General features: G+C 36.1%; 1 long non-coding RNA gene across 1 annotated transcript; it reads left to right on the top strand.

Moving 5' to 3' along the window:
• Positions 1-46,869: 46,869 nt before the first annotated feature.
• LOC128290156 (uncharacterized) lies at positions 46,870-48,063 on the top strand. The gene is made up of 2 exons (XR_008279796.1): positions 46,870-47,141; positions 47,805-48,063. It is a non-coding gene; the product is annotated as an uncharacterized LOC128290156 (long non-coding RNA).
• The last annotated feature ends 24,026 nt before the right edge of the window (positions 48,064-72,089 follow it).

Raw genomic sequence — 72,089 nt, 5'->3', positions numbered from 1 at the left:
TACATGCCACTCACTTGATATTTCTAATATTTGAATTAATTCTCCCAAAATGATAGTTTGATAGTGTGATTTTGCCTCCGACGATCTCCAACCCCGAGCCGACCTGCCAATACTAAAGAAATGGAGAGGATGGGTAAGCTTTACGCTTAGTAAGTTCATATGAAAATAATAAGCAATTACTACCACGCTTTTCAAGGTAAAACACTATAATTGTACAATTACACATGTTCAGGTTAAGTTGTGTTATCGAGTTACAGTTACTAAATCATTCATATCTGAAGCTAAAAAACTCAAAATTTAGTTTCGTTAATTTTCCTTGAAACTAGACTCATATATATTTATCCCATAAAATTTACAGAATTTTTGGTTTATCCAATTAGCACAGTTTATTCATTAAAATTTCCCCTATTTTAGGGTATGACTACTCTGACCCCTATGCACTACAAACCAAATTTCTCCCTGTACAGAATTTCAACGACCATGCCATTTGTTTCCCTTAAAAATAGACTCAATAATTAATCCATGCATGTAAGGTATGACTCTTAAAATTTTTTTTACAATTTATGGTGAATTTCTAAAGTCAAAACAGGGGATCTCGAATTTATACTGAGACTGTCACACAAAAATTATAATATCACACAATATATAACTCTTTTGCTCCCCTTGTTTCTTTTATATAAAATAGACTCATTAATCTTTAATTCCATAATTTTTTTGAAATTTAATTCAACTTACACAATTTTTGATAAATTTTCAAAGTCATGCACTGTTGCTGTTCAACATTGTTTTACTACTAAAGTTCACTTTTACACAATTCACTTAATCCATTCGATTTTACCGAGGTTCGCTCAAATATCGAGCATATTGCTCATAAATTCAAATAAACATATACTTGCACTAGTTCATCACATAATCACTTTCACATGTATTTTCATTTAATCGATTTCCCGTTGAACTCATCGGAATAATAATAGATACACAATTGCCTGGACATTTTCCCATTTCCACACTTGTAGCCGAAGCTATCTGGTACGCATAGTAGCCTGCACTTAGTACTACACATGCGACCAATAATCTGGTACACGTAGTAGCCTGCACTTAGTACTACACACGTGATCACAGTTTTTGGGTATGTATAGTAGCCTGCACTTAGTACTACACACGTGACCTCACCATAGTTCATTTGTTTCGTTTCTATTCCGAAGGTTCAACCGGGAAATTCCTCGCTTTTCAACATTTTAGTAAATTGTCCGTAATCAATTTAAATTCATAACTTACATCAAATAACCATTTGATAGGCAGCCACATTTCATATGATATCAAAATATAATAACATAAAAAGAATCGATAGATTATTTATGTACGAACTTACTCGAAGTGTCGATCTCACTATCCATAGTACCAATTGTCCATTCATAGTATAATAAGACACAACTCAAATATCAAATCAGCTTTTAAGAATTTACATAACATATATCACATATTTCATATATCACTTGTCATGTATCATCATTTTCTTGCATTTCATATAACATTCTTCCATGTCATATTTCCACATCATAAACACCATTCCATCAACTTTTCCAATATATTAAATCATACAATATATGCAATAATAGTAAGAAATATAATTCAAACATAACATTGTATTATTATTATCATACGAACTTACCTCGATCCAGAAACGACAATTTACCATTTTAGTCCACAACCTTGTATTTTCCCGATTTAAGCCCGAATCTCGATTTCATTCATCTATAATATCACATTTAGCCTAATAATTAGTCGCACTATTCATACGTGTCCAAAAATCATATTTTTACAAATTTTCATTTTGACCCCTAAACTTTTGCATATTTGCACTTTCGCCCCAAGGTTCAGAAATTAAACTTCATACTATTTTATTATGTTTTATGACATGCTTATCATTTTTCCCTTCTATGGCAACATCAAATTCTCACTCTAACATGTACTTATGACTATTAGGTATTTTTACCGATTAAGCCCTTTTACTCGTTTTCACTTAAAACCGAGTAGCACAAGTTGTCTAACATAATTTAAAACCTCATATTCTATCATAAAACACCAAAATACACAAATTTTACCTATGGGTATTTTTCCAATTGTGAACCCTAGGTTGAATTATTGCTAGCATAAGCTAAATCAAGTTACGGGGACACTAAAAACGTAAAAATCATTAAAAACGAGGCTAGAACGGACTTACAATCAAGCTTGGAAGCTTGGAAACACTAGCCATGGAGTCTCCCTTGGTATACACGTCCATGGTGAAGAAGATGAACAAAATTGGCTTTTAATTTTGTATTTTAATTCATTTTACACCTAAATGACCAAAATGACCTTTTTACTAAACTTTCCAAAAAATCCATCCATGTCCAATTTTTGTCCATAAACTTAGAAATTGGTCAAATTTCTATTTAAGACCTCCTAATTAATATTTCAAAGCAATTTCATACTAGAAACTTCTAGAATGCAAGTTTTGTAACTTATTCAATTTAGTCCCTAACTTCAAATTAAGCACTTTATGCATAGAATTTCTTCACGAAATTTTCACACAATCATGCAAACATATCATAGACCTCAAAATAATCATAAAATAAATATTTCTATCTTGGATTTGTGGTCACAAAACCACTATTCCGATTAGGCCCTAATTTGGGATATTACAGTTGGATTGACCTTATGGCGAGCACGGTCCCCTATGATGCAAGTCACTCAAAGGCGACTTCTCTACCTTTAGCACTGCAGTGCATTCATGCCATCTTGGCTCATGCTTTGACTGGGTGGAGAGAGAGCACCGGAGTAGTCAGCACCACCGACGTGTACTTCTTATGGAGCATGGCGACTGGCCATGTATTTGACTTAGCATATGTCATCGCCCTCACCTTTCGCCACTAGATGAATCACCATAAGAGGGGACCCATCTGCCTTGGCCCTTACGTGACTCCCCTCGCGCGACATTTTAGCCTCTTCGACACTCCAGAGTTGTCATCGACACTCACACTAGTCGGTCAGATGTCTCTTCAGGGAATTTCCAGCATGATCCATATGACGATGATAGAGCGATGTCATGGATTCGACCCCCCTCAGTACCGACTCGTTCAGTCTGATGACAAAAATGAGCCAGAAGATATTACTGATGATGTCCCTCCCCCTCACGAGGATCCACCACAGCCACCACCATCGAGTCATTGACATACTCCCTCCACTGCGAGCTTTTGAGGAGTGTCATTCGAGGAGTTTACTGATTTTTGTCAGTACTATGCTCAGAGGTTTGACAGTCTTGATGTGAGGTTCGACAGTATCGATGAGACTTAGTGGCAGATTCGTGAGCACCTCTATATCGCTCCTCTAGTGCCACCGGCTCACGACACCGATGATGAGGATCTTTGAGTCCATCTATTTTTTTTTATCTTTATTTTCATTTTATTTATTTTTGAAGACTTATGTTTTTAGATTTTGAACTATATTTATCTTAATGGTTATTATCGAGTAAGCCTTAATTCTCTTCCATAGTGGTGTTTATTTTCTTATTAGTAACTCAGAATCATGTCTTTCGTTGGTCATATCTACAAATCTAGCCTTCGCTATACCAAGGATTTTATCCAAAAATTTAGGGCAGTTTCGCTTCTCTCCCTTTCTTTTGATACTATGATTATATTAACATTATATATCTTTGTACATTGAGGGCAATGTACATCTTAAGTGTGGGGAGGTTATTTATGTGATTATCAGAAATCCCTAAATTTTTATCTTGTTCTTAAATAATTTTCTCATATCAGTATTAGAGTGAATTCTGATTGATTTATGATTTCTATTATGTTTTTGAAGTAAATCATAGGTAATTGTGCATTGATTGTTTAAACTTTAAGACATTAGAGAATCGAGTATGATAAGTTGAAACTTTTGAGAAATAAAATTACTAGGTTGTTTCCCTGAATTAAGGTGTTATCTTGAAGTTTTGAGCTTACAAGGATTGACATCAAATACCCATAATTTTCGTGAGATTTTGAGCCTTTTATAGCATATATCTTTCTTGCTCACTGATTTTATTGGTTATGAGTGTGTCAACATTGATTTGTTGTTCTAGAACTTGCATCGATTATACATGCCGAGACCACACCCTTGATTTGATGTACTAAAATGATAAAGAGACATAGGTTTTAACCCATTTACCTCATAAAAAGCCTACCTTCTTAATTAACCCTTAGTGAACCCCTTTGAGCTTAACAAACTAATTTTTTTTTGAAATTTACCCTAAATTTTAACCCCTATATCATACTTTTTGATTCATTGAGAATTTTTCCTAATTTATTGAGTCCCTTTTTGTTGAGATTTGATTTTGTTAGTTGCCTAACTATTGTCTTTCTTTCGAATCTTATAATTTTCTCTTATACAATTATTCTTATTCAAAAAAAATTTGTTATATTCATTCAGTTACATATCGTTCTAAAGAGCTTTGATAGATTAAAGTCATTATATTGAGAGAAGAAAGCTCATTTCATTTGTTTTGGATAGTTTAACTTCTGGCAATCGTTTGTAATTCAATAATTAGCTTTATTTTTCTAAGTTTGGTAATTTATTGAGTTAATCTCGATTCTAACATTCTTTTTCGCTTTTATCCACAGCTTTAACCCAAGCCCGATTACAACCCTTGTAAAGACCTTTCGATTTGTGTATCATCTCATTTATAGTGGTGGAGATTTGATTTTCATGTAAGCTTATGGTAATAACTTTTCATGTGTGACTATTGAATGCTTAATTGTTAAACCTTAAACACTTTGAGTGATTTGAGTGAACCTTTAGTGAGGATGTCATCCCTTGTCAAATTTGGAATTAAAGATAATTACTTAGATAAAAGGAGATGCCTATAATTTTATGATTAAAATGCTCAACCTTGATTATTTGAAACTTTAATGTTCTTTTAGTTAAATGCTCAATGTATGATTGCTTGTGGATTATTTTGAAACAATATTGATGAAAAGTATAAATTGAGAAGGATTTATTTTAATTGTGAGTTGAGGATTTTGCTTGAGGACAAGCAAATGCTTAAGTGTGGGGATATTTGATATAACATATACATATTTTTACCCCATGCTTGGCATATTTATGGATGATTTTTCCTTGATTTCATTGTATTCGATGCTCATAATCCTTTAAATTCTTTTTTTATACTTAGGTGAGCATAGGAAGGCAAAAAGAGCAAGAAACAGACCAAAAACGGACCAAATGGGCTTAAAACAGTGTTTCACACGGCCTAAGCTCTTCCACACGTGTGATCCACACACTCGTGTGAGTCACACGGGAAGGCCACATGCCCATGTGACATGGCCATGTCAACTAAATATCAACTCAGTAGTACACACGGCTTAAGTACCTTCACACGGTTGTGGCACACAACCGTGTCCCTATCGAGCCCAAGTCTATTTCTACTCGGAAAAGGCTAATTTTGGACTATTTTGGGCATTCAAAAGTATATATAAACACCCTAGAAGAGGATTAGAGAGACATACAGAGTTGGAGGAAAAAAATACTTAAGAACAGCCATCGGAATCACCTCGGAGCCAGGATCTACATCAAGACTGAAGATTTCCATCCAATTTCCTAGAAGTTTTTTGGGTTTCTTTATGTTTTGTTGTTTTCCAATATTTGAGATGTTTTCCATTATTATTACGAACTAAACTCCCTAAATACCTAAGGGAGATGAACCCTATGATGAATCTTATTACTATTTGAATTATATGATAAAGACTTATTCTTATTCTTAATTGTGAGTTCTAAATTCTTGTTTTAATATTCCAGGGTATTACTTCAGGTTTTGATATGCTTAATCAGTGGAGCAAAAGTCCCTGTTTAAGAGTACATCATCCATAATTAAGTGGAGTTGAATGCAGTCCTAGAGATAGGATGGCATAAATCTGTCGAATTAGAGTCAAATCTAATAAGGGGATCCATAGATCGAGTTAATGCAACAATAGGGGTTTTAATTAGAAAGAGATTTCAATTAATCAAACTAAATTCAGTTGTTCTTAGTCTCGAGAGAGATATTAACATAAATTAGGGATTTCTACGTATTAAGTTAAGTGAATAAATTGTCTAATTCAGAAGTAATAAGTGAAGTCTAGGTCGATTCTTCCTTGGGTATTGTCTTTTCCATCGCTTTTTCCCAAAGTATTTTCCAAACTTCATCTTTTTCTTAAAATTAGTTAATTAGATAAATAGTTTTAGTTTAAAAACACACTTTAATTCTGAGGCTAAATAATAAAAAGATAGTAATTACTAGTACTTTTAGTCCTTGTGGATACGATATTTTTGGTCTCACCATAACTATACTATTGTTCGATAGGTGTGCTTGCCTTAAGTCCAATTTTAAGTTAGTTACACGACCACCACAAGTATAAGTTCATCATTTTGAACTCATTTATACATATATTTATACTCAATCACAAGTTACCATTTGAATCATTTTTGAGTCCATAAGTTCATTCGTACTAAATCCGCCCCTAAGGCTCGTTTTCCATTCTTTTCACATATTACAATTCAAATTAATATATCACTTCACATAAAATTTATACAATTCATTCATTTGTAACTTTATTAACCAACATAGACTCATATCAGATATGCAGATCCATCACCCTGCATTTCAATCTGGCACCATAGTGCATAATCAAATAAACTAAATGAAAGATACTAGCATACATAGTGCATTGTCTGGTAATCCAAAGCAATTATACTAGCATATGAGGTACATCATCAAATGAATCGAAGCAATTATATTGGTACATGCCGTGCATCATTGGATAAATCAAAGCAATTATACTGACGCACATAGTGCATCATCGGATAAATTGAAGTAATCATATTGGCGTGTAAATGCATCATCGGATAAACCGAAGTAATCATACTGGTGCGTAAGTGAAGCATTAGATATAACAAAGTATAACCTTATACAGTTAATAGAGTAACCAATCTTCAATTTCCATCACACAGTTCAATTCAAACCTCATCATTCTCAATTCAACATCAATTCATCATATATTATAACGTAATTAAAAAAATCCTTGTCTTGATAACATCAATTCATCTCAAGTTCATACCAGTTTCCTATATCAATTAAGCCATACAACTTTTTATTCTATTCAATTTAGTCCTTGTCTTGATATTCAATCTCAAGCAAAGCCATTCAATTAAAAACTCCAGTAGCAACTCACCTCAATATTATGATGCAAATTAACATGAACATTTAGGAAATAAATAGTTTCCAAATCATAAAAATTACAAACCGAAAGCTTACTTCACTCGTTGTCGACTCTCATATTTCCTTTCCCTCTCAACAGTCCTGCATCATCTTTAGCTACAAATAATAATTAAATAATAGTATAGTATCAAATTACATATAAAATCACATTCAATTTCAAAGTCATACATATTTTGCAATTGATTCAATTTAGTCCCTAAAATCGGGACAAGCGTAACTTCCAATCTAGACCTTCGGATAAAAAATTGATTTCACAAGTACTTATTAGGGACCTCTTATTTTTCATTCCTACTATCAATTTTAAATTTTATTCTATTTGGTCCCTAATATACAAAACTATTAGTTGAACTTAACAATTTAGTCAATTTCTTAAACAAAGCTTAATTTCTATCAATTTCATACCTAAATCTTCAGTAAATCAAAACTTTCTGAAACTTTAACAGTTTTATAAATTTGTACATGGGCTAGCTAAATCAAGCTCCCATTACTTCAAATCTACAAAAATTACAAGAAAAAGACCTAAATGAACTTACCAATTTTTGCCGAATGTTTTCAAAACTTCCACAAGGTTTTTCTTTGTTTTCCCTACAATGGATTTATGAAGAAGATGATGTTATTCATCTTCTCCCACTTTCTTATATATATAACTTGTTTAGTTGTTAATTAAACTTAATTAATTAAGTTAATTTTGATTAATTAAACATAAACTTTTAAAGAAATAAACTAATGGCTTATTACATCCCCATCAATAATCATCCATTTTAATTTGGTCTAATTTCCATTTTAATCCCTTAGTTATATTTAAGTCCTCAAGCCATTTCCTAATTACAAATCTATAGCGGTTGAACTTTTGTAATTTAGTCCTTAAACCATAATTAATAACAAATTCTGCTAAATTACCTTTTCAAAATTCAATTCATCAGTACAATAGCTTTGTAAATATCTCTATTAAATAATTATAGGCTCGATTTACGAAAATGATGTCCCAAAACTACAGTTTTTAACACGACTGACTTTTGGGTCGTTACATATTTTTTTATCCATCATTCAAATAAAGTATGGATAAAAGAAGTAAACAAAAAAAATAGTGCTTTCCTTTTGATATTATTTTAATACTTAACTTGAAAGAATGTGTAAACAAAGGAACTTAGATTTAGAAATTAAGGCTTTCTTTTTTATTTTTTATTTTTTATTTTTTTTTGTAAATTTTTGCTCCCCTTCCTAGGAATGTTGTCCATGCCTATAGAAACCCTATGTTAAGCCTTTTTCATTTATATTCTTTTCTCCTTGCTACCAACCCTTCGCCCTCTCTATTCTTGTTCATTTTTCTTTCTTCCTTCCTTTACTTTTTCTTTCATTTTCTTTATTTTCTTATGCTGACGGATTATGTGATATCTTGAATTAACTTTTGGAAAAGGTTCAGATCTGAATCCCTCAAATTTCATTGAAGAAGGAGGCCATCTACCTCTTTCAAGTGATCAGAAGTAGAGTAAGTGAATTTAGTAGGTTTTCATTCTTTTGTTAAGCCAAATTCGATAGAATATCCTAAGATTGTTGCTAACGATTTGGCCTTGGTGTTAGGAGCATATCTGAACCAGATCTAGGTGGGTTTAGGGCTTAAAAGATACGAATAACATTAGCGCTTTAGAGTGCAAATTTTCTTGGTGTGTGTTCTAGTTAAAAGTTAGAACACCGAGTGAGGTTTTAGGACCACACAGGTGGTTGGCACGGTTGTGTGACACTATATTATTAGGGTTTAAATAGGGTCACACAACCCAGGGAAGGTTACACGGCCTGACACACTGTTGTGTGTCCACTATTGCAAATAATGATTGATTTGCACATGGCCACAATGAGTTACACGACTTGGACACATGGCCGTGTACCTCAATAATAGGGTCTATACCCATTCACACAGCCTCCTTACAGGGTCATATGACCTTTATTTCATTTTTTCACTATTTTATAGAATGTTTCATTTTAGTCCCTTAGTAATTCCATACATGTTAAAGCTCCTGTAAGTATGATTGAGACTACATTACTGTTTAATTGACTGTATGACCATGATTGATATGATATTACTTGTATGTAAGCATTTTTTGATTGATACTGTTAATATTGATTTCATTAAATACATGTCACAGGAGTTGTTAAACCAAATCATGTTGAGCATGCAATTGATATTGTTACTATTACTATACTATTTAGCATGATATGCTACATGACTAGTATGTGATTTTGCACTACATGGGGTTAGGTTTGTTGGATGACGGAGGAGTTCCCTGGAGTATCGGTGACATTTAAAGTCTGTATTATTGTTGTTAGTGCACTGCACCTAAGTGTTGAGGAGATTGGGCGATATAATCGCATTGCCGTCAAATTTTATCTTCAAAACCATTGTGTATTCATAACTACTGGTAACATATTAACATTCATTATTGGTGGCTTGGCCACAACATTTGCAACATTGTATGCACTTATACTTGCAGTTTATCTGCATTACTATTACTGATGAATTATCCACAACGAGCTTTAGCTTGTACTGTTTGGATTTCGGTAGATAGGTTCTGGGGAACTCGTGGTGTGTAGTGGTTGGATGGGTAAGGTCATTGCATTATTTCACAAAGAATGTCATATTCATAAATTGTTATGCCATGGTAAACCGTATGTATTGTATATTGTGACATTCGTTATTCTGATTGTCTGCATGTCTAATTTTTCTTAGACTCAACCGAGCTTTCTTAAGCTCACATTTTTAGTTTACTTCTTCTCAGGTAACGCTCAAAATTAGGATTTGACTTTACATGCGAACCACTCTCGGACATCTTACTGTTTTGAAATAAATAGATTTCTCTAATTTTTCATTGGTTTTTGAACTACAATTTATTAGACTGTACTGTGGCTTGGTAATTTTATTTAAGGGAATATTTTATGCTCATCATATGTATTAGTAGTTCAGACTTAGTAATCGATAAATGCATACTATTTGGACTAAGTAAAATTTGGCACGATTTATTTCCGTTGCAGTATGTGTGTTCATGGTTTTTTTTCGATTTTACAAAGACAATCACCTTTATTAATATAATAAATTCCATAGGTAGAATAACCTATTAAATAAATGTTTTAACCTAATCTAAGGAGCAACTGTGTTTTTTCAAAAATATAGATGAGTTAGGGGTTTTTTTTTAAAAAAAAGAGATGTTTGGAGTTTGCTAGCCATTTCGGTGGCTAGTGTAGCATTTACAATTTGGCCATATTGTCTAGGCCGGTTAGGGAGGTTACATTTGGCGGCATTAAAACTTAAATCATAAACTCGGCTTGAGTTTTCTTTTAAAATGGGTCTGCATGCATACATTAAAACCAAGGCGTATTTTGGGGGAAGATAAGCCACGAGACTTTCCAAAAGAAGAACAATTTTTTCAAAGAAAATAAGTCCGAGTTTCCTGTGCTAGTTACTGTAGAAATATTACTAAAACGATAGAGACATAGTAGGGTACTCTATATAAAATTTAAAAGCAAGTATTAAAATTAGAACTGAAAGTGAAATCTTTAACTAGAAGTTACAAATAATGGCTTACTTTGAACTGGAGATAAAAGAAAAAAATAAGAAAATCCTAATGAGTACTCGTGGCATGCAAGATTGTGGTACGAGAAGCTGTGGAGGGCGACAATGGGTGGCTCAAGCTAAGCCATCTGGGACATTGGATCGTATGCTCGATTTGGAAACAAATGAGACTGTTGATATGCCCACTACTGAGGGTGGTTTTCATAATACTGAGGATATTGGAGTTGACACAGTAACTTAGGCCATGTTGCAGGAGCTGCAGATAGTAGCTAGGGCCCAATCTAATAGTGGTAGTTTTGGGTTAGTTGCTAAGATGCTCCGTTCAAATGGGGCAGAGTTGTTCAGGGGTGTTGCTAGAATAACCCCTTCAGTGGCTGACTATTGGTTGGAGACCACTGAGCCTATATTAGAGGATTTAGATTGTACTCTCGAGAAAAAACTCGAGGGTGATGTATCCTTGTTAAGGGACGAAGCCTATAGATGGTGGCAATTAGTGGTTATGGGTATGTTGCTTGAGCGTATCCAAGATGCCTTTTAGAGGAAGCTTGTAAGCACCCGATATGTTGAGGCCTGACGGTTTGAATTCATTAAACTTAACTAGGCGAAATGTCAATCTCTAAGTATGAGGCTGAGTTCTTAAGGTTGAGCTGCTATGTACCTCGTATGGTAGCGATTGAGCAAGATAAGAGTTTGTGTTTCGAGAATAGGTCCAGGTATGATTAAAGGTTTAAGTAGCCCTTCGTCAAGAACGTGTGTTTGAGGCTTTGGTCAAGAAGACAAAATTGTGGATGAAATTAAGTACTTGGAGCATATGAAAAAGGAAAAGAATAAGGTTTAGCCTAAAAAGGAATTTGGTCCCGTTGGCCCAAATTCGTGACCAGTGAAGTGGGACAGATCACTTAGCCCTCCAACTAAATAATGTAGCAGCAAGTACTGGGGTTGGTGGAATTCCGTTATATCAATTTTGTTGTAAGCGTCATATGTTTGAATTCTGGAAAAGGTTGTGTAACGCCCTGAATAATTTATTTATGTTCCTATAAATCTTGACACAAATGTGTATCTGCTACAGTGGTTAAGTGTTCTGGGTGTATGTTTGAGGTCTTAGGTTCAAGCCCCACATCTGTAAATTCTTTTATTTTTGGTCTTAGCCTTATCCTTGTTAGGTGGGTTTATAGAATATTGTTTGTAAAGCCATATCAGAATGAGCCTATTGTTTGTTGTTTCTAAAATTTTCCATTGAGTCGCACGGGTCGCTTCGATTGACTGTCTGCCTATCATAGGGTCGGTAAGGGTTAACCAAACCCTATTTCATGTGATTTGATATTATGATAGACTGATCTCAGTACGATACTGATCTGTATGTCTGATTGTACTGTTTAAGCATGTAACTATCTGTATACGAGCATGTTAAGCATGTTTAATCTGATATTTCAATATCTGTGATTGGGGTGGGAATTATATATGTGGAGGAACTGTACGGTGACCTTTCGCCTATAATCTGGCAGCTTGACTGCATATTTTCTGTTATGTTTCGTATCGACACTATAATGTGTGTAGGGATGGGTGGGTGTTTTTAACCCCACATGGTGTGATGGGATGGTCGAACATGGTGTGTAGAGGATGGGGGTAGGATTTTGTATATCTATTCTGTTTATCTGATTTTGATATTTGTATCTGTTATAGAATTAGGTCTGAATCTATATCTGACTGTATATGAAATTATGTATTTGTTGCATGACTATTTTTGTTGGGTTACATAATGAGTTAACGAAAACTCACATCTATTTGTCTGTTCTGTTCAGGTAATCCACAGGCTTAGGCGGGTCGGTGCGATGGAGGCTCAGCGGTGACTATTGGACTAAGATCTGATTTTATTTTGTTATAATAGTTTTATTTTAGAATCTGGTTTCCTTGAGAGTTTGTAATTTCAAACTTTTGGGTTTGGATTTTGTTTGGACTGTGATCTAGTTTTATTTTAGAATCTGGACTGTGTGGTTTTAACTTTTGGGTTTGGATTTTGTTTTGCTTTCTTTTTCACAACGTTGAAAAAAACATTATGCAAATAAATGTTTTTATTACAAATGGTTTTTGTAAAACAAGCTTGGTTTTGGTTTCAAAAGAATTTCAAACTTTCATTACGAAATTAATAGCTAACTATAAAGAACATCATATAACGGTTTCAGTAATGAAAATGTTTTATAATACTTGGACACTTAATCAAATAACTTAACATGATTTTATCAAAGTAACGTCGGTTCCAAAACCCTTCTTTATAACACGCTCGGATTCGGCTATAAGATCTTAGCCGAGTTTGGGGTGTTGCATTTAATGGTATTAAAGCCAGGTTGCAAAACTCAGGCTATGAATTTTGGGTTCCAAAATTTTATTTTGAAAAAGAATTTTTTTAAAAATAATTTGGATCATTTTGAGTAAGTATGTGGTACATCGAGTCTCTGGTGCCGATCCTAAGTATGTGGTACATCGAGTCTCTGGTGCCGATCCTATAAGCATCTCTAAATTTACAAAATATTGTGGTTAATACTTTCTGAAACTGTACTCAGTTAGTTAGACACTAAAACCTCTAAAATGCTTTTGAACTTCTGATAACTTAAGCATAAAATATCAGATGATAAACACTGGAACTAATGTATAAAATTTTATAATGTAGATAAATTTGAAATTGTGATGAGCACTCGTGGAACTCGCGGTCATGGTATTCGTGGGCGTAATGGGCGCTGTAAGGGGCTCGAGCTGAGTTTTCCTCTTTGGACAGTATTCTGAACTTAGATCCGAGTAAGACACCGGTTTCACCTCCTATTGAGGCTAGGTCTCAAAGCCACTTGGCTAAGGACGACGCACTGTCTCAAGCCATGTTGAGGGTTTTGGAGAGGGTCGCTAGACCCCATTCTGGATTTGGGGGTCGTGGGTCAGTAACTGAACGACTCTGGTCTAATGGAATAAGTTGTTTAGAGGTGTCACTAGAGTCGCCCCTACTGTGGCCGAGTGTTGGTTGGTAGCCACTGAGAGGATTATGAACGAAATTGACTGCACCCCTGAGCAGAAATTGAAGGGCGTAGTCTCTTTACTTCGCGACGAAGCTTATCAATGGTGGTTGTTAGTTGAGGAAGGTACTCAATCGGATCGTCTGAACTGGGATTACTTTAAGACTGCCTTCTAGGGGAAGTATGTGGGTGCGAGTTATGTTGATGCTCGTAGGCATGATTTCATGAACCTCACGCAAGGTGATAAGTCTATGGCTGTGTGACAACCCGAATTAGGGCCTAATCGGAATAGTGGTTTCGTAACCACAAATCCGAGATAGAAATAATTGTTTTATAAATATTTTGGGGTTTATGATATGATTGCATGATTGTGTGAAAATTTCGTGATGAAATTCTATGCCTAAAGTGTTTAAATTGAAAGTAGGGACTAAATCGAATAAGTTGCAAAATTTGCATACTAGAAATTTTTAGTATGAAATTGTTTTGAAATATTTATTAGGAGGTCTTAAATAGCAATTCTACCAATTTTAAGTTCATGGACAAATTTAGGACATGGAAGGAATTTTTGGAAAGTTTAGTAGTAAGGGTATTTTAGTCATTTTGATATTAAATGAAATAAAATGGGAAAAATAACACAAAATAGTCATCTTCCCCATTTAGTTGCTGCCGAAACTTCACTCTCTCCATAGCTAGGGATTCTTCAACTTTCAAGCTCCATAATCAAGAAAGGCGCGGAACTAACCTCGAACGGGGGAAAGAAAAAGTTTTGGACTAAATTGCAAAATTTACATATTTTGCACCAAGGTAAGTTGTATGTAAATATTACAATAATTTCATGTACATTCTTATATTTCAGCCTATTATATAAATATACTAGCTGATGTTAAAATATAAATTGACTATGGGAAGAATGGAAATAAATACAGAGAGAGAGATCCCGGTTGAACATTCGGAGAGATCGAATGAAATAGAGGGAGCGTAGCTAGGTCACATGTATGATGCTGAGTGCACATCATGTGTACAAGAAAGCTACGAGACACCTCAGAGTAGCTAGGTCACATGCGTGATACGAGATGTATCCCATGTAGACAAGAGAGCTACGTGAAAGATAAATGTAGCTAGGTCGCATGCGTGATTCCAAGTGAAGGACACCATGTAGACAAGAGAGCTACGTGAAAGATAAATGTAGCTAGGTCGCATGCGTGATTCCAAGTGAAGGACACCATGTAGACAAGAGAGCTACGAGACAAATCGGCTAGGTCGCATGAGTGGTACTAAGTGTTCCCCATGTGTACAAGAGAGCCGAACTAAATGAAGTATGATGGTGGGGCTGTGTCAAACCGTTAAATATCGAGGATTGATCCGAATTGTTCAACGGGATGGTTTTGTGGTGACATTGTGGTTTGGACCTACACTTATAGTGAATGAAATGTGGTGAAAATGAATTGTGGCATATACATATATACGATAAAATGAGGTTAGCATAAAGAATGTGTGAAAGAGTGAAATTAGTATTAAAACTGTTTTAGATGGCAGCAGTGACGTGATTTTGAAAAATCACCAAAAATAGGAGGAATATAATTAGAGGTTGAATGAGATGTGAAATTAAAGCTTAATGAGTCTAATTTCATATAAAAGAAGCAGGGCAAGCAAAGGAATTCTATATTTTGAGATATTTACAATTGTAACTGACTTGCTCAGGATGAATACGTGATCCCCTGTTTCCACTTTGAAAAATCATTAAAATTGTACAAAGCAAAATAAGAAATATAGTTTACATTCCTAAATTCCTTATTGAGACTAGTTTTAAATACAACAGACTTCAGGGTTGTTTGAGTTATGTACTGAGAGAAATTCAATTCGTAGTGGACAGAGGTCAGGCCAGTCGAGCTGTGTAACAGGGAAAATTTAACTAATAAACTGTACTAATCTGCTGAACCAAAATTATAAAAAAATTTAGCAAGAAGCTTTATGAGTTTAGATTCAGGAAATTTTACGGATATGAATTTTGAGTTTTGTAACTCGAGTTATGATTTATTTAGTGAATATGACACAGCAGAGACAACTTAACCAAGTGGAATAAGTAGTGAAGTTAAAGTAGACATACTTGAATTGTTGTGTAAACATGTCGATTCTTAAATTAGTATTTACATACTACTTACTAAGCTATAAGCTTACTTCGCTTTCTCTCTTTTATCTTATAGTGTTCTCCACTTGCTCAGAGTCAAGGATCGTGAAGATCTACCCGCACTATCATACTTTGGGGTATTTGAACTAAATGTTTTGAATTATGGCATGTATAGTAGGCAAAAATTATTTTATTATGTGTCATATTTGTCTAGGTTTAAAATATTAGTTACAATTACTCGACCGATTACTTTGTACAAGCCATAAAAGTTGGCTAATATTGTTCAAGATATATGTTATACGATGCACTATCAAATGGGATGACATATTTCTATCTTGGTATATGTTATATTCGGTAATACCTTGTATCTGTTCTACGACAGAATGGTAAGGGTGTTACATTTAGTGGTATCGAGCTATGGTTTAGTCGGTTCTCGGACTAATAAAGTGTGTGTAAAAGTCTAGCTATACATGCCATAAAAATATTGTGATAGTGTGGTGACTCTGATTATTCCAAAGCGTGTTTTATTTTAATATAGTAATGGATCCTGAAGGAATCTGGTGATGATGTCTTTGCTAATGCGCCGGCTCCGCACAAGGGACCGCTACCGTGGAAAGTAGACTGAGACATTGGGACAAGGAGATGAGGCTCGGACGCCTTTCTCCAAATGATGAACAATTGGTATATTGAATTTATTCGAGCAAATCCAAATGCTCAACCTCCTCCACCCCTCCTATACCTCGGGCGATTCCTCAGAGTGCTCAAGGTATAAATTTGGTAAGAATGAACAAGCCTCCGGTTGACAAGATTCAAAACAAGGGGTCAAGAGTTTAGAGCAAAGGTTGATGATGATCCCGAGAAAGCGGAATTCGGCTTGAAAATTCTACCGTGTATTTGATGAGCTCTCATGTACACCGAGGAATGCTTAAAGTGTCTTTGTATCGCTTTTGAGAGATTCGCCTACCACCGGTGGAAGACTTTGGTTGCAGATGGTGCCAAAAGAAAAAGTTACTTGGGATTTCTTCCAGAAGAATTTAGAAAGAAATACATAAGTCAGCGATTTATTGATCAAAAGCGGAAGGAGTTCCTTGAATTGAAGCAAGGAAAATGTCTCATGAGTATGAACGCGAATTTGTAAGACTCAGCAAGTATGCCTGTGAATGTGTGTCCACCGAGGCCATTATGTGTAGAAGATTTGAAGATGGGCTGAATGAGGACATTAAAGTGTTTGTAGGATTTTGGAGTTGAAAGAATTTGTAGTATTGGTTGATCGAGCTCTTAAAGTCAAGAATTGAACAAAGAAAGAAGAAAAGTCGCTATTGAGGCTCGAGATGTCGAAAAAGACAGATAAGTAAGCCATTTCAATCTCAACCAAAGAGGTCCAAAGAGACAAACCCTCGAATGACAGTTTCAATTGGGGATTTACACAGAGATCGTGGTAGAGCATATTCGGGTCTAAAGCTCAAGCTACTTGGTGGCAAGTGTGGGTAATGTGCGACCTAGAAAGCCCGAGTGTCGACAATGTGGCGAGCAACATTATGGTGAGTGTTGGGGACCGAGCGAGCTTGTTTCAAAGTGCGTTCTCGCGAGCATTTTATTAGAGACCGTCCGGAGAAGGTTAAAGAAGAAAGATTTGAGTGTTAGATGAATACCACCGCTAGTAGAGGTAGACCACCGAGAAATACCGGAGGTGGGACTAGTAGTAGAACTGTGATGAAAGATTTAACGGCAAGATCGAAGCTAGAGCACTGCTAGAGCTTATGCTATACGTGTTCGAGAAGATGCATCATCTCCGATGTCATTCTCGGTACATTTTCTCTTTATGATACTATTGTTATTGCATTGATTGATCCCGGTCCACCCATTCCTATATTTGCATGAATTTAGTATCCAATAAAAGTTACTGTTGAATTTATGAGTTTACGATTAAAGTGTCGAACCCTTAGGCCAATATGTGCTAGTTGACAAGGTTTGCAAGAATTGCCCATTAATGATTCAAGGTCACTTTTTTCCGGCCAACTTGATGTTGTTACCATTTGGTGAGTTTCGGATGTATTTCGGAGGAATTGCCCAGGTTGCCTCCAAACAGAGATAGATTTTGCCATTGATTTGTTGCCGCACAAGACCGATCTCGATTGCTCCATATAGAATGGCTCATCGAATTAAAAGAATTGAAGGCTCGATTCAGGAGTTAACGAGACAAGGGATTTGTGAGACCGAGTTTCTCTCCCTGGGTGCTCTGTATTATTCGTAAAGAAGAAGGATGGTTCAATGAGACTTTGCATTGATTACCGCCGACTTAATAAGGTGACTATAAAGAACAAGTACCCATTGCCGAGGATTGATGATTTATTCGATCGGTTAAAGGGGCCACAGTGTTTTCAAAGATTGATTTGAGGTCCGGTTACTATCACCGAGAGTTAAGGAGTCGATGTGCGAAAACCGCTTTTAGGACAAGGTATGGACATTATGAGTTTCGGTGATGCCTTTTGGCTTAACAAATGCTCCACCATATTTATGGACTTAATGAATCGGATTTTCCGCCATATTTAGATAAGTTTGTAGTAGTGTTTATAGATGACATTTTAATTTATTCTCGAGATGAGTTTGAACATGCGAACACTTGAGAACTATATTGCGATCTTGAGAGAAAAGAAACTGTTTGCCAAGTTTAGTAAAAGTGAGTTCGCTTCGTGAAGTCGGATTTTGGGGCATATAGTCTCGGTGATGGTATTCGGTGGATCCAAGCAAGATTTCGCGATCGTTGATTGGAAACCGCCCAAGAATGTATCTGAGGTTAGAACCTTTTAGGCTTGGCCGGTATTATAGGCGTTTTGTTGAAGGATTTTCGATAATTGCCTCTCCTATGACTAAATTGTTGCGAAGAATGTTGAGTTTGAATGGACTGATAAATGTCAACGAGTTTTGAAAAGTTGAAAGCACGATTGATGAAGCACCAATTTTAGTACAAATTTTAGTCGGAAAGGAGTTCGTAATTTATAGTGATGCATCATTGATGTGCCTTGGATGTGTGTTGATGCAAGAGGGCAAAGTAGTAGCTTATGCTTCGAGGCGCTTAAAACCGCATGAGAAGAACTATCCTACACATGATTTGGAAATGGCATTGTTGTTTTTGCCTTGAAGATTTGGCGACATTATTTATACGGTGAAAAATGCGAATTTTCTTGATCACAAAAGTTTGAAGTACTTGATGAATCAAAAGGACCTAAATTTGCGACAAATAAGATGGCTTGAATTATTAAAGGATTATGATCTAGTGATTGATTATCATCCGGAAAAGCAAATGTAGTTCTTGACGCCTTGAGCGTAAAATTTCTTTTCACTTTGAGAGCCATGAACACGGGTTAGCATTGTCGATGACGGGTCAATTTTAGCGAGATGAGAGCTAAACCGTTATTTCTCCGCTTGATTTGTGATGCTCAAAAGAATGATAGTGAGTTGCGGATCAAGAGAACTCAATGCGAATCAGTTATGACTCAGATTTTCGAGTTGGACCGGATGACTGCTTGATGTTTCGAGACGTAATATGTGTGCCGAAAAATGATAAATTGATTCGTAAAATATTACATGAGGCACACAATGGTCATTTATCAGTTCACCCCGTAGCACAAAATGTATAATGATTTAAAGAAGTCAGATTGGTGGCGGTATGAAAAGGGACATTTCGAATTTGTAACTAAGTGTTTGATCATCAACAAGTAAAAGTGAACATCAAGTACCTTCGTGATTACTTCAACCGGTAATGGTGCCCGAGTGGAAATGGGACAAGATTACCATGGATTTTGTAACCGGTTTGCCTTTAACTCCTAAAAAGAAGGATGTTGTTTGGGTAGTGGTTGATAGATTAACAAAGTCACCCACTTTATACCAAGACGCACTGATTACTCACTTGATAAATTAGCGAATTATATATTGCTGAAATTGTGAAGTTGCACGGAGTACCTATGTCTATAATATCGATAGAGATCCAAGATTTACCTCGAGATTTTGGAAAAAGTTACAAGAAGCTTTGGGTACAAAATTGAACTTTAGTACCGCATTTCATCCACAAACAGATGGTCAAACGGAAAGAGTAATCCGTACTCAAGATATGCTTAGATGTTGTGTTTTAGAATTTGGAGGTAGTTGGGAGAAATATCTATCTTTGATTGAGTTTGCCTACAATAACAGCTTATCAATCAAGTATACAAATGGCACCGTCTTTAAGCCTTATATGGTCGTAAGTGTCGGACTCCTTTATATTGGACCGAGCTTAGTGAGAAACAGATTCACGGAGTTGATCTAGTTAAAGAAACCAAGAGAAAATAAAAGTAATTCGGGATTGCTTGAAAGTCGCCTGGATCGACAAAAGTCATATGCGATTTAAAAAGAAAAGGATTGAATTTCAAGTGGGTGATAAAGTGTTCTTGAAGGTGTCACCATGGAAAAGATTCGAGATTTAGTCGGAAGGCAAGTTGAGTCCGCGTTTTATTGGGCGTCGAGATTCTTGAGAGAATTGGACCATGGCATATCGGTTGGCCTTACGGCAGAGTTAGAAAAGATTCATAACGTGTTTCATGTATCAATGTTATGACGTTATCGTTCGATCCTTCACATGTAATTTCCCAATGTAAATTGAGATTCGATCGGATATGACCTATGAGGAGGAACCAATAAAGATTTTGGCTCGAGAAGTTAAACAGTTAAGAAACAAAAGTATAGCCTTAGTGAAAGTATTGTGGCACGGACATGGGATAGAAGAGGCTACGTGGGAACCCGAGGAAGCTATGAGGAAACAAAGACCCAAACCTCTTTCTTAGGTAAGATTTTCGGGGACGAAAATCTCTAAAGGGGAGAATTGTGACAACCCGAATTAGGGCCTAATCGGAATAGTGGTTTCGTAACCACAAATCGAGATAGAAATAATTGTTTTATAAATATTTTGGGGTTTATGATATGATTGCATGATTGTGTGAAAATTTCGTGATGAAATTCTATGCCTAAAGTGTTTAAATTGAAAGTAGGGACTAAATCGAATAAGTTGCAAAATTTGCATACTAGAAATTTTAGTATGAAATTGTTTTGAAATATTTATTAGGAGGTCTTAAATAGCAATTCTACCAATTTTAAGTTCATGGACAAATTTAGGACATGGAAGGAATTTTGGAAAGTTTAGTAGTAAGGGTATTTTAGTCATTTTGATATTAAATGAAATAAAATGGGAAAAATAACACAAAATAGTCATCTTCCCCATTTAGTTGCTGCGAAACTTCACTCTCTCCATAGCTAGGATTCTTCAATTTTCAAGCTCCATAATCAAGAAAGGCGCGAACTAACCTCGAGCAGGGAAAGAAAAAGTTTTGGACTAAATTGCAAAATTTCCATATTTTGCACCAAGGTAAGTTGTATGTAAATATTACAATAATTTCATGTACATTCTTATATTTCAGCCTATTATATAAATATACTAGCTGATGTCAAAATATAAATTGACTATGGGAAGAATGGAAATAAATACAGAGAGAGATCCGGTTGAACATTCTGGAGAGATCGAATGAAATAGAGGGCGTAGCTAGGTCACATGTATGATGCTGAGTGCACATCATGTGTACAAGAAAGCTACGAGACACCTCAGTAGTAGCTAGGTCACATGCGTGATACGAGATGTATCCCATGTAGACAAGAGAGCTACGTGAAAGATAAATGTAGCTAGGTCGCATGCGTGATTCCAAGTGAAGGACACCATGTAGACAAGAGAGCTACGTGAAAGATAAATGTAGCTAGGTCGCATGCGTGATTCCAAGTGAAGGACACCATGTAGACAAGAGAGCTACGAGACAAATCGGCTAGGTCGCATGAGTGGTACTAAGTGTTCCCCATGTGTACAAGAGAGCCGAACTAAATGAAGTATGATGGTGGGGTGTGTCTCAAACCGTTAAATATCGAGGATTGATCCGAATTGTTCAACGGGATGGTTTTGTGGTGACATTGTGGTTTGGACCTACACTTATAGTGAATGAAATGTGGTGAAAATGAATTGTGGCATATACATATATACGATAAAATGAGGTTAGCATAAAGAATGTGTGAAAGAGTGAAATTAGTATTAAAACTGTTTTTAGATGGCAGCAGTGACGTGATTTTGAAAAATCACCAAAAATAGGAGGAATATAATTAGAGGTTGAATGAGATGTGAAATTAAAGCTTAATGAGTCTACTTTCATATAAAAGAAGCAGGGCAAGCAAAGGAATTCTATATTTTGAGATATTTACAATTGTAACTGACTTGCTCAGGATGAATACGTGATCCCTGTTTCCACTTTGAAAAATCATTAAAATTGTACAAAGCAAACTAAGAAATATAGTTTACATTCCTAAATTCCTTATTGAGACTAGTTTTAAATACAACAGACTTCAGGGTTGTTTGAGTTATGTACTGAGAGAAATTCAATTCGTAGTGGACAGAGGTCAGGCCAGTCGAGCTGTGTAACAGGGGAAACTTTAACTAATAAACTGTACTAATCTGCTAAACCAAAATTATAAAAAAATTTAGCAAGAATCTTTATGAGTCTAGATTCAGGAAATTTTACGGATATGAATTTCGAGTTTTGTAACTCGAGTTATGATTTATTTAGTGAATATGACACAGCAGAGACAGCTTAACCAAGTGGAATAAGTAGTGAAGTTAAAGTAGACATACTTGAATTGTTGTGTAAACATGTCGATTCTTAAATTAGTATTTACATACTACTTACTAAGCTATAAGCTTACTTCGTTTTCTCTCTTTTGTCTTATAGTGTTCTCCACTTGCTCAGAGTCAAGGATCGTGAAGATCTACCGCACTATCATACTTTGGGGTATTTGAACTAAATGTTTTGAATTATGGCATGTATAGTAGGCAAAAATTATTTTATTATGTGTCATATTTGTCTAGGTTTAAAATATTAGTTACAAGATTTCTCGACCATTACTTTGTACAAGCCATAAAAGTTGGCTAATATTGTTCAAGATATATGTTATACGATGCACTATCAAATGGGATGACATATTTCTATCTTGGTATATGTTATATTCTGGTAATACCTTGTATCCTGTTCCGGCGACGGTAACGGGTAAGGGGTGTTACAGGCTGAGATGAGGCTGAGTTTCTAGATTGAGCTGCTACATTTGAGGCATGGTTGCATCCGAGTATGAGAAATATGTCCATTCCGAAGATGGCTTGATGGATAGTCTGAGGGTTCTGATTGCTCCATAGAGGGAGTGTGAGTTTGCTGTTCTGGTGGATAAGGCGAAGATCGCCAAAGAGGTTAAGTGCGTGGAGCGCTAGAACATTGATCGAGAGAGAGGCAAGAATAAGAGGGATTTGAAGTCCTTTAGTTTTGTTTAGAGGTCTAAGAAATGAGTCAGACCTGATGGGCCTATTAGAGTGGGAGTTCCTGTTGCTCCTACTGGGATTCAGCCTTGTAGTGATTGTGGTAAGCGCCATCCGGGTGAGCGTTGAAGGATATTAGGAGCTTGTCAGTGGTGTGGGTCTTTGGAGCACTAGATTCGAGAATATCTGCATCGTGCTGATCTGATGCAAGCTACAGAATCAGGTTATGTTCAGCCTCAGAGGGTAGTACAGTAGCCACCTAGGGGCCGTGGACCGGCTAAGGGTGGTAATGTATTGGCCGAGGACAGAGAGCATTGGCCAGAGGTGCTAATCAGACTGAGGCAAGGCAGCCTGCACTAGTTTATGCTACTTGACGCCGAGAGGAAAAAATTTCTCCTGATGTGATTACAGATACGTTCTTTATTGTTGATACTTCATATACTACTTTGATAGACATAGGTTCTACACACTCCTATATAGCTAGTTCTATTTCTGAGCATTTGGGGATTTCTGTTGAGTGTACTTCTGGTGAGATTACTGTACTGAATCCATTGGGACAGTTTGTTTGAGTAAATAGACTTAAAAGAATATTCCATTGGAAGTACAAAGGGTTGTGTTCCTGGCAAATTTGATGGAGCTACAGTTTGGGGAGTTTGACTTAATTTTGGGTATGGACTGGTTAGTTGAGCATCGGGTTTGTTTGGATTACGAGACTAAGAGGGTTGTTTTAAGGATCGAAGATGATAAGGAAATGGTTGTCATTAGTGATTGTCGAGATTACTTGTCTAATGTGATCTCTGTTCTAGTGGCAAAGAAATTGGTTTAAAAAGGGTGTGAGGCGTATTTGGCCCACATTGTGTTTTAGTTTCTGGGGTCTGTTCTGTCAGTGATATCAAAATAGTCAGGGAATTTCTGGATGTGTTTCTTGGGGAGCTACCATGTAACAACCCATTTTCGGTGAAATCGGAACAGTGGTTTTGGGACCAAAAATTCTAGCCAAAAATAAAAGGAAAAATTTATTTTAATTTATGATTGGTATCATGATAAGAAGGTCACATGAAAATGTTGATATGAAAATTTTACCGATTGTGTGTTTAATTAGGGAAAGGACTAAATTGCATAAAATGCAAAAGTTGGGTTCTAGTAGCTATAGGTATCAAACAGCTATGGAATTCAAAAATTAAGGTCCTTATATGGTAATTAGACCATTGAAGAGTAGTTAGTAGATATTTTAATGACTTATCCCTGGAAAAATTAGACAAAGGTAATGACTAAAATGGAAATAAATAAAATTAATAGTTGATAATTAACTAAAAAGAAAAAAAAATCATCTATTTTCAGGCCATCTTCCTCAATTTTATTGTGGAAACCCTAGGAGAGAGGAAAAAAACTTTTCAAGCTTAATAAGATCCAGAAAGACCAACTACGAAACTAGATCGAGAAAAGTAAAAGATTTCGAATTAGTTGAAATTCAAATACGAACCATTATCAAGGTAATTTTGTGTAACTTAAATATGCATGTTAATATGCTTGAATTGAATTGTATGATTGTGTTGATATGTTTGAGGTGATATACATAATGAAATAGTCATAAGTTGTGAAATATGGACAAATTGTCATGTTCCGGTTGAATGTTGATTGTCGATGGATTAAGGTGAATTCTTGAATAAGAATAATACTACATGTGTTACAAATAATATTTAGCCCAGATAGGTAATTCTAATGTAAGCACTCTTGAGCTTATTGTATAGATTGGATTTTGCCCTGGACGAGTAATCCAAATTACGCTCTCTAGAGCATATGCCATGGATAGGATTTAGCCTAGATTGGTAATCCTGTTGTAAAATGTGTGGCTTAAGAGTGTGCCCTTTTATTATGTAATCTAATGGGTAGTTTTGCACATGAGTATACTAACCGAACATCTATCAAATTTTCAATATTCGATGGAAAAGACTCTTGTAATGTGGAAAGGTGAAATTTAATGGAAATTTGTAACGTTATGAGCTCATCTATGTTTACTTGATATTCATATGAGATTATGTGACTAACTTGTTTGAATAAGTGTATGTGTTTAGGTAACTTGCCCAAAATTGAAGGAATGTAAATTTATGTATGTAATATGTCTGGTAAGTTTATTTTCCATTATACAAACTTGTTAAGCATAAAATGCTTACGCCGTTTAATTTTCCCTATTTTATAGTGCACAAAAGCTCACGAAGGTTGGAAGCCGGTTAGAGTAGTCATCACATTATCCACTATCTCGTTTTAGTATAAATAGAAATCTCATTTTGGTATAATGGCATGTATAAGCTTATTTGGCCAATGAAAACTTGTAATTGTTATTTTGTAATCTAGCCATTGGAGTGGCTAGTGATGGTCTAAGTTTGGCTATTTTTGAAGTAATATTTTGATAATCACATAACTGATTATTATGTGTTATTTTGTTTGAATTATGTTAGCATAATAGTTTATGATAAGAGTAAGTTTATATCCTTTGATGCATGAGATAATACCATATGATTGATGGCTAATTTTATGTGAATATGATGTTGGATTGGTGGATATATGCTTGTGAATTTTGGTGTAGGAAATTGGTAAGTTTTGGGTGACAAATGAGGCTAGGAAATGGCTTTATTTTGTCCACACGGGTAGACACACGGATGTGTGTCCTGGTCGTGTGTGACACAACTTGTCCCATGGGCATGTGGTCCTGCCGTGTGTTCCCTACAACTTAAATTTGAGAAATAGAATACTCAGAATTGGGTACACAGGTAGAGACACGGGCATGTGTCTTAGCCGTGTGGTTGGCACGGCCTTGGACATGGGCGTGTTACACGGCCGTGTGAAAACTGCACCTAAATTTTGAAAATAAAATTCGCCTTACGGCCTAGCACACGGGCGAGTGACTTGGCCGTGTGACTTCAATTTCTTCATTCCTTATAAGTCAGAGAGTTACACGGGTTAGGGACACGGGCGTGTGTAGTACACGGCTCGACCACAAGGGCGTGTCCCTAGACCACATGAGGGTGTGAGCCCTGCACCTTGGAAAATTTTTGAAATGTCGTAAAAAATTTTATGAGTTTTTGATTAAGTCCTGACTTGATTCTAATGCTCGTATTGGACCTCGAGGGTTCAATTAAGGGAAATTTTGAATGATCTCAGTAAATGAATAGTAATTTATGTAAATTATTTGTAAAAAAATGTTCTGAATGTTTTGGTAATACTCTAAAACCCTGTTTCGACGATGGATATGGGTTAGGGGTGTTACATATCTAGTTTACCTCTGAATCAGAAAGTTGAGTTCGACATTGAGCTTTTATCGGGTACAACTCTAGTGTCCATCGCTCCATACCGTATGGCAATGAAAGAGCTTACTAAGCTTAAGGCTCAACTTCAAGAGCTTTTAGATCGTGGTTTCATTCGTCCTAATGTGTATCTGTGGGGGGCATCGGATCTGTTTGTGAAGAAAAAAGATTGTACCATGAGAATGTGCATCGATTACCGACAATTGAATAAATTCATTGTGAAAAAGAAGTACCCACTTTGTTCTTTTTATCATCAGCTTAGGGTTAAGGAAGTTGATATTCATAAGACAACATTTAGGACCCGTTATGGGTGTTACGAGTTTCTAGTTATGCCTTTTGGTTTGAAGAATGCTCCGGCTACATTCATGGATCTGATCAACCGAGTTTTTCAGCCATATCTTGATCAATTCTGGTGTACTCTGAGACTGAGGAGATGCATGATGAGCATCTTAGAGTAGTTCTTTAGATACTCCAGGACAAACAGCTCTACGCTAAGTTGAGCAAATGTGAATTTTGATTACGGGAAGTAATATTTCTGGGGCACGTAGTTTTTGCTAAAGGGATCCGAGTTGATCATAGGAAGATGGGGTTTGTGCTTGATTGGAAATACCCTATGAATGTTTCTGAGATCTATAGTTTTCTGGGTCTTGCAGATTACTATCGGAGGTTTGTTGAGGGGTTCTCACTGATTGTAGTTCCTTTAACTAAGCTTCTACACAATAATGTTCCTTTCGTCTAGACTGATACGCAACAATTGAACTTCAAGAAGCTCAAGTCTATTCTGACTCAGGCTCTTGTTCTGATATAGCCTGAATCTGGCAAGAAGTTTATGGTGTACAATGATGTGTCGCACGTCAATTTGGGATGTGTACTGATGCAAGATGGTAAGGTTGTGGCTTATGTGTCCCGTCAGCTTAAGTCACATGAAGGGAATTATCTGACGCACGATCTCGAGTTAGCTACTTTGGTGTTTTCTTTAAAGATCTGGAGGCACTGTCTGTACAGTGATAGGTGTATCATCTACACTAATCATAATAGCCTCAGGTACCTCCTTACTTAACATGGTTTGAATCTTAGACAACGCTGATGGGTTGAGCTGCTCAAAGATTATGACTGCACAATAAGGTATCATCCCAGGAAGGCCAATGTGGTGGGCGATGCTATCAGTCGTAGAGCGATAACTAATTTGAGGCAATGTTTGCTCGTCTTAGTTTGTTCGATGATCGAGGTCTATTGGCCAAGTTGCAAGTTAAGTCGACTTGGATTGGGCAGATTCGGGAAAAGCAGTTAGAGGATTTGTCTCTGGTTCTGCGGTTTTGTCAGGTCGAGAGTGGCAATACTTTTGATTTTGGGCTAAATAAAGATGGCGTTCTATGTCTTCGAGGTCAGGTTTGTGTACCGAATGATTCTGATTTGAGATAGTCGATTCTGAGGGATGCTCATAATAGCCCTTATGCTATGCATCTCGATGGTAATAAGATATATCGGGATCTCCATGAATTGTACAGGTGGTCGAGTTTGAAACGTGAGGTAACAGATTTTATAACAGCCCGATTTAGACCCTATTCAGAACGGTAGTTTCAGGACCACAAATCTGAGTTAGAAAAATTTTTAAAAATATTTTTTGTGTTTATTATGTGAGAATTAATATCTTTGAAATTTTCGTGATTTGATTTTGTCGTTTAAGTGCCCGATTAAATAAATGGACTTAATCGCGTAAAATGCAAAACTTGTATGCTAAATGTTGAAGTGTCTAATTGCTTTTGTAACACCCTGAACCCGAGACCATCGTCGGTGTCGGACACGAGGGGTTAACAAGCCAAGTTCACATGTTTTGCCCACCAATTTGGCATTTCCAGTCAGGCTGGAAAACTGCATCACCATCGCCTTAAAAATCATATCTCGATTTTCAAAACTCGGAAACTGGTTTCGTAAATTTTCCATGAATATAGACTCATATATCCATCCATGGATTTATTTCTAGAATTTTTGGTCGGGCCAATTGGTACAGTTTATTAGTTAAAGTCACCCATGTTACAGGGATCGACTGCTCTGACCTTCGTGCGTTATAACTTGAATATCTCTCTGTACAGGGATTTAATACTGGTTCCGTTTGTTTCTAATGAAACTAGACTCAAAATGGAATCTTTACATATAAGGCATGACTCCTAATTCTTTCTGGATAATTTATAGTAAATTTTTAAAGTTACGACAGGGGACCCAGAAACCGTTCTGGCCCTGTCTCACAATAGCTTTGATATCTCTTAACATGTAACTCCTATGACCATTTCGTTTCTTCCATATGAAAATAGACTTATCAAGGTTCATTTACATAGCTTATTCACTATTTAATACCATTCCTACAAATTTTGGTGATTTTTCACATTCACGTCACTGCAGCTGGCAGCATCTGTTTTTAAGGTAGGTCTTACCTATTTTGTAGTCTCCATGAACCAACTAGTCTTGCCATACATAGGTTCATATATGATCATTTTAACCATACCAATGGCTGATCATGTGACCAACACTCCCATTTCCAATCCATAATCACATCATGACACCATATATATACATACAAACCACAAATAGTCTAAGTTCATGCTTCCTTTTACGAGCCATTTTCGCATGGCCGTATACATATACATCACCACATTTTTAAACCAACAAGGGTAGTCCTATACATGCCATTTCAAAGTTCAAACAAAATTTATACCAAAATAGAGGCGTTGATAGTGTGGATGACTTGACTTTATTGATCCCGAATCCGATTGCTATCGAGCGAAATCTATAAAACAGAGAGCCAAAGCAACGGGTAAGCATTTTTATGCTTAGTAAGTCTCAAGGAATATAATCAACTCTAATTACAGCAATACATTCACATAGCCAAATGCATCATTTCATTAATACACATTCTTACTTCACACTTCATCATTATATACTTTCACAAAGTATCAATCAATTCAATAACTGAAATTCATTAGTCGATTGAGCGAATGTTGCTCAAACATGTCGACTTTCCAATGCACATATAAACGTACCTTATTCTTTGGGCTTCTCGAGTGTACTAATTGAATTTATTACAGCAACCAACACTCACCTCCAGCCCAAGATTCTTGAATATAACCGGATATAACCACGTGCACAAATGCCTTGGTCTTAGCCCGGATAGAATGTCTCGCATTTAATGCCTTGGTCTTAGCCGGATGTAGCCACTAGCACAATTGCCTTGGTCTTAACCGGATATAATTTCAAGCATAATTGTCTTCGGGCTTAGCCGGATATCATTCAATTTCTCATGCACACATACATCAATAATCATTGGACATACATATTTCATTCTCGTTACTAAGGCTCGAACACAATTATAATCACTAGCATAATCGCCTTCGGGACTTAGCCCGGTATTATTCAATACTCATACACACATAAATCAATAATCAATACATCCATATTTCATTCCACATAATTCAAGTAAGGTCACTTCTTGAGGACTTACCTCGGATGTTGTCGAACGGCTTTTACGGCTATTCGATCACTTTTTCCTTCCCTTGTCCAATTGTGGCCCTCTTAGCTCTTGAGCTAATTCAAACAAATTCAATTTATTAAAACCTCATTGTGCTAGCTTATGGCGAATATGACAAGGAGTTTAAATGGTCATATGGCCACTCTTTAGCTTGAATACACAATGGTCATGCACATTTTATACTACATCAAGCAATTCAATACAATTTATTCGAGCATCAAGGAAAAGCTAAGGCCTTCAATAGGCTACCCAAGGCCGAATATTCATGTACATGTTGAGGCCAATTATGCACTTAATACCTCACAAAAACAGCATGCATTTTACTAGTTAATGCTTTGCATATTGTAGCTCAAAACTTATAATATAGCATCAAGCACTCATATGTGTGCTAGGCGAATGTGCTTGCAATTTCACAATCATTCTTCAACATCTTCTTCTTTAAACAACCATATTCATCATTTAGTTCATAACCAAAACATCATGTGCAAACATATATATACATATATGAGCATGGCCAATTTCAAGGTGTCCATAGCCATCCAAAACACAAATTTTAACTAACATGCAAGAAGCATGAACCATGCTCATGAATGCATCATTGCGAATATGACAATCATGCCCTTTTCAACTTCAATCATGATTAAACAAAAGAAAACTCAAAATCTTACTCAAAAGTAGACAATCCATCATTGCATGCATCATCATCAAGCTTCACACTTAGCATGCAATGGCTTTATCACCATAACAACTTTGGCCAAATACCATTTCCATGGCATAACAAAGATTTGAGCCATGGCTAACATGCACATCAAGTTAGCAACCAAAACATGCATGAAACTCCTAACACAACCTCATACATACCTTAATCTTGATGCAAACTTAGCCAAATCTCCTTCTAGATCTCTTCCAAACCAAGCATGAAGCAAAAATCCTCCTTCTTCCTTAGTTTTGGCTCAAAGAAAGGATGAACAAAATTTTTCTTTCTTTCTCTACAACTCACGGCAATGGGGGAGGGGGGAATACCACACTCACACACATTTTTTTTCATTCTTTTCTTACCCATACACCTTTGTTTATTATTTCTCCCTAATGCACCAACAAAACATGTTTCATGACATGCTTTGCCCATCCTCTCTTGCCATGGCCGGCCACTTCATGTTGGGGGAATTTGACATGCAAATCCTTATTTTGCATGCATGAGCAACTAGTCATCACACATTTCCCCATCATACTTTCAAAGTTCACTACTAGGTCCTTTCTAGTGAAATTGCATTTATAACACTAAATCGAAACATCAAAATGTCACACACAAATTAACACATATCATAGGCATCAAAATAAATTTTAAATTATTTTTATGCCTCGGTTTTGTGGTCCCGAAACCACATCCCGACTAGGGTCAATTTTGGGCTGTCACAGCTTTGTTCTTTTAACGTGGGTTATTTATAATGCAATTATACCCTTGAATTGTTGTATGGACACATTCGGCCATTAGTTAGTGGAATATGAAATTTTTAACTAAGGTTACTTTAGTAAATTAATAATATAAGTTAATATAATAAAAAAATATATGATAAAAAACATTAGTGTTCATACTTTCTATCCATTACTGAAATAAAAAAATTAGAAGAAAAGAAAAAGAAGCTAGGTTTCAGCCTTGTTCAAGCTTAATTAAGGTATGTGTTTAGCTCAGTTTTTAATAATTTTGACGTTTTTGAGATCATTGCTAAGTTATCTTCAAGACCCATGCTTGAATTTTTTTATTTTGATGAATATTTTGAGTTATGCCATTGTTGAAAGCTTGTGACTTTTGTTGTATGATGATGAAATATGAAAGATATGTTTTGGGTTAACATGTTTTGTATTGGAGTTTTTGATGATTTTGAGTAATTAGGACTAAATTGAAAAAATAATAAATTAAGGGACTAAAATGTGAAATAAATAAAATATATGGATCTGTATGATACTAGGAACATTCGGCCAAACATGGGTATATTGAAATTCTTCATTTTTTGTGTTTTGTGCAATAGGGACTAAATTGTAAAAAGTGTAAAATGTTAGGGGAAAAATGGTAATTTACCCATTTATGTGTTTTTGGACTAAATTGAATGAAAATATTTTTGAATGAGTTTAATTTGAATATGTTTAGATCAAGAACCAAAGGAATCAGATTTGGATCGGGGGAAAACGAAAGCTGTCGACTAGTCGTCTCGTTTTGTTTTACAATGTTCGAGGTAAGTTTATAAGAAAGTAGACGTACTTAATTTTAATTAAATGCCAATTATATATGCTGAAATGAAATATGTGAATTTATATTTACAGTAGCCGAATATATACAAGCTTGGCTACTACATTTCTGAATTCGTTTCGACCAAGTTACGACGTCCGAAAGCCCCGTATGAACCTTAGGAATAGTTAGGATACATATGTCATGACATAGGATTCTAATATGAGATGTGTGAGTAATACCATGGCATTAATATGTGACTCTGATATATGTGTGCGAATAAGACCCTATCTAGGACAATGGCATCGATATGTGATTACATGTAAGACCACGTCTAGGACGTTGGCATTGTACCATATGTGTGATTACCTGAGTGTCCTATCCAATTCCGAATGATTCATCGGGTAATGATAAGTGCGATTGAATGTGTGAATTGAGCTAAAATGATCAGGTATGAATTAGCCTATTTCCTACTTGAAATAAGGTAAGTAAGTTACTTGATATTTGTTGTAAGTCTTGTATGAGGTAAAGGAAGAATGCATGTGAACATGGTAAGTATACTCGGCCTTATGAATAAATGATGTATTTGGCCAAATAAGTTGTTTATGTACATGATGTTATATTATGGTTCTTGAGCTTGTGAATATGAGCATTGTATATTTGGTTATATAATGACATCTTGGCTTTGAAAGTTGAATGATAATTTGTTATTTTAATTATATGATCATTCGACCAAGGTAGCATTTGTGTATGAAAATGTATTATTAATGAAATTTGTAAATTTAAGACTAAATGTGGTAATGATAATATAATTTGGTTTATTTTAATTGAATTGATTATATTATTGAGATGTTTATTTGCTTATGACTTACTAAGCTATAAAAGCTTACTCTCTGTGTGTGTTTGATTCTGTTTTATAGATTTGGGATCTAGTTACGAGCTTGGGGATCATCAGCAAAGTTCATCACACTATCTACTATTTTAGTATTTAATAAGTTGAACTTGAATTATGGCATTTATAGGTTGGAACATACTTTTGAAATGTTGGGTTTTGGTTATGTATAATATAAGCCATGCGAAAATAGCCTAACTACCTTGTTTAAAATCTGTTATGTTTGATTATGGTTTGTATTCATTTTGGTTATAATATTAGTTAGTATGGATGAATGATATTTGTGATATATGTTTTTGTGCATTGACGTTGATTGGTGAATTGGATGTGGTTCGAATGATTCGGTCATGATATACTTGTAGGTATAAATTATAATTGTTATATTACTCTTGGCTAAAATGTTTCAATTGTGACTTGTAATAATAGTAATAGTCTCATTTGGTTGAGAAGTATATTCGGTTAAATGATAAGAAAAGATAATGAATATAAATGATTATTAGTTCAACACATATATTTTTTTTCGTAAATTGTGGTAGTTTATAATGTTAAGGGTTGTGTTAATATTTGGTCTTATTATAAGCTTACATTGAGAGTATATTCAAGGTATATGATGTTTATTAAGTTGTTTATGTGTCTCGGCTACATGATATATAATGGTTGTTAAATGAGCTGAGTATATCATATACTAGTTAGATAACAATTAAGATACATGCAAGAGGTATATTCGATGTTCCTTGATTGTTCAGAATAATGATATGTATAAATCATGATTTGTTCGTTATAGTAAAAGATATGTGCTAATTTAATCAGTTATGCTTTGTTAATTGAACTTATATATGTATATGTATATTTGCACTTATACTATGGTTGGTAAATGTGTATAATTGAATGATACTTGTCATTATGAGTCGGTTTGTTTTGAAAATATATATGCATATATTATGCTTATATGGTTAGTAAAATAGATACAATTGATGAAGATAAATATTGAGTAGGTGTTAGGTATGGATTGTTAGTAAATGGTTAGTTAATAAGTAACAAGTATATATTTGATTGCGGATGTGCATTCGGTAACTGTCTAACTTAAGTTGGAAAGATGAAGTTGGTATAACTTAAATGTTTAATTTTATCTTGGCATTTACTTATCATTAAAGAAATTAACCTATGATTTGTATTGCATATATGGTTTATATGTAATTAGTCATATGTTCTACATGTGTATAAGAATATGACTTTTGATAATATGAGAATGTTCGGAACTGTGCTTATGTGCAGTAATGCCTCGTGACCCTAGTCTGGTGACGGATACGGGTTAAGGGTGTTACAGATTTTGTTGCTCGTGGTCTGACATGCCAGCAAGTTAAGGCTGAGCACCAGTTGCCTTTGAGTTTGCTTCAACCTGTTAAGATTCCCTTATGGAAATGGAAACGAGTGGCTATGGACTTTGTTAGTGGGTTTCCTTTGACACCCACTAAAAAGGATTCTGTATGGGTCATCATGGATTGATTGACCAAGTCTACCCATTTAATTTCAATTCAGACGGACTACTCTCTACAAAAGCTAGCAAAGCTCTATATTTCTAAAATTGTAAGACTACATGGGGTTCTGGTTTTGATAACTTCTGATAGGGATCCTCGCTTCATTTCTCGGTTCTAAAAGCAATTACATGAGGCTCTGGGTTCGATATTAGACTTTATTACTGCGTTCCATCCTTAGATCGATGGTCAATCTGATAGGGTGAGTCAGATATTGGAGGATAAGCTTTAAACTTGTGTGATTAATTTCTGAGGTAGTTGGGAGGAATTTCTGCCATTAGCTGAGTTCTCTTACAATAACAGTTTCCAATCTAGCATCTAGATGGCACCTTACAAAGCTTTATATGGTCGTAAGTGTCGTACTCCGCTATGTTTAACTGAGTTGGGTGAGCGATAGATTTTGGGTCTTAAGTTGGTTTCCGAGACTAAAGATAAGGAGTGACTGATTTGGGATCGTCTGAAGGAGGCTTTTGATAGACAGAAGTCCTATGCGGATCTGAAAGAAAGGGATATTGAGTACACTATGGGGGACTTCGTATTTCTTAAGGTATCTCTATGGAAGAAAGTTTTGAGGTTTAGTCTTAAGGGCAAGTTATGCCTTAGGCTTATTAGGCTGTACTGGATTCTGAAGCATGTGAGACCGGTTGCTTATCAATTAGAGCTGCCTTCAGAGTTAGATCGTATCCATGACGTGTTTCATGTCTCGAAGTTAAGGCGGTATCAGTCTGATCCATCTCACATTGTCTCTATTGAGAATGAGTCGATTTAGATTTTGGATCGAGATACTAAGGTTTTGAGGGAGAAGTCCATACCATTGGTTAAAGTTCTATGGCGGGATCATGGTTCTGAGGAAGCCATGTGGAAACTTGAAGACTCGATGCGTCAACAGTATCCTTATCTGTTTGGGTCAGGTAAATTTCGAGCCAAAATTTTTTTAGGGGGTAGAGTTGTAACGCTTGAATAATTTATTTTTGTTTCTGTAAATCCTGACACAAATGTGTATCTGCTTCAGTGGTTACGTGTGACAACCCGAATTAGGGCCTAATCGGAATAGTGGTTTTGTGACCACAAATCCGAGATAGAAATAATTGTTTTATAATTATTTTGGGGTTTATGATATGATTGCATGATTGTGTGAAAATTTCGTGATGAAATTCTATGCCTAAAGTGCTTAAATTGAAAGTAGGGACTAAATCGAATAAGTTGTAAAATTTGCATCCCAGAAGTTTTTAGTATGAAATTGTTTTGGAATATTAATTAAGAGGTCTTAAATAGAAATTTGACCAATTTTAAGTTCATGGACAAAATTAGGACATGGAAGGAATTTTTGAAAGTTTAGTAAGGAGGGCATTTTGGTCATTTGGATATTAAATGAAATAAAATGGGAAAAATAACACAAAATTGATCATCATCCTCCTTAGTTGCTGCCGAATTCTCCTCTCTCCATAGCTAGGGTTTCTTCAATTTTCAAGCTCCATAATCAAGAAAGACGCGAATTGATCTCGAACGGGAAGGAAAAAGTTTTGGACTAAATTGCAAAATTTCCACATTTTGCACCAAGGTAAGTTTGTATGTAAATATTACAATAATTTCATGTACATTCTTATATTTCAGCCTATTATATAAATATACTAGCTGATGTTAAAATATAAATCGACTATTGGAAGAATGGAAATAAATATAGAGAGAGATCCGGTTGAACATTCTGAGAGATCGAATGAAATAGAGGAGCGTAGCTAGGTCACATGTATGATGCTGAGTGCACATCATGTGTACAAGAAAGCTACGAGACACCCTCAGTAGTAGCTAGGTCACATGTGTGATACGAGATGTATCCCATGTAGACAAGAGAGCTACGTGAAAGATAAATGTAGCTAGGTCGCGTGTGATTCCAAGTGAAGGACACCATGTAGACAAGAGAGCTACGTGAAAGATAAATGTAGTTAGGTCGCATGCGTGATTCCAAGTGAAGGACACCACGTGACAAGAGAGCTACGAGACAAATCGGTTGGGTCGCATGAGTGGTACTAAGTGTTCACCATGTGTACAAGAGAGCCGAACTAAACGAAGTATGATGGTGGGGTGTCTTTGAAACCATTAAATATCGAGGATTGATCCGAATTGTTCAACGGGATGGTTTTGTGGTGATATTGTGGTTTGGACCTACACTTATGGTGAATGAAATGTGGTGAAAATGATTTGTGGTATATACATATATAAGATAAAATGAGGTTAGCATAAAGAATGTGTGAAAGAGTGAAATTAGCATTAAAACTGTTTTTAGATGGTACCAGTGACGTGATTTTGAAAAATCACCAAAAATAGGAGGAATATAATTAGAGGTTGAATGAGATGTGAAATTAAAGTTTAATGAGTCTACTTTCATATAAAAGAAACAGAGCAAGCAAAGGAATTCTATATTTTGAGATATTTACAATTGTATGTGACTTGCTCAGGATGAATACGTGATCCCCTGTTCCAACTTTGAAAAATCATTAAAAATTGTACAAAGCAAATTAAGAAATATAGTTTACATGCCTAAATTCCTTATTGAGACTAGTTTTAAATGAAACAGACTTCAGGGTTGTTTGAATTGTGTACTGAGAGAAATTCAATTTGTAGTGAACAGAGGTCAGATCAGTCGAGCTGTGTAACAGGGAAACTTTAACTAATAAACTGTACTAATCGGCTGAACCAAAAATTATAGAAAAAAATTATCAAAAAGCTTTATGAGTCTAGATTCAGGTAAATTTTACGGATTTGAATTTCGAGTTTTGTAACTCGAGTTATGATTTATTTAGTGAATATGACGCAGCAGAGACAGCTTAATCAAAGTGGAATGAATAGTGAAGTTAAAGTAGATATACTTGAATTGTTGTGTAAACATGTTAGATTTTTTTTAATTAGTATTTACATACTTACTTACTAAGCTATAAGCTTACTTTGTTTCTCTCTTTGTCTTATAGTGTTCTTGACTTGCTCAGGAGTTAAGGATCGTGAAGATCTACCCGCACTATCATACTTTAGGGTATTTGAACTAAACGTTTTGAATTATGGCATGTATAGTAGGCTTAATTATTTTGTTACGTGTCATATTTGTCTAGGTTTAAAATATTAGTTACAGTACTCGACCAGCTAATTTGTACAAGCCATTAAAGTTGGCTAATATTGTTCAAGACATATATTATACGATGCACTATCAAATTGGATGACATATTTATATTTCGGTTATGTTTAATGGTATGTGTTATGTTCTGGTAATACCTTGTATCCTGTTCCGGCGACGGTAACGGGTAAGGGGTGTTACATTACGTGTTCTAGGTGTGTGTTTAAGGTTTTGAATTCAAGTCTCACATTTGTAAATTCTGTTATTTTTGGTCTTAACCTTATCCCTGTTAGGTGGGTTTATGGAATATTGTTTGTAAAGCCATATTAGAATGAGCCTGCTGGTTCAATTGGTAAGGAGTTAGCTTGCTGAAGGTCTTGTGTTTGAATCTTTGCGTAGGCATGAGTGATAATTTTTGCTCCAATTGCATGGAAGAGGTTCAGTGGAAATGGGTTTCTAAGTTAGTTGTGTGGTTAATGGATGTAGATGTAGTGGGATTTACCCTAATTTAATATTTTTCTTATTTCCCTTCTTTCTTTTTTTTTTTTTTTGCTCTTTCTCAAACTTTCGACGTTTTTCTTTTCTTTTCGGCTTTTGTTCTTTTTGGGTGTCTCCCTCTTATTTTTGCATTCTTTTAGGTTTTGGTGGTGAATTCTTTGTTCGATCGTTGCTGCTGGGTTTTGGGCTAGGCCGTGTAGGCCACACGAGCAAGGCTAATTTATGCGTGTGGGCCATATAGGCATGTGGGCCCATAATTCTAAATTTTTTCCATAAGTCACATGACTCGCTCTAATCGACTGTGGGCCAACTGTAGGGTCGGCAAGGGCTAACCAATACCTATTTTGTGTGATTTGATATTTTGATAGACTGATCTGAGTAGGATATTGATATGTATGTCTCACTGTACTGTTTAAGCATGTAACTATCTGTATATGTTTAATCTGATATTTCTGTATCTGTGACTGGGGTGGGAATTGTATATGTGGAGGAAGTGATTTGTACGATGACCTTTCACCTATATTCTGGCAACTTGACTACATATTATTTGTTATGTGTCGCATCGACACTATATGTTGTGCAGGGATGGGTGACTATTTTTAACCCCACATGATGTGATGAGATGATCGGAGATGGTGTGTAGAAGATGGGAGTAAGATTCTGTATATATGTTATGTTTATGTAATTCTGATATCTATATCTGCTATGGACTTAAGTTCGAATCTATATCTGATTGTATATCAAATTCTGTATTTGTTGCATGACTATTTCTGTTGGGTTACACACCGAGTTAACAAAAACTCACATTTGTTTGTCTATTATGTTTAGGTAATCCATAGACTTAGGTGGGTCGGTGCGATAGAGGCTCAGCGGTGACCATTGGACTAAGATTTGATTTGATTTTGTTATAATAGTTTTATTTTAGAATCTGGGTTCCTTGAGAGTTTGTAATTTTTGGGACTCTCTGGACTGTGTGGTTTTAACTTTTGGATTTGGATTTCGTTTTCCTTTATTTTCTGCGATGTTGACAAAAAGATTACGCAAACAATTCTTTTTTTGCAAATGGTTTTTGGAAAACAAGCTTGGTTTTGGTTTTAAAAGAATTTGAAACTTTCACTGCAAAATTAATAGCTAACTATAAAGAACATCAAATATGGTTTCAGTAGTGAAAATGTTTTATAATACTTGGACTCTTTATCAAATAACTTAACATGGTTTTATCAAAGTAACATTGGTTCCAAAACCCTTCTTCGTAACACTCTCGGATTTGGCCATAACGTCTAGGTCAAGTTTGGGGTGTTACATTTAGTGGTAACAGAACCAGGTTACAAAACTCGGGCTGTGAATCTTGGGCTCCAAAATTGTGTTTTGAAAAGGAACTCATTTTTCAAATAATTAGGATCATTTTGAGTAAGTATGTAGTACACCAAATCAACGATGCCGATCCTGCAAGTATCTCTGAATTTAGAAAACACTATAGTTAGTACTTTCTGAAACTATGCTGAGTTAGTTAGAGACTAAAAGCTCTAAATACTTTTGAACTTCTGACAACTTAAGCATAAAGTATTTGATAATAAACACTAGAACTAATGCATAAAATTTTATAATGTAGATAAATTTGAAATCGCAATGAGCGCTCATGGAACTAGTAGTCGTGGTATTTGTGGGCACAGCGGGCTTCGTAGAGGGGCTCGAGCTAAGTCTTCCTCTCTGGGCAGTATGCCGAACTTAGATACTACTGAGACTGGGTGTCAAAGCCGCTCGACTGGGGATGACACACTGTCCCAAACCATGTTGAGGGTTTTGGAGAGGGTCGCAGGACCCCATTCTGGATCTGAGGGTCGTGGGTTGGTAACTGAATGACTCTGGTCTAATAGAGCTGAGTTGTTTAGGTGTGCCACTGGAGTCGCCCCTCCTGTGGCTGAGTATTGGTTGGAGGCCATTGAGAGGATTATGAACGACATTGACTGCACTCTTGAGTAGAAACTAAAGGGTGCAAATAGGGTAAAAAATTTCCTCATAAGGGTATTGTTCAGAACAGTAATGTAATTAGGAACAGAGAGCATCACAACCAACCGAATCTAGGTAGTCTGCCTTGGTCTATGTGGTTAGGCGTCGAGAGGCATGAGATGCAGTTGATGTCATAGTAGGTAAGTTCCCTATCTATTCAATTCCTTATTTTGCACTAATTGATATTGGATCTACACACTCATATATTGCATGTGATATGGTTGTTAAATTGGGAGTTAGGGTAGAGAAAAATGCTAGCACTATTACTGTAGTCAGTTTTCTAGGACAATTTGATAGACAAAATTTATAAGAGCTGCCCTTTGGAGATCCAAGGGGAAGTTTTTCTTACAAAGTTGATGGAACTAACTTTGAATGAGTTTGAACTAATTTTGGGGATGAACTAGTTGGTTGAACACTAAGTCAGTTTGGATTGTACTATGAAATGGGCAACATTGAAGAGAGTGACCAGAAAGGAAATTTTTATGGTTGAAGAGCGTCAAAATTATCTGTCAAATGTGGTCTCTACTATGGTAGCAGATAAGATTGTTCGAAAAGGATGTAAGAAATTTCAGACCTATGTCTGAAATGCTAATGCAGTTGAATCTTCACTAGATAGTATTCATATAGTTAGGGAATTCCCGAACATTTTTCTCGAGCAGTTGCCAGGATTACCTCTAGAGTGGGAGATGAAATTTGGAATTGAGTTGCTGCTAGGGATAGCACCAGTGTCCATTGTTCCTAATTACATGACACCCAAAGAATTGAAAGAGCTGAAGGTTCAGCTTCAAGAGCTCTTGGACCAGGGTTTCATAAAATGCAGTGTTTTACCATGGGGTGCATCGGTTCTCTTTTTTTAAAAAGAAATATGGGTCGCTTAGACTATGTATTGATTATAAGCAGCAAAAAAAGTTAACAGTAAAGAATAAGTACCCCTTGGCCCATGATTGGTGATATGTTTGTCCAGCTTAGGGCTACAACTATCTTTTTCATGATTGACTTGGGGTTTAGGTATTATCAGGTCAAAGTGAAAGAATTCGATGTACCTAAGACCGTATCAGGGATTTGTTACAATCACGACGCGTTCCTAGTTACGCCCTTTAGATTGACAAATGCTTTAGTTGTATTCATGGATCTCATGAATCAGGGTTTTCAGCCTTTCTTCGATCAGTTTGTCATTGTGTTCATCGACAACATATTGGTGTATTCTAAGTCTGAATCTAAACATGATAAGCATATAAGAGCAGTTTTATATATTCTTCATGAAATAAAGCTTTTCGCTAAGCTCAATAAATGTGAATTTTGTTTGAAAGATATTATGTTTTTAGGGCATATGGTGTTTATTGAAGGTATTTGGGTGGATTCGAAGATGACTGAAGCCATTTTAGATTGGACACAATATAAGAGTGTTTCAGAGATTTAGGGTTTTCTCAATTTGGTGAGATATTATCAAATGTTTGTAGAGGGTTTCTCCTTGATTGTAGCTCCATTGACTAAGTTGTTAAGGAAGAACACTCTCTTTAAATTAGCAAATGATCAGTAGGCTAGTTTCAAAAGGCTTGAGTCCGTGATGTGTCAGGCTCAAGTTTTGGTTCAGATAGAATCCGATAAGGTTTATGTTGTCTACAGGGATGTATCACATGTTGGTCTTTGTTGCACTTTGATGCAAGGTGGCAAAGTGGTAGCTTATGCCTCGAGATAACTCAAGATACATGAATGCAACAACCAACTCATGATTTGGAGTTGGCAGCTATTGTCTTAGCTTTCAAGATATAAAGACACTATTTGTATGGTTAGAAGTGTATTATTTACAGAGATCACAAAAGCCTTAAATATCTCCTCTTTCAGAAAGAGCTTAACTTCAGACAGCATCGATGGATCGAGTTGTTAAAGGATTATGATTACATGATTGAATATCACCCTAGAAAATCCAATGTGGTGGCTGATGCCTTGAGTAGAAGTGCAATGTTTGAATTAAGAGCTATGTTCACTTGATTGAGTTTGTATGATGATAGGGGTATTTTAGCTATGTTATAGGTGAAGTCTAGCTTGGTTCATGAAATTAAGGATAAGTAGCCATTTGATGTTTCTTTAATACTTCGGTTTAAGCAAGTTAAGGATGGTTTGACTGAAAACTTGGGAATTAATTCAGAGGGTGTTTTATGTTCCAGCATAGGTATTGTGTGCCAGATCATCGAGATTTGAGATAGTCCAAACTCCGGGAAGCACATAGTATCCTTTACGCTATCCATCCTAGAGGTATTAAGATGTATCAAGATTTGAAAGAATTATATTGGTGGCTTGGTCTGAAGCGAGAGGTAACGAACTATATATCACAGTGTCTGACTTGTCAATAGGTTAAAGCTTAGCATTAGTTTCCATCAGGGTTATTGCAACCGATCAAAATTCCTCAGTAGAAATGGGAGAGAGTGACCATGGACTTTGTTAGTGGGTTACCTTTAACACCTACTAAGAAAGATTTGGTTTGGGTCATTTTGGATAGGTTGACCAAGTCTTCACATTTTCTATTGGTTCATACTGATTTCTCTCTTCAGAAGCTTGCTAAACTCTACATCTCAGAGGTAGTGAAATTGCATGGGGTGCTAGTTTCGATTATTTCGGATCATGATCCTTTCTTTACATCTCAGTTCTGGAAAAACTTGCATGAGGCTTTGGGTACTCCATTGGATTTTTTAATACAACGTTCCATTTGCAGTCAGATGGTCAGTATGAGAGGGCTATTCATATTTTTGAGGATATGCTAAGAAGTTGTATTATTGATTTTCAGGGTAGTTGGGAGGAGCAACTGTCATTGTCTGAGTCCACCTACAATAACAACTTTCAGTCTAGCATTCAGATGACGCCTTATGAGGCTCTTTATGGTTGTAAGTGAGTACAACCTTATGCTGGATTGAGTTAGGCGTGAAAAAGATGTTGGGTCAGGATTTGATTCAGGAGACTGAGGGTAAGCTCTATTTGATCCAGGATAGGTTAAAAGTGGCTTTGGATAAACAAAATTCTTATGCTGATTTGAGGAGGAAGGATATAAAGATCAGTGTGGGTGATCAGGTTTTCCTTAAGCTCTCTCTATGGATGAAGGTTCTGAGGTTTGTCAAAATGGAAAGTTGAGCCCTATGTTAATTGGACCCTATCAGATACTTAAGAGGATTGGTCTGATAGCTTACCAACTCGAGTTACCTCCGGAGTTGGACCGCATTGATGATATATTTGATGTCTCAATGTGAAGACGATATTGATCCAACCCTTCTCATATTTCTAGATTGAGGAGATTGAAGTTAGACTGGATCTATGTTTTGAGGAAAGGACTATGTGGATATTGGATAGAGAGATTAAGGTTCTAAGGAGGAAATAGATTCCTTTGGTTAAATTTCTTTGGCAAAACCATGGCATCGAAGAAGCTACTTGAGAGCCAGATGACTCAATTAGTCAATAGTATCCTCATCTGTTTGAATCAGGTAAATTTTGAGGCCAAATTGTTTTTAAGGGGGAGAGGGAGAGTTGTAACATCTTGAATTTTTTGTCTTAAGTTTGTAGAATTATGTCAAGAATGAGTTATTGGTCTGATAGTTAAGAGTTAGTGTAATTGGCCCAGAGACTAGAGTTCAATTCCCCTTGCTCGCGGAAACCTTACTTTTTGTAAATTTTTGCTCCCCTTCCCTAGTTATGTCGTCCATGAACTATAGAAATCCTTTGTTTAAAAACCAATTTTAACACAGAAATCAACTTTTTTCATTCCTATTATTTTCTCCTTGCCGCCCAACCCTTCTCTCTATCTATTCGTCTCTATTTTTCTTTCTTCCTTCCTTTTCTTTTTCCTATCACTTTTGTCACCAACCCTACATTCCATTCTTCTATATTCTTCACAAATCCATTGTCACAATGTTGAATCAAGAAGGGCTAAGTTAATAGGGTAGATCTAATTTTACATTTTTGTTTCCTTTCATTCTCTTTATTCTCTAGTGCTGACGAATTATGTGATCTTGTGAATTAACTTTTGGCAAAGGTTCAGATCTAAATCCCTCAGATCTTCATTGAAGAAGGTGGCCATCTACATATTTCGAGTGATTAGAAGTAGAGTAAGTGAATTTGATGGATTTTCATTCTTCTATTAAGCCGAATTCTATAGAATATCCTAAGAATGTTTCAAACAATTTGGCCTCAATGTTAGGAAAGGATCTAAACCAGATCTAGTCAGATCAAGGGCTTAGAAGCTGTGAATAATGTTAGTACTTCAGAGTGTGGATTTTCTAGGTGTGTGTTCTAGCCAAATGTTAGCAAACCAAGTGAGGTTTTAAGACCACATGGGCAATCGGCACGATCGTCTGCCACTGTATTGTTAGAGTTAAAATAGGGCCACACGACCTAGGAAAGGTTACACAACCATGTGAATACTGTTGGGAAAAGTTATTGATTTACACACAACCACAATGAGTTACACAGCCTGTTCACACGACCGTATACCTCAATAACACGGTCTATACACCTTCACACAGCTTCTCTGCACAACCATGTGACCCTTATTTCACTATTTGTTTTTCACATTTTGTCGAATGTTTTGTTTTAGTCCTAGAGTAATTCCCTACATGTTAGACCTCTTGTAAGTATGATTGAGACTAAATTATTGTTTAATTGACTTTATGAGTGTGATTGATATTGTATTGCTTGTATGTGAGCATGTTTTGATTACTACTATTAATATTGATTTCATGAAAAACATGTCACTGAAGTTGTTAAACCGAAGCATGTTGAGCATGCAGTTGATACTGTTACTGTACTATTTAGCATGATATGCTACATGATTGATATGCTATTTTGCACTGCATAGGGATGGGTTTGTTGAGTGACGAAGGAGGTCCACGGAGTACTAGTGGCATTTAAAGCTCACATTATTGTTGCCAATACACTAGGGGGATTGGGCAATTTAATCGCATTATTGACAGCTTTCATAATTACTAACAACGTATTAACCTACATTATTGGTGGCTTGACCACAAAATTAGCAACATTGTCTGCACTTATATTGGCAGCATATATGCATAACTGTTACTGGTGGATTATCCACATTGAGCTTTAGCTCACACTAGTTCAAGTTCAGTAGATGATTTCTAGGGATCTCGTGGTGTCTAACGGTTGGATGGGTAGGATTATTGCATCATTTCACTAAGCATGCCATTTACATAAATTTTTATGCCGTGGTAAACCGTTTGTGTTGTATGCTGTGACATTTGTTATTCTGATTTTCTGCATGTCTACTTTTGCTTAGACTCACATTGAGCTTTCTTAAGCTCACCTTTTTAGTTTACAGTTTCTCAAGTAATGCTCAAAACTATGAATGAACTCGGCATGTAGACGACTCTCGAACATCGAACTATTTTGAAATAAATAAATAAGTTTTTTCTCTAATTTTTCATTGGTTTTTGGACTGTAATTTATTAGACTGGACTGTGGCTTGGTAATTTTGTTTCGAGGGAATATTTTATGCATGCATCATTTGTTTAAATAGTTCAAACTTAATAACTGGTAAATGCATGGCATGCTATTTGGACTAAGTAAAATCTAACATGGTTTATTCCTGTTGCAGTACGTGTGTTCATGGTTTTTATGAAATAAGTCGACGATATGACTTTACAAAGACGGTCACCTTTATTAATGTAATGAAATTTAAAGATAGAATAACCTATCAAATGAATGTTTTAACCTAATATAAGGAGCAACTACGTTTTTCCCAAAATTAGATGAGTTAAGGGTTTTCTTTGAAAAAAAAGAAAATGTTTACAATTTGTTAGCCATTCTGGTGGCTAGTGTAGCCTCTACGATTTAGCCATAATGTCTAAGCCAGGTTGTAGAGGTTATATTGGTGGTTGAGATGTGTGTAACGCCCCAATTTTTGGAAATTCTGTGAATGTTGGCATTGGTTTAATTATGTTAGTGGGCCTCTAGAAGGCCCAAGCTTAAGATAGAACCCGGCAATTTTAGTTAATTTTTGTTCCATAAGAAAAAAAGGGGTGAAATTATAAAATAGAACCTATATGAAAATGTTTGAAAATGCTATAGGCTAAATTGAAGTGGCCAAATAAATAGGAGTGCAAAATAGGAGGATTTGCATGACAAACCTCCCATTTTACATGAAGTGGCCAGCCATCATGTTGTTGTAGACAATATGAGCACTTGATATCCATAATTTATGGTACAAATTGATACAAATTGATAATGGGTTAGGTAAATGTTCCATGATAATGGATTAGGTAAATATTCCATGATAATGGGTTAGGTAAATGTTTGAGTTGCTTATTGTTTTCTTATAAGCTTACTATGATCTGTAGGTGTGGTTGGCCGAATATTGTAAGGGGTTAATACGTAGTTTGTATTTGAATAGTTAGATTAACGTGTTAGCAATCCAATTGTAGGCAGTTCATGTGTGGATTTCATCAGCATATCGTCGCAAACAGGTGTGTAACTAACACCCTCTTTCTTAGTCTAGACCGGCAAAAGTCGAAAATCCGAAATGCCGAAAACTGGTATTTTGTAGATTTGCGAGTGTGCGAATGCTCGTGAGGTAAATCGATTAATGTTTTTGGTAAGCTGCAATGTTTGGACTACAAAGTGCATGATTTCTGTGCCCTCGATATTTTTGGGCTTAATGGGCCAAAATTGGAATGATGGGCCAACGGGCCCAATTCGGTAAGAACCTCTCATGACGTGATTACATTAGTACGTGAAAAGTAGGAATATGCATGAAAAACCCTATAATAGATAAATTACTAAAATACCTTTAAAAGTGGAAAATTTACAGTTTTACCCCTAGTAGATAAGTTACCTAAATACCCCTAGGGTTAAATTGACCTAAATGCATGTTTAACTGTTGTTATTTACTGCATGCCATGTTGTTATTATCTGATGCATGGGATTGGGATATTGACGGAGGAAGTACTGAAAGTGGCTTGTCCACGTCTTGGAGGCTTTGCCTCAATTTATCGTTTAACCGAGCAAGAGCAAGGTCAAGCAATGAGAGTGTTAAATGGGGTGGGTTGAGCTATTCCCCACATGGAGTGTAGGGCTAGTACGGGTGGAGTGTAGTGGTTGGTGGGTTGAGTAGTCTCCCCAAGTGGGCTTGCATATGTTATTGATGTTGCATGTATTTTGAAATGGGCCTATGGGCCATACTATTATCTGAATAAAGGGCTGAGGCCCAGTTTATTGTAATCTGAAAAGGGCTCTGGTCTAGTAACACTGTTACCTGAATGGGCTTAGGCCCAATAGGCTTGAGCTGACTTGGGCTTTGAATGGGTTTTCCTTACACACTGAGTTTCCCCAAACTCACCCCTTTTATTTTCATCCACGCAGGAAATCCCCAACCATAGTGGGCTTAGAGCTGTGAGGGAATTTGGAGTCGCCACCCGTTCTGAAAGTTTGATTTTCTTCTGGTGAACTGGACATCCTTTTATTTACGTTTGAAGTTTTGGATTTTTAAATGTAATAAGGCCGCTTAATTATTTTTGATGGTTTTAATATGTATTACTAAAATAGGTATTACTTATTTTAACTGTTGAAATTGGATAGCTTTAGGGCACGTTTTCAAAAACAACAATTGATTTCAAAATAACGCGACAACAAGCAAAGCTTCCGCAATGAAAGTATTTTCCAAAATTAATCACTTTTCCTAAAAATGACTTAATCAAATCGATTTCCTAAAAATATCCATGATGTTAAGGTGTGGCAATGACGGTATGCATGTCTAGGATTGGACCCGAAGGGAGCTTGGTACTTAAGCAGTCTGATAGACTCACCACCTCTTTTCCGGTTTCCTACCTGGTGCACAGCTTCCATTCACTTTAACCTATAATGAAATTATCTTTTAGAACACTAAGTAAGTTTTTCTGGATCAACAATATAAAATGTTTTAAACGCTTCGATGTTGCATGTCGGATCCGATCGTAACGTCTGGGCCGGGTTTTGGGGTGCTACATTTAGTGGTATCAGAGCCTAGGTTGCAACAACTCGGCTGTGGAATGGGTTTACAAAAAAACAAAGATTTTCAAAAACAAATTTTTTTTTGCAAAAAATACGATTTTCAAAATTTAGATCTTTAGAATGTGGCATTCCGAATCTCCGGCCCAAGCCTGTAAGTATTACTCTGAACTTTTCTGAATATTTTCTTGAATTATCTGTCTGTACTGAAACCCTATTAGGATACTCTAGATAGGATGATATTGAAACCATAGGAAAATCTGACAAGAGACTGAAATTGTAGCTAGACTTCGATTCTGCGAAAACAAACTCTGAACTACTGTCTGATTCATAAAACATCTGTAATAAACACTGGAATATTAATTGATACATAAAAATTCATAATCAAGATAATACGATATGAGTACAAAAGGCCGTGGAAAGAGTCGAGGAAGTGCTCGAGCGAGATCTTCGTCTTTGAGACATATGCCGGCGGTGGATGCACCAGTACCACCGGCAACAGAGGTAGAGTCTCATGACGGCGGTGCCGAGGATGATGCTCTGTCACAGGTAATGCTTCGTGTTCTGGAAAAGGTTGTCGGGGCAAGTACGGGCAATAGAGTTCGGGGATCTATTTCTGAACAACTTCGAGCTAACGGAGCGGAGATCTTTAGGGGCATGTCTGGTATAGCCCCGAATGTAGCAAAATATTGGTTGGAGGCCACAGAACGGATTATGGACAACTTGGACTGCTCTGAGGAGATTGTGAGTGGGGTATCTGTACTAAGTCCTTTGGGTCACTCAGTTAAAGTAGACAAATTGTATAGGGATGTACCCTTAGAAACTCAAGGTAAGATTTTCCCTGGCGATCTGATGGAGTTACCGTTCGGAGAGTTTGATCTCATTTTGGGAATGGACTGGCTTGTTAAGCATAAAGCGACTCTGGATTGTGCTGTTAAACGAATGGTGTTAAGGACCACAAAGGATGAGGAGGTTATGGTGATAGGTGAGCGAAGGGATTATTTGTCCAATGTGGTGTCGGCATTAAGAGCTGAGAAGTGGATTTGGAAAGGTTGTGAGGCCTATTTGGCATTTGTAAGTCAGTCGGAAGAGGAGGGACTGACAGTGGATAAGGTTAGGATGGTAAAGGAGTTCTAAGATATTTTTTTGGAGGAGCTTCCAGGATTGCCTCCGAACCGAGAAGTTGAGTTTGGAATAGATTTGTTGCCTGGAAATGCGCCTATGTCCATCGCACCGTATAGGATGGCACCGAAGGAGTTAGTCGAGTTAAAGGCTCAAATTCAAGAGTTGTTGGATAGGGGCTTCATTAGGCCAAGCGTGTCTCCATGGGGAGCATCGGTGCTATTCGTGAAAAAGAAGGATGTACGATGCGGATGTGCATTAATTATCGCCAGTTGAACAAACTGACAATTAAGAATAAGTATCCACTGCCAAGGATTGATGATCTGTTCGACCAGCTTAGAGGAGCTTCTGTATTTTCTAAGATCGACCTCCAATCTGGATATCATTAGTTAAGGGTCATGGAGGCGGATATCCATAAGACGGCATTCAGGACTCGGTATGGTCATTACGAGTTTTTGGTTATGCCATTTGGATGATTTAACGCCCTGCAGCATTTATGGATCGATGAATCGGGTGTTCCAACCATTCTTGGATCGATTCGTAGTCGTCTTCATTGATGATATCCTGGTATATTCTGAAATTGAAGTGAAACATGATGAGCATCTCCGTATAGTGCTGCGAGTGTTAAGGGAGAAGGAACTCTTTGCGAAGTTCAGCAAGTGTGAATTTTGGTTGAGGGAGGTAACCTTCGTAGGACATGTGGTCTCTGCCGAAGGGAGGTGGACCCTCGAAAGATTGAAACAATTTTGGAGTGGAAGCCATCTAGGACGGTGTTGAAAATTTAAAGTTTCCTAGGGTTGGCAGGATACTACAAAAGGTTTGTGGAAGGTTTTTCTGTGATGGCAGCACCTCTGACAAAACTCATAAGGAAAGGAGTACCGTTTGTATAGACTGAGAAGCATCAGAAAGCTTTTGAGAAGTTGAAAAAAGTTCTGACTGAAGCACCTGTGTTAATTCAGCCAAAGTCTGGGAAGGATTTTAGTGTGTACAGTGACGCATCACACGTGGGTTTGGGCTGCGTGTTAATGGAAGAGGGTAAAGTGGTTGCATATGCATCACGATAGCTTAAGCCTCATGAGGGGAACTATCTGACTCATGATTTGGAGTTGGCAGCAGTGATATTCGTACTTAAGATTTGGAGACATTACTTGTACGGAGAAAGGTGTATTATATACACTGACCATAAGAGTCTTAAGTATTTGTTGACTCAGAAGGAGCTGAACCTTAGGCAAAGGAGATGGATTGAGTTGCTTAAGGATTATGACTGTTCGATCGAGTATCATCCAGGCAAGGCTAATGTAGTAGCCGATGCTTTAAGTCGTAGAACCGTATCTGATCTGAGAGCAATGTTTGCTCGTTTGAATCTTATGATGATGGCAGTTTGTTGGCTGAATTGCAAGTAAGGCCAACCTGGGTGGACCAGATTAAGGAAAAGCAGTTGGAAGATGAGTCTTTGGTTGCTCGTTTTCAACAAGTTAAGGAAGGGGAAACTTCTAAGTTCGGTTTAAATAGTGATAGAGTTCTGTGTTTCCGAGGAAGAATTTGTGTTCCGAGGGACTCTGATTTAAGGCAGACAATATTGAAGGAAGTTCATGGGGGACTATGTGCCATGCATCCTGGAGGGAATAAGTTGTATCACGACTTGCGAGAATTGTAATGGTGGCCTGGACTTAAGCGAGAAGTAACGGAGTTTGTAGGAAAATGTCTGACATGCCAACAAGTGAAAGCTGAGCATCAATTACCTTCTGGACTGTTACAGCCGGTGAAGATACCACTTTGGAAGTGGGAGAGGGTAACCATGGACTTTGTGAGTGGGTTGCCTTTGACACCATCAAAGAAAGACTCGGTGTGGGTGATTGTGGATAGGTTGACCAAATCAGCCCATTTCATACCTGTACGTACTGACTTTTCGCTTCAAAAGCTGGCCAAGCTGTATGTGGCGGAGATTGTACGACTTCATGGAGTCCCAGTTTCAATTATTTCTGATCGGGATTCTAGATTCACATCTCGATTTTGGCAAAAGTTGCATGAGGCGTTGGGGACGCGATTGAACTTTAGTACGGCTTTCCATCCCCAAACTGATGGTCAGTCAGAGAGGGTTATTCAGATTCTGGAGGACATGTTGAGGGGATGCGTGATTGACTTTTGAGGTAGTTGGGAGGATTACTTGCCGTTGGTAGAATTTGCATACAATAACAGTTACCAGGCGAGTATTTGAATGGCAGCGTATGAAACACTTTATGGACGAATGTGTCATACACCTAGTTGTTGGACCGAACTAGGAGAGCGACAAGTTCTTGGACCAGAGTTGGTAGCTGATACTTAGGATAAGGTCAGAATAATTAGGGACCGGTTAAAAGAAGCATCTGATAGGAAAAAGTCGTATGCAGATTTAAAGCGTAAGGAGATTGAGTACTCAGTAGGTGATATGGTTTTCTTAAAGGTTTCACCTTGGAAGAAGATCTTGAGATACGGCAAGAAAGGCAAATTGAGTCCGCGGTTTATAGGGCCTTATTGGGTTCTTAAGCAAGTAGGGCCAGTAGCGTATTAGTTAGAGTTACCACCAGAGTTAGACAGAATCCATGACGTCTTTCATGTGTCTATGTTAAGACGATATCGATCGGATCCCTCACATGTTGTGCCAGTGGAGGAGATTGAAGTAAGGACTGATTTGACCTTTGAGGAAGAACCCATACAAATTTTAGATCGAGAGGTTAAAGTTCTAAGAAGGAAGTTGGTTCCGTTAGTGAAAGTAATTTGGCGTAATCATGGAAGGGAAGAAGCTACTTGGGAATCAGAAGAGACTATGCATCAACAATACCCTCAACTAGTTGGATCAGGTAAATTTCGAGGATGAAATTTCTTTAAGGAGGGTAGAGTTGTAACGCCCCAATTTTCGGGAATTCTGTGAATGTTGGCATAGGTTTAATTATGTTAGTGGGCCTCTAGAAGGCCCAAGCTTAAGATAGAACCTAGCAATTTTAGTTAATTTTTGTTCCATAAGAAAAAAAAGGGGTGAAATTATGAAATAGAACCTATATGAAAATGTTTGAAAATGCTATAGGCTAAATTGAAGTGGCCGAATAAATAGGAGTGCAAAATAGGAGGATTTGCATGACAAACCTCCCATTTTATATGAAGTGGCCAGCCATCATGTTGTTGTAGACAATATGAGCACTTGATATCCATAATTTATGGTACAAATTGATACAAATTGATAATGGGTTAGGTACATGTTCCATGATAATGGATTAGGTAAATATTCATGATAATGGGTTAGGTAAATGTTCCATGATAATGGTTTAGGTAAATGTTCCATGATGGGCATTTCATGTCTTTTGTATTAAAGAATTAAATGGATAAAATATGAAATTTTATTAAAAGAAAAAGGGGTGAAAAGAACAAAGTTTTGTCCATCTTTGTTCATCATAGCCTAAAGTTAGAGAAGAGAAAAGGAGAGGAGAAAGCTCTTGAATGTTCGGTCACTTGGGGAAGAAAATTGAAGGTAAGTTCATGGTAGTTTGCTTCTATCTTGATGTTCATGAGTTCTTCTTGATTCTACCTTAACTCTTGAAGCATATTTTGGTTTTAGTTGTGTTGTGAGCATTTAGTCATGAATTAAAATGAAGGAAATGGTTGTTGTTTCATGTTCTTTTGATGAAAAATGGAAGATAGGTGAAGTTGAGCCAAACAAATGAGCATGCATGTGCCTTAGATGTTAAAGGAAAAATCAGCTAACATGTTGTGCTTTAAAATGATGAAATGGAGATTATACTTAAGTAAAATCATAGATATGTGATGATTGATTAGTGATATACATGTTTAAATAACAAGCATGCAAGTTAGGTGTGAAAGAGTGATTTGGTAATAAATCGCTTGGGACAGAAGCAGAGAATGTGACTTTGGAAAATCACCATAAATTGTGGGAGATGAGTTAGAAGCTGAATAAATTATGTAATTAAATCTTAATGAGTCTAGTTTCAAATGGAATAAACAAGAACATATTTTAAATTCTGTACAATGAGAAATTTGATTCGTAATGAAGAGTGGTCAGATTAGACAAATAGTGAAATATGGGAAACTTTGAGAAAAATATGGTATTGATTGGCTAAACCAAAAATTCTAAAAATTTTATGGATAGAATATATATGAGTCTATTTTCAAGGAAAATTAACAGAACTTGATTTGGAGTTTCGTAGCTCCAATTATAAATGATTTAGTGACTGTTGCTCAGGAAGACAGCTTGTAGTGAAATTATGATTATGTGGTAAATATTGACAAAAATTTGTTAATGAGTTGCTTATTGTTTTCTTATAAGCTTACTATGATCTGTAGGTGTGGTTGGCCGAATATTGTAAGGGGTTAATACGTAGTTTGTATTTGAATAGTTAGATTAACGTGTTAGTAATCCAATTGTAGGCGGTTCGTGTGTGGATTTCACAAGATATCGTCATAAAATGTGTGTAACTAACACCCTCTTTCTTAGTCTAGATCGGCAAAAGTCAAAATCAAATGCCGAAACCCGAGATTTTGTAGATTTGCGAGTGTGCGAATGCTCGTGAGGTAAATCGATTAATGTTTTTGGTAAGTGCAATGTTTGGACTACAAAGTGCATGATTTACGTGCCTCGATATTTTTGGGCTTAATGGGCCAAAATTGAATGATGGGCCAACGGGCCTAATTCGTAAGAGCCCTCGATGCGTGATTCATTAGTACGTGAAAAGTAGGAATATGCATGAAAAACCCTAAAACAGATAAATTACTAAAATACCTTTAAAAGTGGAAAATTTACAGTTTTACCCCTAGTAGATAAATTACCGAAATACCCCTAGGGTTAAATTGACCTAAATGCATGTTTGACTGTTGTTATTTACTGCATGCCATGTTGTTATTATCTGATGCATGGGATTGGGATATTGACGGAGGAAGTACTGAAAGTGGCTTGTCCACGTACTGGAGGCTTTGCCTCAATTTACTGTTTAACTGAGCAGCAAGGCTGCAACTGTAGAGTGTTGAGCTATTCCCCACATGGAGTGTAGGGCTAGTACGGGTGGAGTGTAGTGGTTGGTGGGTTGAATAGTCTCCCCAAATGGGCTTGCATATGTTATTGATGTTGCATGTATTTTGAAATGGGCCTATGGGCCATACTGTTATCTGAATAAAGGGCTGAGGCCCAGTTTATTGTAATCTGAAAAGGGCTCTGGTCTAGTAACACTGTTACCTGAATGGGCTTAGGCCCAATAGGCTTGAGCTGACTTGGGCTTTGAATGGGTTTTCCTTACACACTGAGTTTCCCCAAACTCACCCCTTTTATTTTCATCCACGCAGGAAATCCCCAACCATAGTGGGCTTAGAGCTGTGAGGGAATTTGGAGTCGCCACCCATTCTGAAAGTTTGATTTTCTTCTGGTGAGCTGGACATCCTTTTATTTACGTTTGAAGTTTTGGATTTTTAAATGTAATAAGGCCGCTTAATTATTTTTGATGGTTTTAATATGTATTACTAAAATAGGTATTACTTATTTTAACTGTTGAAATTGGATAGCTTTAGGGCGCGTTTTCAAAAACAACAATTGATTTCAAAATAACACGACAACAAGCAAAGCTTCTGCAATGAAAGTATTTTCCAAAATTAATCACTTTTCCTAAAAATGACTTAATCAAATCAATTTCCTAGAAATATCCATGACGTTAAGGTGTGGCAATGACGGTATGCATGTCTAGGATTGGACCCAAGGAGCTTAGTATAAGCGATCCGATGGACTCACCACCTCTTTTCCGATTTCCTACCTGGTGCACAGCTTCCATTCACTTTAACCTATAATGAAATTATCTTTTAAAACAATAAGTAAGTTTTTCTGGATCATCAATATAAAATGTTTTGAACGCTTCGATGTGGCATGTCGGATCCGGTCGTAACGTCTGGGCCGGGTTTTGGGGTGCTACAACGTGGCCTTTTTTTTTGGTCAAAATCTCATTTGGTACCTACTTCAAGCTTCCAAAACAACATCTTAAAGCTTACATGTTAACTTTCGCCATTAAATCAACCACAAACCATGCTATTTATTTTAAGTACATGAATATATAAAAAAAATCAATCTTTATCATGGTACAATTTACATGAATTTCAACTAAGCTTACTAAAAAAAAACACTCAATTAGTCATACCAAGCTACTTCTTTTAAGTTCCAATTCATTTCTACCTATACCATTTTTAGACTAAGAACATATATCCCCATAAATTTAACTAAACCATACATAACTAACTTGTACATCATGCTTACCATTCAATTATACAATTCCAATTCATTTACCAACTTGTCTTACCCAACAATTCCATTTTCGTAACCTTTAATGTAACACCCTAACCTGTACTTGTCTCTAGAATAGGGTTACAAAGCATTACTGGAGTTTATAGAGTAATTTCATATAATTCATGTCATTTACTTTTCATATCTGAAATTTATCATTTTGTCCCTTGAATGGACCCTCGAGGCCCAACTTAAACATTAGAATTGAGTCGAGACTAAATCGGGAACTCAGAATTTTTTTTGCAAAATTTCAAAATTTTTCTTATATACAGGGGTCTCACGTCCGTATGGGTAGGCCATGTGGCTCATACGACCATGTGATATCCCCATGTCTCAAGCCGTGTGTGCATTCGATGTGGCACACACGGTCGTGTCCTTACCCATGTAACTCCCTGACTTGTGCCACACGGTCTGCCACACGCCCATGTGCTAGGTCGTTTGGTCAATTTAATTTTCACAAATTAGGTGCAGGTTTCACACGGCCAAGATACACGCCTGTGTTCTTGGCCGTATAGCACAGACGCTGAGACATACATTCGTGTCTCCGCCCGTGTGCCCAATTCTAAGCATTTGTTTCTCAATTTTAGGATGCAGGAGACACACGGCCAAACCACATGCTCATGTGTCAGGCAGTGTGTCACACACGGTCAAGATACACGCTCGTGTGACTACCTATGTGAACAAAATAAGGCCATTTCCTAACCTTATTTCTCACCCAAATTTAACCTTCAACCTGCAACAACATTTGCATATATTTGCCAACCAATTCAAATCATATAAATCAAGCAAACATCATTAATATGTATAAAATAGTATCACATATTCATATGATTAAGCTACCTTCTTATGATGATTTATATTTTACGTTAATTCAATTTAACCAAACCTTAAACATGAATGTATTAAACATGATATAAATTTATATTATCATACCAAAATACACCATTACTAGCCATTCCAATGGCTAGATTACAAACATTCATTTGCATATCATCATTGGTAAAACTAGATTATAGATGCCATTATGTCAAAGTTAGTTTTCTATTTATACCAAATTAAGCTGAAGGATAGTGTGATGATACTCCGACCGATCTCCAACCTTTATGAGCTTCTGAGAACTATAAAACAGAGAAAAGAGAACCTAGTAAGCATTTAATGCTTAGTAAGTCCATATAACAGGAATTTAACTTACCATATATTTACATTTAAGATAAGCATACAATAATGCATCCAACGAATTTGGCTTATAGCCTAAAACACAACTTCACCAAATCATGTTAGTCAAGTAATTCATATAATACCAAGAACATGTATGAGCTCATCATTTAATGCCTTTCATATTCATATGCCTTTCATAAATTTATTCCATATTACATATACACTTTGATGACAAATCATTCCAAATTCAGTTTAGCCATGTTAAAACTTTACCCATTGAATTTATTAGAAATATCGATGGATACGCTCATATAGTACACTTCAGTGTACACTACTATAATTCTTCAATTCATTTCCAGGGATACCCAATTAGGGCAAAAAATCGGGAAGCGTACTCTCGAGCCTTGTAACAGGAAATTCAGACAGAGCCAATTCAGGAAGCTCATAAAGAGCCTATCGAGAAGCTTATCCGGGCTATATAACGGGAAACTCAGAAGAGCCATAATTGGGAAGTTCACAAAGAACCTTATCGGGAAGCTCTGGATAGCCAATATCGAGAAGTTCGAGCGAGCACTATCGGGAAGCTCACAAAGAGCCAATTTAATGGGAAGTTCACAAAGAACCTTTAATCAGGATGCTCATACGAGCTAAGGTGTATCCACAACAAATGTAGAATCACAACCTATTAGGACACTCCGAAGAGCTATAATGAGAAGCTCGATGAACCATATAACGAAAAGCTCAACAGGGCTAATAACAAGATGCTCTTTCGAGCCATGGTGTGTCCGCAACATTTGCAAGACCACAACCAATTTGGGAAAAACTTGTATCTATTGAATTTCACCTATTCAAACGGGACTTAACAATTCTCGGTTATATCAGATATATAATTATTTTCATTTATATAAAAAATTCATAATTCACATATACAACATTGAATTCAAACATAAGAATATACACAATTTAGTTACACGAACTTACCTCGATATTTGTTCGTACACGAAATCTACTAATACGAAACTTTTTGTTTTGATCGATCCAACTCAGTATTAGGTCTTTTCGGATCTATATAAATAAATTTAACATCAATTTAATCCATTTCATACTCAATTTAATTCAATTCATATCCTAGGAAAAATTACTATTTTGCCCCTATAATTTTCACAAATGATGATTGCATCCCTAGGCTCGAAAATTGAAATTCATGAAATTTAATCCTTATTTCGAGCCTAACTAAAATTTTCATATAACTTTTACAGCACATTTATTTCAAAAATTTTATAATTTTTCGATAACTTTTACATCTTTACAATTTAGTCCCTAAATCATATTTTCATCAAAATTCTCTTTGTAAAAGTTGTTTATCTATCAACAACCTTTCTTTTTCTACCATAGATTTGAAAATTTCAGCATATTCATCCATGGAAAGACTTTGATACTTTGATAAATTTTCAAATTAATCCCCAAAATAGATAGATTAAACTATCCCAATCTCAAATTTATAAAAATTACTAAAAACGGGACAAGAAAACATACCTAATTAAGCTTGATTAGTTTCATTTCTCTTTCTTAGGGTTTCCGTAGAATTTTTGGGGATCAAGATGATATAAAATGATATTATTTCTATTTAATTATTTATCGTCCATTAATTTTTCCACTTTCCAATTTAGTCCTTGTCTTTTTCTAATTTTCCATGGATGATTCATCAAAAATATCTACTAACTTTTCTTTAATGGTCTAATTACCATATAAGGACCTCAAGTTTTGAATTCCATATCTATTTGATACTTATAGCTACTAGAATTCAACTTTTACATTTTATGCAATGTGGTCCTTTCCCTAATTAAACACATAGTCGGCAAAATTTTCTTATCAGAATTTTCATATGACATTCCTACCATAATGCAAACCATGCAATAATATTAAAATAAATTTCTTTCCAGCTTGGATTTGTGATCCTGAAACCACTGTTCTGATTTCACTGAAAACGGGCTATTACATTTAACATCTCATTTCCTTGTTAGCTCGAAATCATTCATATGCTAGCATCAAGCTCGAAAATGCTTACCTTGATTCATATGTAAGCCATTAACTACCATAATGTTGGCATAATTTGGCTAGCACATAACACTTTCAATAAACATAAGGTAAGCTCAAATATTCATACACAATTAAGCATCAAAACAAAACACAAAACATATAACTTATGCCACATTCACATAACTCATTTAATGACACAATCCATTAACAATTTATGAGATCATATCATTTACATGTTTTCATCTCAATTCCATAGCCAATTGATTCATCTAATTCATTTTATTTTATTTTTAAGTTTCTAATTTCGAGTAACTTGTTTCACCCAATAGAACCATAGTAAATAGACTCAGATACAAGGGTAAACTACACCACAACAATTGTTCAATTGAGCTGAGTATATATATCAAGTTACCCATCTGGGCTAAAACTTTATAATGATTTGTAACATCTGTAACACCTGTGTCACATAATACTTGAGAATTTGTAAAAAATGATAGACCTCGATAACATCTATAATAAATCTTGTACAAACGTGCACAAGACCCTATTGGTGTGCCAATCGTATCCTAACCTTTACTAAATTCACACGAGCATCGATTTCACATATTTCAATATCAACCCTGTAATCAATTACATTTACAAAACACACCTTGTAAAGGGTCACATATTTTGTTTCCATATCATTTAATCATTCATATTTACACATTTGTACCTTGTATCATTACATAATAACCAGCTTTACACAACATCTCAATTTAGTCCAATACTAGCCAGTTATACCAAATTCCAAAATATTTCAATTATATACAAATATTCATATAATAAATTAAGCACAAGCATACACAAATATTACTAGAAACACAAAAAATTACACATTTTTTCATACCCTTTTTCACTTAAATTCATGTGAATTCGGTTAAATTCTTGTTGAAAATAATTAATTTTTATAAAATAATTAAAGTGCACTTAAAATATGAACATGTTGAAAAATTTAGTTAATTTTATAATTATTTTTTATGAATTTTGGTTATTTTCGACAGATTTGTACAAATGACGAAAAATGGCTCAGTAGACACTGTCAGAAGCACAAAACCGAGAAGCAATTTGAAGTATCGAGACAAATTAATTTCCAACCTAAGACGGTCCAATTATGTGTATTAATTGATAATATAATTAATTTTAATTTATACCCCATTTAATTTGGGCTAAATAAATTATTATTAATTAATTATGGAAAAAGTGGTCCAGTTGAAACGAACCGATTGAACTGAACCGGCCAAGGATTGGGCAGCCCAAAACCGTCCATATACTAACCCAAATAAACTTATTATCTGATTAATTAAGCTTGCAAATAAGCCCTTGAAGACTTGTCAAAGTTGCATTCAAGCCCCTCCACAATTGGTGGATTTATGGATTTGCCCCAAGCCATATTTAGCAAAGTTGAAGCCATCAGTTTTGCCACATAGATGGCCGGCCAAGGAGTGGCTCTTTGGCTGCTATTTTTAGCAAATTTTAGCAGCCACATTCAGCTATAAAAACCCCCTTTTTCTGATCATTCAAAGCACACCTCAATTCATTCACATCTCTTCTCTTCTCTCTCACTTTCTCCTCTCATTTTTCCATTTCAAGTCCCTTGATCTTGTGCTGATTTCTCCCCTTGGAAAAGGGTTCTTCTTCAGCCATTTTGGAGCAGCAATTGAATGTTCATAGAAGCCTTGATTGGCAAGGACAACAAAGAATGAAGAATGGAGCAACTTTGTCAAAGCCTCGGAAAAACACCATATTTTATTTTTGTTCCCTATCTCTTTAATTTTTGCTATTGTTATGATGAACATATCTATGAATATTTATGTTTTTGGAATGGTTAATTTAATCAGCTTATCTTGAATTTAATTTGTGTTGGTTTGATTGCATTTCATCTGCTTAAATTATTAAAATTGTGTTTATGCTATTATAGGCTAAAATCATGCCGAAGTTATTCTTGCATTACAATTGTGAGGTAGCTAATGAATTAATTATCTAAACAGATTGAAATTGTAATTAATGGACACAACACTTAATTAGTGCATGTTTATTCTTCTAAGGTAGCTGAAGGTTAAATTAGCAATGTATCTGGCGATACACTTGCCTTGCATAACTTGCAAGATTATTGTGATTAAATTGTTTCAAGGTAAGAATACCTTGATACCTCATGTAGTCTTTCATATGCTCTTTAGATTTTATTAATATTTTGAATTGATGTAGGGATATGCAAGAGATTAGTTCAATTTAATGATTATGTATGTGCCATAACATGTTTGCTTATTAAAATTTGTTTAATCATTTGAATTAACATAGGGATATGTTAAGAGATGAATGGATCATAAGTTAGCAAATTACAGAGTTACTGTGAATTTATTCGTAACAGCATAAGCATGAGTTTAATAATTCTAAGTTAAAGAAATGTAATTAAATCAACACAATTATGTCATCTTGTTAAATCATATTTTGAAATCATGATTTGAGAGTTATTTCTTTAGCTACTTAGTTTAAAATTTTAGTTTTTAATCACCCTCTTCACCAAAGTGTTTTAAATTGCATTCATAAATAATCCTTTTCACAGTCCCTGTGGGTACGATAACTTGACATTTACTTGTCACTTTTTTACTTTTTACGATTATGTACACTTGCACATTTCCATCGTTCCAATTACCAAGTGAAATAGCAAGTTCCATACGAACTTATCTAATCAAAACACTTAATAAGTTGATTCTTCATGGACAAATTAACAATTTTAGCATGTCCTCTATTAACTCCGCTTTGATCTAATTCTTGATCTATACAATTATTTCATTCAATCAATCAACACTAACCGTTTTTATATTATGCCATTACATGAATGAATCTAAAAAAAATTATTTTTTGATACCTCTAAAATTTTACACTTTTTTCAATTTAGTCCCTAAATTGGAAAAAAAACCATAACTTCTAATTTTAAGCCTCGGTTTAAAAACGATTTCACATATATTCATCAAGGACCCTCTACTTTAGTCCTACGTACAAAACTAACAATTAAACTTTACAACTTAGTTCTTTTTATAATCTAAGCTTAAAATATATTAATTTCAAGCCCAAATCTTCAAGAAATCAACAATGACAACATACAAAACCTTAAAAGTTTCACAAATTGGTACATAGGCTAGCAAAATCAAGCTCTCATGGCCTCAAATACATAGATAAATTTTAAGAAAATGACTTGAAATTACCTTAAAATGTATGGCTGAAAGTTTTTTTTGAATCTAAAAACCCTTTTTGTCTTTGGTTCTAGGTTTGGACAAAAGAGAAGAAGAAAAAAATTACAAAATTTCACCACTTCACCCTTTTTTTTTACTTTGATTAAATTTTAATTAACCTTAGTTAATCAATTAAACCTTTAATTATTAAAACTTAATTACCATTAGTCAAATTAGTGGAGATTAAAATCATCCACTATCTTATGTAAAAAAATGGTCTAAGTACCATTTTGAACCTTTGGCTAACTGCAATTTAAGTACTTAAATCTTAGGCACTAACATCCCAAAAATCGGGGGTTAGTAGAATCAAGTTTGCGAAGAGAGAGAGGGATCATGCCCTAATTTTTGAGATTATCTATGCATTTTTAGAAAAAAAAAATGAGGTATTGGTTTGTTGGAAAAGTGTTAGTGAAAATTTCCTTAAAACCCAAGTTAAATCCCTTCTCTCGCACCATTTTTATTATTTTGCAAATTTTGCATCAAACTCTAGTATGTGACACGCCTTATTTTTAAAATAAATATTGCAAAATTATTTCAAAAATAAGGAAATATCCTAGTGGTTAATTGATAAATGGAAAAGCATGGAAATTAGATTAATGTCCCAAGTTCGAATATTTTCTCTTGTAAAATAATTAAGTTTTGCAAAATCTCTTATTTTTTTAGTGTGTCTGTCGTCCATAACCTTGTAACCCTAGGTATAAATATTAATTTTACACAAAAAAAATCTTATTTTATTTTATTTCTTCCTCACCCTAGCCATTCCTCCCCTCTCCTTTCTTCCTTGATCTTCAATTTTCCTTTCTTCCTTCATTATTTTCGTCGCCCATAACACCTAGTTTTATCATCTTTTTCTTTTCTTTTTGCCACAAGATTTTTCATCATCTCCTCCATCACATTTTTTCCATTTTTATCTTATTAAATCAGCCCCAAATATGAAATCTTGAGTTTCTAAGATTGATTCCTAATGTTGCCAAAAAGTGTCACTGTTGCCCATAACATCTAGCTTGTGTCAAATCCCTTTCTTTCTCGTTTTCTTATTAAATCTTGTCAAATAAAAACCTAAATTTCAAGATCTAAAATTTAGGGGAATTTTAAGGATTTAATGGATATTTTCCTATTTTTTAATCAATTCCTAAAGTAGTTTTAAATCAGCCTCAAAATTGGCCACCACGGTTGGTGGTGCACACGGCTATCGGCAAGAATGGGGGTTGTTTTTCTTTAATTCTTTCTCATATTTTTCTAGCATGATTTTGAGTTCTTGAACACTCCAAATCAGCCGTGAAACTATTTTTAATTAGGAAAAATCATTCTTGACCAATCGAAAAATTGGATTTGACAATTTGGGAAGCGTGTAACACTCGTTACCCTTATCCAATATCGGAATAGGGTACGAGGCATTACAGGACTTATACACAAGCAACCATACAAAACTGAGATGTAAATTTCTATCTAAATTTAAAACTTATTGTCCCTATAATGATCCCACGAGACCCAAAACATGCAATGGAAGAGGTTAGAGGCTAAGTTGAGAACTTTGGAAAATTTCACAACACTTAAAAAAAATTTCATGTTTTAAGAGCCACACGCCCGTGTGGCTTAGGACATACCCATGTGGGCAGGCCGTGTGGTCATACATGCCCGTGTCCCTAACTCGTGTAACTCTCTGTTTGTCACTTAAGAGCAAATTAAAGACACACGGCCAAGTCACAGGCTCGTGTGCTAGGCCGTGTGGTCGATTTAATTTTTATAATTTTTCATAAAATAGGTGCAGGCTTCACATGCCCAAGGCACACACCCGTGCCTGAGGCCGTGTCATCCACACAGCTGAGACACACGCCCGTGTCTCTACCCATGTGCTCAATTTTGAGCATTCTATTTTGCAACAATTAAGGTGCAGGGGAGACACGGCCCCAAGCCATGTCTCACACACGGCCTAGACACATGCCCGTGTGTCCACCCGTGTGGACAAAAACAAGGCTATTTACCAAGCCATTTTCTCCCCCTTTAATGCACACACCTACACAATAAAATATAGCACCAATCTAAGCAATTACATTCAACAAATTCAATCACAATCAAGGCATCCACACCTCATTCACATGCTACCATATACCACATACAACATCACATGCTTATCAACTTCAATCATGCAAACTTCCACATCCATGGAAACATCATCATATGGATGTATACTTTAACCAATATTAGCCAATTTCATATGGCCATATACAAAATGTATTTTCAAACAATATAGGCCAACACATTAAGCCAATTCAATTATGATACATAACAAAATAAGCAAGTCCCTATACATGCCATAACTCAAAATGTCAAAAACATTGGTACCCAAAATAATTAGTTGATAGTAGCCTCCAATGATCCCCAAATTCGAGCTAGCTTGGCGACATTATAAGATAAGGGAAAAAGAAAGGGGAGTAAGCTTTAAAGCTTTGTAAGTTCCCATGCAAATAATAGGCATCATAAACACACATTTAACATACAATTAACATGATGATAATTGGCATAAATGTGATTAAGATCTTATAATCACAACTTACTCAATCATAACCTTACCGAGGGTTCATCACATAATGAGCTCATTTCATTTGTGTTTTACGTACATACCTGAGTCATCTCAAATTGGATTTACACACAATTCATCTTTGACATACTCATTAAATTACCCGTTGAACCACTTGGAATACTAAATGATACTCAGGAGTCTCGTACACACGGTACCATACCAATGCCATATCCTAGATATGGTCATACATGTCTCATATCGACACCATATGCCAGATATGGTCTTACAGGAAATCTCATACGATGACATATCCCAGATATGGTCATACACGTAGTCTTAGTAACAGTAACATCCTGAATTAGGGCCTAGTCAAAATAGTGGTTTTGAGACCACAAATTCAAAATAAAAATAAATATTTTATGATTATTACGAGGCTTATGATATGATTCCATGCTTGTGTGAAAATTTCCTGAAGAAATTTTATGAGTAAAGTGTCCAATTTGACTTTAAGGACTAAATTGAATAAGTGGCAAAGTATGTGTTTCTAGAATATTTTAGTATGAAATAGCTTTGGATTATTAATTAGAGGTTCTTAAATAGCAATTTGGCCTATTTCTATTTTTATGGACAAAAATGGGCATGCATGGATAAAATTTGAAAGTCTAGTAAAAAGGGCATTTTGGTCATTTGGTTAATAAAATAATAAAAAGGGAAAAATCAACCAAAATTTGTTCCTCTTCTCGTTGTCATAGTCAAAATTCTCAAGCTCTCCATAGCTAGGGTTTTTCAACTTTTCAAGCTTGATTGTAAGTGCTCCCTAGCCTTGTTTTTTATATTCTTCGCATTTTTTAAGTCCTTGAAGCATGATCTAGCCATATTTTGAGCTAGGGTTTATGTATGAAATTTGAACCATCTGTGACATGTTTGTATTTTGATGTTTTATGAAAGAATATGAAAGTTTGATGTGCGTTTAACATCTTTTACTAGGTGATTTTTTATAGAAATGCATGGAAAGGACTTGTTTGTAAAAAAGGTATAAAAATGAGTAGTAAAATGTGAAATAAAGAAAAATGTGAGCTGATGTGAGCATGGAATAGGTTCGGCTAGGCTTGGGTAAAAAAGAAAATGAACACATTTCATTTTACGAGCCTAAAGACTAATTTGTAAATATATAAAAGTTTAGGGGCAAATCACAATTTTACCTAAATATAGTTTTTGGACTTATTTGAATAATGTGATGGTTAAATGAGCTGAATTTGCTATTATAGATCAAGAAAAATGGAGTCCAGACCTAAACCAGGGAAAGAACAAGATTTTGGATTAAATCAAATTAATTGTTCATATTTTGTACTAAGGTAAGTTCATGTGTAAATAATGCAATTTTGTATGTCGTTTTAATGCTTTATTATTGTATGAATTTCTATGTTAATTGTCATGATGAGTGTATGAATGACATAATGGTAAATGAGAATGACTTTGTAAACGAGTTCGACAAAGATGTGACATCGAGAAAATCCCAATTGAACCTTATGAATAATTTAGGATAAAATGTGACATGTTACTAGGAACTATGTGATTATGAGATCATGAAATTATGTGCATATGTGATTATGTGAATTCGGGTGCTAGTCTTGTACGTTCTACCGGTGGCTGGGTAGCCCGGCATGTGTTGCGGGTACCTGTCAACTTGTGTGAGCAGTCCCAAGATTAGCTTAAGAGCGAGCAATGTGTGATTGTGATACGTGGTAGCATGTCGCTACATTTGAAGCACTATGTGCAAGTCTTCCGTGTATCCGATAGTATTCCGAGTATTCAACGGGTAAACCTGTGAGTTATTCGACAAGTAAGTCAATGATGAGGAAATGTGACAATGTGTTACGAGTTGGTACAGATATGTACAAAAAACTTATATGAATGAGCTTGGTATGTAATGAAATTTTGGTAAGATTGGAATTGTGTAAGTTAAGCCTATGAATTTATGATAACACATAAGTAAACTATGTTATGTCATTGGTATTCATATATATGATTATGTTGCTATTTATTTACATGTAAACTTACTAAGCTTATAGTATCACCATGCTACCTCAGGGATCGGAAGACGTTAGAGGCTCGATCATACTATCAACTAGATATTTGGGTATAGTTAGTATCAACATTTTGAGTTTGGCATGTATAGGGACTTGGTCTATTTGTTATGTGTCATATTGATTAGCCAAATGTGTTGGCTCCTGAAAGTATTATGATTATATTGTATATGGCAATGAGAGGTGGCTCATATTGATTATTGGATTGTAACACTAACTATTGGTGCATGCATGGAAATGTGCTTAGGCTTTAATGTGGTTATGGTTGCTTATGGCTAATGAGTGTGATGGATGGCATGTTTGTTTGGTGTATGAAATATGAATTAATGTGCATGACAATAAAGGTGATGCAAGTGTGTAACTTAAAAATAGGTTAGTAAAGATGATAGACAAATATGAAATTGGTGTGGAATGCCATATGAAAGCATGATTGCTTGAATAGTTAATATGTAAACATTACCAAGTCATAATTTAACCATGAATGTGAATGCTTGAGTAATCAAATGTGCCATGTTGCATGCTGTGAAGTGAGTGTAAGTGTGTGAGTGATTAAGGGTGGCAAGTGGCTTGGAAAATAGTCTAGAAATTGTCCACACGGTTAGACACACGAGCATGTGTCTAAGCCGTGTGTGACACAAAGTCCGCCCCATGGGTGTGTGATCCAGTCGTGTATCCCCTGCACCTTAATTAATACAAATAGAATGCCCAGTAGTAAACACACACGCAGAGACACGGCCGTATGTCTCAGTCTTATGGAGGACACAACCTCAAGATATGGACGTGTGCCCAGGCCGTGTGAAGTCTGCACTTAATTTCGAGAATTTAATGCGCCAAACGGCCTAGGAAAATGGGCGTGTGACTTGGCCATGTGACCTTATTTTGTTGATGACGTCATAGTTAGAGAGTTACACAGGCTAAGGACATGGGCGTATCCCAAGCCATACGGGCATGTGTGACCACACGGCCTACCCACACAGGCGTGTGACACTCCAAAGTATAAGAATATTCTAACTGTTGTTGAAGTTCCGAAAGTTTTCGATTTAGTCCCGAACCACTCCCAACGTATTTTTTGGGCCTCGTAGGTCTTTCTAAGGGACAATTTTCTTGTAATTGAAAATATTTAAATTTGGATGAAATTTTATGGCTAAGCATTGTACGTTAGTTTACGTTTAAGTCCAGTAATGCCCCGAACCCTGTCTCGGCATCGAATACGGGTAAAGGGTGTTATATTTAGTGGTTTCAGAGCTATAGCTTAGTCGATTCTCGGACTAATGTAGCATGTGTACGATTCTAGCTATATACGCCATACATAATTTATGATAGTGTGACGACTCCTGACGATTTTGAAATGTGTTTTCATATAGTAAATGGATCCCAACAAAGCAGTAGTGGATGATGTTCTAAGTAACGCGCCTGCACCCACTGAAAGGGCAGCGCCGTCTGATAGTAGACCCCTTACAGTTAGTCGGGGAGAAGGAGACAGGGAGGCCTTGCTCCATATGATGGATGCTTGGTATATAGAGAACCTGAATGCTTAACCCCCTCCACTCGCACCCCAATGTATGGACTTCGTGAGACTAAATAGACCTTCAGTTGATAAAATTCGGAAATAAGAAGCCGAAGAGCTCTGAGCTAGTAAAGATGATGACCCTGAGAGGGCAGAGTTCTGACTCGAGAATACCATTAGGGTGTTTGATGAGTTATTATGCACACCTATGGAATGCATGAAGTGTGTTGTGTCCTTCCTAAGAGACTCAGCTTATCAATGGTGGAATACCCTTATGTCAGTTGTACCAAAGGAGAGAGTTAATTGGGAATTCTTCCAAGAAGAATTCTGTAAGAAATACAGGGCCGAATGATGGTAACAGAATATGAGCGTGAATTCATGAGGCTGAGTAAATATGATCAAGAATGTGTATCGACTAAGGCTATCATGTGCAAAAGATTTGAAGATGGATTAAGCAAAGACATCCAATTGTTAGTGGGTGTCTTTGAACTGAGAGAATTTGTTGTGCTCGTAGAGAGAGCTTGTAAAGCCGAGGAATTGGCTAAAGAGAAGAGAAAAGCTGAGTTAGAGTACCGAGATTCAAAGAAGAGGTAGATGGGTAAATCATTTTAGTCCTCAACTAAGAAATAGAAAGAGTTTAATACTCGATCGAGTGCTTCAACTAGGTTTTTGAATAGCGAGTCATAAGGCTCAAACTACTTCGATAGCGAGTGTGGGTAACGCTCGACCTAATAGACCTGAATGTCAACATTATGGCAGACGTCACCCTGGTGAATGCTGGATGAATAGCCGGGCATGTTTCAAGTGTGGTTCACATGATCATTTTATCAAGGATTGTCCTAAGACGGTTGAAAAGGAAAAATTTTATAGTGTAAGGTCAGACAATGCTACTTCTAGAGGGAGACCATAAAAGAACCCGGGAAATGGAACAAGTAGTAAGAGTGAACCTAGGGAGACTCGAAGGTAGAGCACCTGCAAGGACTTACGCCATTCACGCTCGCGAAGAGGCTTCATCCCCTGATGTGATTACGAGTACTTTTTCTCTCTATGATACTTCTGTTGTTGCTTTGATTGATCCGAGATCTACTGATCTGGGATCTACCCATTATATGTATGTGTGAAATTGGTGTCTAGTATGAATATTCCCATTAAGTCTACAGAATTTGTGAGAAAATTGTTGAACCCTCTCGGCAAGCATGTGATAGTTGACAAAGTATGTAAGAATTGCCCTTTAATGATTAGAGGTCATTGTTTTTCATCTAATCTCATGCTTTTGCCTTTGATGAATTTGATATAATACTTGGTATGGATTGGTTGACCATGCATGGTGTAGTAGTAAACTGTGGAAGGAAAATCATTGAATTGAAATGTGAAAGTGGTGACATTCTTTGAGTTGAGGCAGATAAATCAGATAACTTGCCTGTAGTGATTTCTTCTATGACTGCTCAAAGATTTTTGAGAAAGGGTTATGAGGCTTATCTTGCCCTTGTGTTGAAGACGAAGGAGTCTGAGTTGAAAATTGAGTCAATGCCAGTAGTATGTGAATATCTAGATATGTTTCTGGAAGAGTTTCCCGGATTGCCTCCAATTAGGGAGGTTGAGTTCGGCATTGAATTAGTTCCGGGTACTGCACCTATTTCGATAACTCCATATAGGATGGCTCCAATGGAGTTAAAGGAGTTAAAAGTCTAGTTACAAGAGTTAACGAATAAAGGTTTGGTGAGACCCAGTTACTCTCCGTGGGGCACACCAGTGCTATTCGTGAAAAAGAAAGATGGTTCAATGAGATTGTGCATTGACTTCCAACAGCTCAATAAGGCAACCATAAAGAACAAGTACCCCTTACCAAGAATCCATGACTTGTTTGACCAATTGAAAGGAGCTACAGTATTTTCAAAGATAGACTTGAGGTTCAGTTACTACCAGTTAAGAGTTAAAGACTCGGATGTACTGAAGATTGTATTTCGGACGAGGTATGGTCACTATGAATTTTTGGTTATGCCTTTTGGTTTAACGAATGCTCCCGTGATATTTATGGATCTAATGAACCGTATTTTTCGACCATACTTAGATAAATTTGTGGTTGTTTTTATTGACGATATATTGATTTATTCTCATGATGAGGTCGAGCACACATAGCACTTGAGAACGGTTTTGCAAACCTTGAGAGACAAGCAGTTGTATGCTAAGTTTAGTAAATGCGAGTTTTGGCTTCGATAAGTCAGATTCTTAGGGCACATTGTTTCGGGTGATGGCATTCGAGTAGATCCGAGTAAGATTTCAATTATTGTTGAATAAAAACCGCCGAGGAATGTGCCAGAGGTTTGAAGCTTCCTAGGCTTAGCCGGTTATTACAGATGGTTTGTTAAAGTATTTTCCATAATTGCTACTCCGATGACGAGATTGTTACAGAAAGACGTTAAGTTTGAATGGATAGAAAAATGCCAACAATGTTTTGAGAAACTAATGGCATTGTTGACTAAGGCTCCAATTGTAGTACAACCTGAACCGGGAAAAGAATTCATGGTTTATAGTGATGCATCCTTGAATGGATTGGGCTGTTTAATTATGCAAGAATGCAAGATGATAGATTATGCCTCAAGGTAGTTGAAACCGCATGAGAAGAATTATCCGACACACAATTTGGAATTGGCTGCTATTGTGTTTGTGTTAAATATTTGGAGGCATCATTTGTATGGCGAGAAATGTCGTGTGTATACTGACCATAAAAGTTTAATATACTTGATGACTCAAAAGGACTTGAACCTACGTCAATGGAGATGTCTAGAGTTGATAAAAGATTATAAGTTATTGATTTATTATCACCCGAGAAAGGCGAACGTGGTGGCTGATACTTTGAGTAGGAAATCCTTGTTTGCATTGAGAGCTATGAACACGTAGTTGGTCTTAGCAGATGATGGTTCGATTCTAGCCAAGTTAAGAGCTAGACCAATGTTCTTCCAAAAGATTTATGAAGTTCTGCAAAGTGACAGTGATTTGCAAGCCAAAAGAGTCCAATATGAATCGGGTATAGAGTCAGGTTGTTGGATTAGTTCCAATGGTTGCTTGATGTTCTAAGATAGGATTTGTATTCCTAAGAATACCGAGTTGATTCAAAAGATTTTGCTTGAGGCCCATAGTGGTCGTTTTTCTAAGCATCCGGGTAGTAAGAAATTGTACAATGACTTGAAGAAATTGTATTAGTGGCCAAGTATGAAAAGATATATTTCTGAGTTCGTTTTGAGATGCCTGATTCGTCAACAAGTGAAAGCTGAACAGCAAGTACCTTCAGGTTTACTTCAGCCTGTAATGGTTCCCGAGTGGAAATGGGACCGTATTACTATGGATTTTGTGACAGGTTTGCCTTTGACACCGAGAAAGAAAGATGCTGTGTGGGTTGTTGATGATCGATTGACAAAGTCGGCTCATTTTATACCGGTATGTATCAAGTATTCGCTTGAAAAGTTAGCCAAGTTGTATATTTCTGAAATAGTGAGGTTGCACGGAGTGCCTTTATCGATTATATCTGATAAAGATCCGAGGTTCACTTCGCGCTTTTGGAAGAAGTTGCAAGAGGCTTTAGGTACAAAATTAAATTGCAGTACCGCATTCCATCTGCAGACCGACAGTCAGTCTGAGTG

This window comes from Gossypium arboreum, chromosome 3 (genome assembly GCF_025698485.1).
Source record: "Gossypium arboreum isolate Shixiya-1 chromosome 3, ASM2569848v2, whole genome shotgun sequence".
Lineage (NCBI taxonomy): Eukaryota > Viridiplantae > Streptophyta > Magnoliopsida > Malvales > Malvaceae > Gossypium > Gossypium arboreum.
Note: the sequence above shows the minus strand (reverse complement) of the source record. Positions and strands in the feature narration are given on the sequence as shown.